This window comes from Ahaetulla prasina, chromosome 5 (assembly GCF_028640845.1).
Source record: "Ahaetulla prasina isolate Xishuangbanna chromosome 5, ASM2864084v1, whole genome shotgun sequence".
NCBI lineage: Eukaryota > Metazoa > Chordata > Lepidosauria > Squamata > Colubridae > Ahaetulla > Ahaetulla prasina.
Genome location: NC_080543.1, coordinates 22,780,506 through 22,852,594, shown reverse-complemented (window position 1 = coordinate 22,852,594; position 72,089 = coordinate 22,780,506). Strand labels below are relative to the sequence as shown.

The 72,089-nt window shown below is 37.5% G+C and overlaps 3 protein-coding genes across 3 annotated transcripts in view; all 3 read left to right on the top strand.

Moving 5' to 3' along the window:
* LOC131199600 (vitelline membrane outer layer protein 1-like) overlaps positions 1–3,342 on the top strand; it is a 3,528-nt gene extending 186 nt beyond the window's left edge. Inside the window, exons 1-3 of the mRNA XM_058185545.1 lie at positions 1–43; positions 295–389; positions 2,407–3,342. The exon at positions 1–43 is cut by the window's left edge and continues 186 nt beyond it. Coding sequence (XP_058041528.1) covers positions 1–43; positions 295–389; positions 2,407–2,698 — 430 coding nt within the window. The 3' untranslated portion in view covers positions 2,699–3,342. The remainder of the gene's footprint in view (positions 44–294; positions 390–2,406) is intronic.
* Positions 3,343–39,667: 36,325 nt separating this feature from the next.
* On the top strand, positions 39,668–44,298 carry LOC131199828 (vitelline membrane outer layer protein 1-like). Its single transcript, XM_058186042.1, has 3 exons — positions 39,668–39,838; positions 40,774–40,868; positions 44,007–44,298. The coding sequence occupies exons 1-3, from the start codon at positions 39,668–39,670 to the stop codon at positions 44,296–44,298; spliced, it is 558 nt and encodes a 185-aa protein (XP_058042025.1).
* Positions 44,299–64,574: 20,276 nt separating this feature from the next.
* Positions 64,575–68,287, top strand: LOC131199404 (vitelline membrane outer layer protein 1-like). The gene is made up of 3 exons (XM_058185154.1): positions 64,575–64,751; positions 65,019–65,113; positions 67,996–68,287. Exons 1-3 carry the CDS (start codon positions 64,575–64,577, stop codon positions 68,285–68,287), a joined length of 564 nt encoding a protein of 187 aa, XP_058041137.1.
* The last annotated feature ends 3,802 nt before the right edge of the window (positions 68,288–72,089 follow it).

Genomic DNA, 72,089 nt, shown 5'->3' with positions numbered 1-72,089 from the left:
TGAGTTTTGCCCTGAAGGCTATGCAAATGGATTCTCCCTGAAGGTAAAAAACTTATAGTTCAGATGCTCTTTTACTTCTTTCTCTTTCCTTGAAATGAACTCTTCAGTTTTTCACTTTGTGTTTCAAGAAAGGCCACGAGATGTGTGTTGATGCTTAACATTTTTTTTGACTCTATAATCGAAGAGAGGCACCGATTGTCCCGTATTGATGAGTAAATTCCAAGAATTGAAGGCTGTAAGACATCAAGGGCGGAGGGGCTGATCGTGAACTTTATCGGAGTCTTGTTTTCTTAGGTAGAAGTACCCCAAGGGAATGGTGACGATACAGCTCTGAATGGAATCCGTTTGTACTGTACCAAAGGCAAAACAATCGAGTCTACAGTTGGGCCGTGAGTCACTGACTTTCTTGTCCTGTTTTATTTTCTTGTCATCAGGAATGGGGCTGGAGATGACGGATCCTTACTTTACCGCTACTGATTTCAGAAGGGGATGCACTGGAATTAGTAAAGCTGACTTTCAGGCACTGTTGTGCAAAGGTCTCTCTGAATTAGCATCTGAGACATGGATCGGGATTTGTTTATTCCTGAGAAATCCCCAAATAGCTACTAATATTTTGTAATCTATCTCCAACGTTTGCTCTTTCCTGACATTCATTCATGCCATTCACCCCTTTATTGACTTTAATCTCCCCCACACTTCTCTCATTATGCAATCCATGGTTCTAGCTGCTATTCTTATAACTCTCTTTGTGGGGAGTCTTAAACTACAGGTGAGATTGCTGTTTATGAAAGTCAGAAGTGTGGTTGCTATTAACGTCCTATACTTGAATTCTTTGGCATAGTTTTTTAAACATCAAATCCCAGTCAGTTCAGTAACATGCTAAAGAGTATTTTTGTTACTGTATTAAAGACTGATGGTAATGTCTATAATTTACAGTACCTTTGATTTATTTATCAGATGATTTAATCAGGTTCGTTGCAAATGAAGGTCTCGGCAATCAAAATGCCTCAAATCAGGATTAGGGCAGCAGTGGGCCTATGAGAGGTTGTCCTAATTTTATTTATTGCAAAATAGTCTCTCCCCAAAGAAAACCATGGGGAAGGGCTGCATGTTCTACAGTTCTACAGAGGAATTATTGAGTCTGGTTCTGCAAGATAGACACAGACTTCAGAAGATAATTAGAACTGCAGAAAAAACAATTACTACCAACCTGCTTTCCATTGAGGACCTGTATACTGCACGAGTCAAAAAGAGGGCTGTGAAAATACATACAGATACCTCACATCCTGGACATAAACTGTTTCAACTCCTACCCTCAAAACGAGCACTACACACCAAAACAACTAGACACAAGGACAGTTTTTTCCCGAAGGCCATCACTCTGCTAAACAAATAATTCCCTCAACACTGTCAAACTATTCACTAAGGCTGCATTACTATTACTATTAGTCTTCTCAGCGTTTCTATCCCTCATCTCCTCCCACTTATGACTGCATCCTTACGATTTATATTGATTGTTTCCTAGTATGATCTGATTGCTTAGTTGTACCCTATGACTATCATTAAGTGTTGTACCTTATGATTCTTGATGAATGTATTTTATTCTCCTTATGTACGCTGAGAGCGTATGCACCAAAGACAAATTCCTTGTGTGCCCAATCACACTTGGCCAATACAAAATTCTATTCTATTCTATTCTATTCTATTCTATTCTATTCTATTCTATTCTATTCTATTCTATTCTATTCTATGGCAGCCAGAGGACGACACTTTATTTTCTTATGGAACTGAGATAGAAGCTCAGACTTCCAGTAAGAAAATAAGGCTCTAAATTTCCACAGGGGCCTCACTATCTGAATAACGACTCACCTCTTCACTAGTAGGTAATAGAAAGAAAATATTTTCTTTTCAGGAGAAATGGTTCTTACAATACTGCAATTTCCGTAATAAGGAGTCTGTGCTCTAATGCAGGGGCCTCCAACCTTGGCAACTTTAAGCCTGGAGGACTTCAACTCCCAGAATTCTGGGAGTTGAAGTCCTCCAGGCTTACAGTTGCCAAGGTTGGAGACCCCTGCTCTAATGGTTTCTGAGTGTGACATGGACTGGGAGTAGTTTTAGAAATATGGTCAAGGGAAGGTTTGGGATTAAAAAAAAATATTCTTTATCTTTTTTCCCCTTGGAGGGAATGGCAGCGGCCACAAGATCCTCTTTCCTTGTTTTTTTCCCCCTACAATAGACCAACGAGTTAGGTTGAAAGTCAATTATAGGCCCAGAGATAATGAATTTTGATACTCAGACATAGAGTTCAACTTGTTCCAAGTCCCAGATTTTAGCCATTATGCTTGAGTCTTGTGGCCTGATGACCAAAGGGATGTGTATCCATCTTTGCCTTTTTTTGTTTGGCAGGTGGGGACACTGGACCACCACCCACTTCTGCCACTCGGGCTACCTGGTTTCCTTTTCTCTGCGAGTGGAACCCCCTCAAGGAGATGGTGACGAAACGGCAGCTAACAACATCCAGTTCACTTGCAGTGATGGTCAAGCCCTGCGAGGCCATGGCCAGGGTTGGGGTTATTTTGGCCCATGGAGCAGTCGCTGCCCCTCGACCGGTATATGTGGGATACGAACAAAGGTGGAGGAAAAACAGGTTAACGGTGATGACACAACACTCAATGATGTGAATTTTTACTGCTGTTAATAGCTGATACATGTTTCATCACCTGGAAATACCTTTCGCTATATATTTCCAACAGTGGTGGGATTTACTACCGGTTCTGTGGTGTGGCTTGGTGGGCATGGCATGGCTTGGGGGTGTGGCTTGGTGGGCATGGCGTGGCTTGGTGGGCGTGGCGGGGAAGGATACTGTAAAATCTCCATTCCCACCCCACTCCAGGGGAAGGTTACTGCAAAATCCCCATTTCCTTCCAATTAGCTGGGATTCAGGAGGCAGAGAATAGATGGGGGCAGGGCCAGTCAGAGATGGTATTTACTGGTTCTCCGAACCTCTCAAAATTTCCGCTACCGGTTCTCCAGAACTGGTCAGAACCTGCTGAATACCACCTCTGATTTTCAAAGACTGCTAATTATAGTCCAATATTAACTCGAGAAGAGAGGATATGTTTGTGTAAAGTGTGATAGTACAAGGTACTATCCCCGCCCCCCTGGCATGTCTTGAAATGGGTTTAGATTGGAAAGAAAAAAATGTGGTGGCAGAAACCTCAAGCATTGCAAAGATTGATGATCTATTATCTATCATTTTGAATGAAGTCACAGAACCAAACTGTAATACTGTATTACTGCTTTCTTGCTTGCAAATAAAATTACGTTGCATCTTCAAAGTCATTTCTTTCTTTCATTGAGCCAGGTTTGGGCCACAATATGTATTTCTTTGAATTTATTTATTCTTGTACTCTGCATTTCACTACAGAGAATACAGAAATATTAAAGAAAATAAACTATAGGTGGGCCAGCACTTGCCAAGAGCCAAAGAAAATTGATCATGTATGTGTTTTTATGAGATGTGGATAATGAGCTACAAAAGTTTTCTTCTTAGACAAAGCCTTAATCACTTATTCAAATTCCTACTTTTCTGTTCTTACATAAAAAGATCTCTCTTCCAATCCCATGCCTTTCATTGGCTCTGAATTTTTATTTATATATTGATTGATTTGATTTGTACATCATTGCAATCTAATCAGGCTCTGGGATGCTTACAAAGAGACACAAACTCAGTTTGTTAACCAGACCAACAATGAAGTAATAAACAATATTCCAATCAAGGAACTACCAATTCAGACAAACAATTAAGCAGTAAACAAAAGCCTGGTCAATAAACTATTAAGAAGAAAACTATACTCCCACCATCAAAGCAGTGTATTTAAATCAAACCCTATTCCCTTCTAGCACAGAAGGTGTCTCTAGTTCAGGGGTCTCCAAGCCTTGGCAACTTTAAGCCTGGAGGACTTCAACTCCCAGAATACCCCAGCCAGTAAAATTCCCCTGGCTGGGGAATTCTGGGAGATGAAGTCCACCAGGCTTAAAGTTGCCAAGGTTGGGGACCCCTGCTCTAGTTGGTAATGAAACATCTGCCATAAATCAACCAAGCAGAATTGCAGCTTTTTACGTCAAACTCAGAGAATTGTTTCCAACAAGAAAAGATGGGTCAGAGCTGTGTCTTCAATAAGGCTCCATCCCATTGTTTTTAGTTAAGATAGGGATGCTTTTGTTAGGGAAGGATCCTTGCTGAGGGTCTTTGCTCTCTTTCTCCGTGTCCATGGGTTTGAAGGCTATACTATATTACCTGTTTTCTCCAACTTCCCTATGGTGTCTGTGTTCAGGTTTGGTATTCCTAGTTTGGTGTTTTCCTAAGGCTGACATTCCACTGTTTCAATTGGAGGAGATTTTTCAAACACCCAACCATACATGCATGACATTTTGTATTAAGTGTAGCTTCTGTATGGTTTTTAACAACAGCCCCACATACAGTGGATTGCAGTGGCCTAAATAATTACAGTATAAGGTTGAGTATTATCAACTTTTTAATTAACCTTTCCAAGCTAACTGTTTTAGATTAGACCCAGAGAATAATTTCTTTACAGTCATGGCTTTCAAAACCATTCCTCTAAGCATGATGAACTATGAATCTAATCTATGATCTCTGAATTGTTTAATAAAGTTTAGATGATATTGTTAAATGTTAATACAGTGAGTATCAACACATCACACTGAAATTATGCTATGAAATAAAGTATTCACACGAGTCCTTAGAAGCAAATTCTTCTACCAACTGGGGGATCAGAACACTGTGATGTTGGAAGAAATGTCCATCTGGGTTCAATTCCAAGTGGGAAGAAAGACACTGGAAACATGGAGACTGCTTGGAAGGATGGTTTAATGGAGCAGAACCATTAAGCACATGGTCCTGGTATAGCTGAACATATGGAGTGGAGAGTGAGATATATTTATACCCACTTTTGGGCCTTGCAAGAAATGTATCCTACTGGTTGTCAGACTCCCATGGGGCTATGCAGTTATAGCTGAGGTTGTCTGTGTCCCAGGTTTGGTTGAATCTTGCTGGGTGATGCAATGAAGGGCAATTTCCTATTGTGGCTGACTGACTTTGCCCTGACCTTGCCCATCATCCTGGAGCTGAGGTCTTTTGTTTTGTAGATAGATTGGCCCAGTCTTTTGTCTAGTAGATAAGCTGGAATCAAAATATCTGCTGGGGGCAGAGAGCTGGGGATGTTTGTTTCCGTTTTCTTTAATTTTTATTCCTCTTTTAGTGGAAATATTCTGCCTTTTTAATATTTCCAAGAATCTTTCATTCTTCTAGGAGAGGGGTGGGTGCTACCTTTCTAGAGTGGGTTTTTAATATTTATTTTAATTTTCTTTTCTGGGCTGTTCCCTAACACTGCAGACAATTTTTTTGGCAGAACTTAAGTAATGTAAACAGCTAGGAAAGTAAAACAGTAGATAAATATTCCTTACCTTAAGTAAAGAGTCTTCCCAAGTATAGGCTGGCTAAATAAAACAGCTTATGTTGGGTCACATCAATCATTGGCTTTCCCCATAAGTAGACAATTTGTTTATCAAAAGATAGTTTATCTTTTATTTCAGTTTTTGAAATTTTTACTGTAAATAGCGATAGGAAGCTAATCAGAATGCCCAATAGTGTAAACATATAATAAACATCTATGTTCAATACAATAAAAAGGAAACAACACATGGTCTTTAACATAATATATCCTGGTTAGTTGCATTCAACAGCTCATTGTGACTTTCCAGGAATTGTTTTTTCCCCAAGAATGAGAATTGTGTATTTAAAATTGATATTGACATACTGACATTGCGACTCAGAGTTATTGAGCATTGGCAGGAACTAATAGGGATATTTAGCCATTTTCTATCTAATCAAAGAAAGTTGTTGATGCACCTGTTGGCTGCACTTCAACAGGTAAAGATTGGCAGTGGTTATGGTGGTAGGTTGTGTGTGTGTAGCTTAATGTACTAGGAAACCCTATGAAACTATTGGGTTATGCTTTGAGAGAAAGGCAGTCAGGCTGATGTGACCAAAATAAATATTTAATTTTAGACTGACCATAATTTTTACTGCAATGCTGCAGTTTTGTCATGAGTTATGATCACATATGATAAATAGAAAATAACAAATGAACTTCAATCATAACTCAATCTTTCCTTACTAAAACAGATACACAGAATAAACGTCAGTGGGCAAAAAAGCAGCGGGATTGGAGCAACTTAATTTGCTGCAGGCTTCCACACTGATTTGTTTGGGGGAAGCTCGTGTGTGTGTAAAATCTATTCAGAATCTATTCTGTCAACCTAGGACCCAGCTGTTTAACAGTTCCTGATGATGTTGTCTGATTACCCAGATATCATAATTTTCAAGGTCAGTTTTCATTTCAGTTTTTCTGTTGAATTTCTACTTACCTCTTTTCTTGCACAAATGTTCTTTCTAAAACTGTTGTAATATACAGTAAGTTTGACATGACATCAAAGGCTTCTGAATACAAAAGAAGTTGTGATGGAGTTTCTTTGTGGAAGATGGCAAGGACCAGACTTTTATTTATTTATTTATTTATTTATTTTATTTATTTTATTTGTCATAACAATATAACAATATATGTATACAAGCGCTGCATAATATATGAACGTATATATGAGGAGATTATATAATATATGAACGTATATATGAGGAGAAACGAGGTACTAAAAACATATATATACATAGGGGAAGAAACAGTAGGACAGGAACGGTAGGCACGTTTGTGCTCTTATGCACGCCCCTTAGAGTCCTCTTAGGAAAGTGGTGAGGTCAACCGTGGACAGTTTTTGAGTAAAGCATTTGGGGTTATGAGAAGAAACCACAGAGTCAGGTAATGCATTCCAAGTATATACAATTCTATTACAGAAATCGTGTTTTCTGCAATCTAAACTGGAGCGGTTGACATTGAGTTTAAATCTGTTGGTAGCTCTTGTGATATTGTTATTGAAACTAAAAAAGTCATTGACAGGAAGGACATTACAACGGATGATTTTATATGCTAAACCCAGATCTTGTCGAAGGCGACGAAGTTCCAAGTTTTCTAGACACAAGATATCAAGTCTGGTGGAATAAGGTATTTTATTAGTATTGGAGGAGTGTTTATGTGTCAGAGTTTGCAGCGATCCAACCAGCACACAAGTAAATCATTTAACAAGATTCATTTCTGCTACATTCAAGAATTGTTCATCTTCTAAACTTAAGATGATGTAGGCCAGTCCCTTATCATGCTGCCTTTGATCTGCAACTGCTAATGGTGCCTTGGGTGGATCAATAACAATATCTCAGAGATCCTTACCCTTCAGGAAGCATTCCCATTTTGCAGCCCAAATAATATAATTCTTCTGTCCCAATCAAGGAAGAGAGCTCTTCTTGAAATCAACAGCCATCCTGCAAGCCTACTCAGCCTCAGTTCTCTTTTATTTATAACACAGGTTGTCCCTCAGCTTGATTACAGTTCAGTCTTACTGTGTGCTTGGTATGCTCTGAGCATATAACCTGTCAGCGTTTGCAGTGATCCAACCAGCGCACAAGTAAATAATTCAGCAGGATTCATTTATAGAAAAAACTTGTTTACATACAATAATATAAAACAGGATGCATGTATACAATACCCATGCAGCTCTTGCAAGGTGGTAGCAAGTACAAGGACAAGAAGCAGAAGCCAGAACCAGAAACCACATAAGCTATGATCCAAGGATAAACTAACTCTCATATATACATCAGTTAAACTAAACCATGCCTATGCTTTAAGCCGTCTCCCGTGGCTCACAACAGATCCTGTTTCTTAGTCACCAAACAGTTCCCATTGGCTGACTTGTTGTTATTGCTATCCCAGCTCATAATTTCTTATACACTGACATTATGACCAAAGTTTGAACCCTAAAATTGACATAAAGTGTATACATTCCAAAAAAATATTGTTTGACACAGAAGCATTTACTTTTTAAAAATTTACTCCAGCAATTATATTTCAGAAAAATGTATTTTACAAAGAAAGCAATTTGTTTGTAAATTTCAAATGTTTAAATAAGCAGTTAGTTACTGAGGTTTTACTGGAAATCTTACAGTACTTGAAAAGTAATAGTCTCAGCTTCCTATAAGTGAAAATTCATTATAGTCATGGATCATCTTTTGAGGAGTAATATTCCACAATAAGTTTTCAGTGTTGTCTTTGGCCATTCCAGCTTGTAATGCAATTGATAAAGTTGAATAACATTTTTGGCAGAAAAATATTTATGATGTAAACTATTTATGTCCAATTATGTTCACTGAGTGTTCTTGGAGCCACACCTTCTTTGGGGGTTGATATGTTAGTGAGGAGTGAATTAAAACTGAGTGTGTTTAACTTGGGTTGCAATTTAGCTTAGCACTAATACCCACATGCTCCCAGGGAGAGTATTTGTCAGATGAGGAGTTCATTATAATGCTCTTGTGCTCTTTGTTCAGGAGCCCAATACTAACATAACATAACCCTCTATAGCAGGATTTGGGTCCATTCAGTCACAGAAAAGTGTGCTGATAGTTCTTATTGACTATTCTTACCACTATGATTGTCAGAGGCTAGCAACGTTGATTGAGTGAAAGCTCAATCCAAGTGCCCCCCAGAATATTCTAAATGAAGTCGAAGCAAATAAACTCTGGATCTAGGAAGTCAAGAATATAAAACAAAAGCAGTAGCTTCTTATGAAACATGATATTAATTTCTGAGATGGTTAGGGAAGGAAAATATCTAACATATTAAAATTGAGGGACATACTTTAAGTAGAGCAGTCATGCTGCTACTTCTTCCTCTTGCTAATTTTTTAAAATCTGGATCATACTTAAATTGCAAAGTAAATGTTGATTTTTAGAATAGAATTTTTTTATTGGCCAAGTGTGATTGGACACACAAGGAATTTGTCTTGGTGCATATGCTCTCAGTGTACTTTTTTAAAAAATCCTTTTTTAAAAAACATTAGACTTTCTACATGATAGATAAATACTAATGTTTTCCTTTCAGTTTACCTGGCTAATACGACCAACCTGAAATTAATATTACCAGTCTCCTGTTTTTCTAATGGTTCCTTCTTACCAAACAATAGCCTCACATTAGTTGTTTTGTACTTCTATGGAACAACATTTACTTTGAAGGACATTTTTACCTCAGAAGCTCAGCAATATTTAATTTGGATGGATGAGTGGATTATTATCTACTGACTTGCTGGATTTCAGTATTTCTGCCAGTGTCTTCATCTTTCTTGATTATATTCATTACATACTTGATTATATACATTTAATCCTTTCTGCATTATACTATGTATGTCTTTCTAATACTTTTGAGTTCTTTTATATGTTCAGCAGATGGGATAAAATGTTTCCTTTATATTACGGTATTTCCAACATTCACTACTATATGATTTGTCCCTCTCAGTTATTTTTATATATCATACGTAACATTTTAGACAAATAATCCTTTACGTTATTGATCTAAATTTTATAAATTTACTTCAGAAGTCTCCTCATGGTTTGTTGTAATTTTTCTTTAATTAGCGTATTTTATGGGCTCGCACAATACATTGAAATAAAGATTGACTGAGTTTTCACAAAATGCTAAGCTACAAAAAGTCTAAGTAAATTTAATACCCAAGTTACAGTAGTGTCCAAATGTACCTGCTAGATCTTCGAGTTTGTCAACTATGTTATGAAAAAAACAGTTGATGAATTTAGGGCAGGTATCTGTCCTAAATGTGCTCAGCAATAAAAATGAATACAGTTTACTGATTTAATATACAGTATTTATATAGCCATGACTTTTTCAACCAATTGTGGGTAGTTTCCAATCAAATACAATAAATCACTTAAACTTTTTTTTTGTTGGGTTGTTATTCTTTGTTACTTCTTTGTTAGGCAATGTAATGCTTTTGCTTTTCTTTGGAGTGCTCATCCACTTTTCAATTTTCTATTACATTCTGCTAAACTGTAAGGTTTTACTCGACTATTGTCTTAGTGTATTATATGAATCCAACAAATTGTGATTTATTTCAAAAACTATAGGCAGAAAAACCTTGACTCCATATATGTATTACTTGTTATGCATTGAATGTATATTTGTTGTTGTTAGTTGTGAAGTTGTATCCAACCCATCGCGACCCCATGGACAACGTTCCTCCAGGCCTTCCTGTCCTCTACCATCCTCTGGAGTCCATTTAAACTCATGCCTACTGCTTCAGTGACTCCATCCAGCCACCTCATTCTCTGTCGTCCCCTTCTTCTTTTGCCCTCAATCTTTCCCAGCATTAGGCTCTTCTCCAGTGAGTCCTTCCTTCTCATTAGGTATTTCAGTTTCATCTTCAGGATCTGGCCTTCTAAAGAGCAGTCAGGGTTGATCTCCTTTAGGATTGACTTGTTTGTTCGCCTTGCTGTCCAAGGGACTCAAGGAGTCTTCTCCAGTGTCGTGTCCCACTCCTCCTCTGACGGCCGGGTCGGGGAAGTCCGTATCAAGCGTGCCTCTGCACCTCTGCCACAGTTCTATCAGAGTCCTCAGGGCAGGCAGGAATCCAAGATGTGACTTCAGCAATCCAGATTAGACTTTGCCTGACTCAGAGAATGCTAGAAAGCAGATCCTTTATATAGGCCATGGGGTGTGGCTCCATGACTCGGCTGTCTTTAGAAGTACATCTGACGGCCGTCGCCAGGGGAGCATTTTATCAGGTTCGCCTGATTAACCAGTTGCGCCCCTTCCTTGACCGGGACTCCTTACGCACGGTCACTCACGCCCTCGTTACCTCTCCCCTGGACTATTGCAATGCTCTCTACATGGGGCTCCCCTTGAAGAGCACCAGGAGGCTCCAGCTAGTCCAGAATGCGGCTGCGCGGGTAATAGAGGGAGCACCACGTTGCTCCCATATAACACCTATCCTGCGTGGCTTGCACTGGCTGCCGGTAGCCTTCCGGGTGCAATTCAAGGTGTTAGTGACCACCTTCAAAGCGCTCCATGGCTTAGGACCGGGGTATCTACGAGACCGCCTTTTGCCACCGATAGCCTCCTAATGACCTGTGCGCTCCCACGGAGTGGGCCTGCTCAGGGTGCCGTCAACCAAACAATGTCAGTTGGTGGCCCCCAGAGGGAGAGCCTTCTCTGTGGCAGCACCGGCTCTTTGGAACGAGTTACCTCCGGGGTTACGCCAACTCCCCGACCTCCGAACCTTCAAGCGGGAATTAAAAACTTTATTATTTAATCGTGCAGGACTAGCCTAAATGTATTTTAAATGTATTTTAATTATAGCTTTTAAATTTTAAAGGGTTTTATGTTGGCTTTGACCGTTTTAGCAATCTGGCCAATTAATATATTTGTTTTAAATGTTTTTTAAATCTGTTATTTATATTATGTGTATTTTTGTATTTTTAATATGGCTGTACACCGCCCTGAGTCCTTCGGGAGAAGGGTGGTATAGAAATTGGATTAATAAATAAATAAATAAATAAATGACTCAGCACTTATCCAGGCCTGCCCCTCCCTTCCTTTTGTGATGTCGCCTCTCCATTCTCCGGAAGCGTGGATCTATCCATTGCATCATTTCGTCTCCAGCTATTGTTAATCCCAGCTCGTGACTGGCTTCAGGCGCACATGCTATCAGAAGGAGGTTTGTTTGTTCGGTTTGTCTGGGCATGATGCCAGGGCTGGGGCTGGAGGCATGCCAGGACATTCTTCTGTACTATCAGCGTCCGGCAGGAGATAAGAGGGGCCCGGCTGCAGCGGGGGGAGCGAGCGAGGCACAACATCCAGCACCAGAGTTCAAAGGTCTCAATTCTTTGGTACTCAGCCTTTCTTATGGTCCAACCTTCACAGCCATACATTGCAACTGGGATTGAATGTATATAGTTATGTTAAACCCTGCTAAAGTGAAACTAACCTTTAGATCAGGGGTCTCCAACCTTGGCAATTTTAAGCCTGGAGGACTTCAACTCTCAGAATTCCCCAACCAGCTTTGCTGCTGGGGAATTCTGGAAGTTGAAGTCCTCCAGGCTTAAAGTTGCCAAGCTTGGAGATTCTTGCTTTAGATGACCCTCACTGTTAGCTCCAACAGTTTTGGAGGGAAATTTTGAACATTCATATTTGGGCCGGTTTTTCAAACATTATGATTGGTTAAGACCCTATGGGCCCAGAGTATAAATTACAGGCATTAGCCTGCTGTACCTCAGTTCCAGTTTTGTGTCAATAAATGCTGTTGTAGCTATGCTGGTCTGGTTCTTGCCTACCGAAGCCCACTATTACTGACCTCTGCTGTCCCTCTAATAGCTAATTCCTTCTCTACTCTTAAGAAAATTCATTAGCATAGTTTTATCATTTGGGAGTTTTAAGACCAAAAACTGTATCGCTAGAAGCTTGTTAGCTTAATCCTGTATGAATTTATATATGTTTAGTATAACATATCCTACATTTGAGCATCTTTCAGAGGAAGCTTATTGATACTTCACATAGAACACATTACATTAATCTAAATATGTATGAACAATTATAATTAGCTATGCGGGCCAAGAGAGGGCACCACAGATCCAACCAAAATTAGGTTATCCTAGTACAATGGAGGTCACTTAGGTCTGTAGTAAGGATGACTGTAGATGCTCCCTCAATAAATTAGTATTGATAGTTTGTACTGAAGGTATCTATCCGGTAGTATTTTAATTAGGGAATATCAGGACCTTTGCTGCATTCTATACTTTTGTTTTGTTGCCTTTATACTAAACTGACTCTAAATTCTTCATTAGATAAATTAAAACCATGTTTTTGTTCTGTTGTAAGACACATTACTAACTAGCATAGATTCTTGGCAATGATAATGAATCTTCATTTAAAGTATTGAAAGCAGCTTCTTTTCCATTTTGGTTTTGAAATTATCAAAATAGTGAGAAAGAGATGAAATTAAACTGGAATCCTCAAATGTCAGAGTTCAACAGGGCAACCCCAAATATGTATAGGTAACTCAGTTCATGGCACATTTGTGCGGCTAATTTCTATTTATTCCAGATTAAGAGAAACAAGGAGGAACCTGGGAATAGACAGAGCAATGGCTCAGCTGTTGTCATTTAAATTTATCAGATTGGAAATCAAGGTATTCCAATGTTGTCATTCCTTTTCCTCTCAGACTGATATATTTGGATTTCGTAATCCAAACTCAAGGCCTGCAAATAGCAAAGGACTGGCCTGTGGTGCCTCTACTAGTGAAAATGGGCTAGTGAAAACACGCCCCCCCCCACCCCCTTGCCCCGTTTCGGCTGATAGAGTGCTCCCTTCTTACAGGTGCTCTCAGATAATCCTCCTTCCATGGCTGTAAAGATATGTGGGGGAGGGGGACCACAGCACCATGAAAATTGTCCAATGGGGAGACATTAATCCTCACCCTTTCATTTGTCTACTTGCAAGTAAAAGGACTCTTTGCAGTCATAAAATTCCAAAAGCCATTTAATGTGCACTAAATATAAACGGTTTACCTATCTATGCAGAGATGATCTTGGAGGAAACATATGATGACTATTATCAAAATGTGAGTCCAGTCCTGGTAAATAAGAAAACATGAGAAAGAAGTTAAAGGCTGCCTTTCTAATAGTTGGTAATCGTTAAAAATTAGCACTTCCTGTAATTTCAGGGGTGGAAATATATAAAACATCTGTGTGTGATCACCTTATGCACAATTTAGTGAGTGAAATTAATAGTCTGGGTTCTCACAATACACCAAACAATAAACATCTAGAATAGACAACACTTTTAAAAAATACCCCTAGGTTCTTTTTCAAAAATAATGGCCTCAATCCTCCTCCTCCTCCTCCTCCTCCTCCTCCTCCTCCTCCTCCTCCTCCTCCTCCTCCTCCTTCTCCTCCAACCTCACCATCATCACCATCATCATCACGTTATAGTTCAGCATCTTTAATAAACATAATTAAAGCAAGCATCAGCTAAGCATTCAGTGGACTAGAGCAAAATGCAAATAAATTTGACCTTATTTTCAGATAGCAACCATGATCATTTTTTTATTTCCTGGCTCCATCCAGTGAAGGATACCGAAGGTGCTCAGGTTTCATGCCTGCCCCTTCTTCTGTCCTGCCTGCAAATAGTTGTTCCATTTAAAGTCTTTCCCATTCTGGCTGTAGGAAAATTAACTGCAGGAAGATGGTAAGTATAGCTGCAGAGAGCAGTCAAAGGAGACCAAGGGTGAATTACATACATCTAACTGTTTGGAAGAGTAGAAAGAATGAGTGGAATATGGATAACTGTTCTTGCTCTAAGTATTAGGGTGAACATAAAAATGAGAGATGCCTTCACATTTCAGAAGGAGGGAGAGACTGAGAAATTAAGGCAAAGCAAAAGCAAAAGCTAAAGAGTCTATATAAAATGTGAAAGAGAAAAGCTACAGAGTATGAAAGGAGAAAAAAACATTAAGGGAGCAAGAGACAACCTTTTGGCACATGGGCCAGTTTAGAATGTTGAAAATATGTGATGGACAAAATTGCAAAGTGGCTGGTTTGGGAATCTCCCCTATGTACAAAGTGAATCCCTATACAACCATGCATCAGAAGGCAAACTGGCCTTCTAGAATTTCTAGGCATTTTCATAGAGCCCAAAAGCTGGAGTTACTCAGGTAAAGGGTCAGGCAAGTTATTAATTTAATTCTACTACTTCCATTCAGGAGATCCTAATGGCTTACCTAATACTCTTTTCCTCATTTTTTTTCAACAGTCTTGGCAAGAATCTTGAGGTGAGAGGGACTAACTGTCTCAAAATCACCCAGTAATTATATATTTACCACTTTTTGATTTTACTTATTGTAGTGTTTATTATTAATGCTACATTTTGTTATATGTTAAAAATTAATATTATATATAAATTCCCTCCATTGATACAAGGACAAAATGTATTTTGTTTTTTTAAAAAAATGATTTTTATTTAACATTTTTCACACTTAAAATCATATTTACACTTTTACAGCTTTCAGTTATCGGAATTTTTGCTTAAATTCATCATATCCTTCGGCTTATTGTATACATATACATTCTTATTTCTTAAGTATTTATCTAATATATACAATACATACATAACTACTACACTCTAAATATATATATTTTCCTTCTTTTATCTTCTCTTAACAATCACTATACATTGATTTTAGACTTCTTTTCCAGCCAGTTATACCACCTATTCCATGTCTCATAATATACAGTTTCCTCTCTGTCCCTTAATTCCATTGTTAATTTGTTCATTTCTAGCACCTTTTTTTATAAACATTGTGTTTGATGGAGTGTGTTGTTGTTTCCAATTTTGGGCAAATGATATTCTGGCTGCTGTAATTATATGTAGCATAAGGTATCGATTTCTTTGCTCATCTTTTCTTTTGTAATACCCAGAAGAAATAACTCTGGTTTCATGTCAGTTTTTAGTTCAATAATTTCCTCCAACCACTTTTTAATTTTTAACCAATAATCTCTGGCTTTGGGACATGTCCACTGCATGTGGTAGTATGTCCCTCATTGATAATTACAATATGGTGGATTTTTTTGGAGACATCTTGGCCAAGCTCGCTGGGGGTAAATGGCATCTATAGAACATTTTGCAAATATTTTCTTTGTATGCGGCCAACATCATTTTATAATTTCCCCCCCATAGTTTTCCCCAATGTTCCAATTATGTTACACCCAAAACTTTTGCCCAAATTATCATTGCTTCTTTCACAGTTTCCTCCTCCATTTTGAATTTGAGGAGGCAGTTATATGTTTTGGTAATCATTTTTTTTCCAGTCCCTGTTAGAATTTTGTCTATTTCTTGTTGCTCGGTTTGAAACCTATGTTGTTCTGAATCTTTTTTATATCTTGTTTGAATCTGTAGATAAGGCCACCAATCTATTTAAATTCCCTGTGATATTAGTTCCCGATTGGATTTAAGTTTCCCTTGCCCATCTAGAAGCTTTTTATAAGTTACTATTCTTTTTAAATCAATTAAATTTAATTAGGTCAATCATTGCTTCCATTGCTGATATCCATCTGGGGATTTTTGTGTAGAAATTTCTTTTAATTTTCATCCAAATCTCTAGTAGGGCATCTCTCACCTGATGTCTCTAGAAATATTTGTGAGCTCTGTTCTTTCCCTCCCAAATGAAGGCATGCCAGCCCCGCTGAAACTTGTGTCCCCCTATCGTTAGTATTCTTCTATTTTTTAAATTTATCCACTCCTTGAGCCATGTTATTGCTGCCGCCTGGTAGTAGGGTTCCCAATCCAGAAGGCTGAAGCCACCTTTAATTCAAGAATATTGTAGGAGTTTTAATTTAATTCTAGTTTTTTTCCCCAGCTAGATAAATTTCAGAGCTATTTTGTTCAATACTTAAAAAAAAAAAATCCCTAGTTTTATGGGCATTGTTTGAAATAAGTATAAAACTTTTGGTAGGATGTTCATTTTTATGGTCACCACAACTACATAATTGTAGCTTCACCCAATTTTCTAAATCTTTTCGAATTTGTTGTAGTAAGTTTAAATATTTATCTTCTTTTATAGAGGAAATTTTCGCTGTTAACCAAATGCCAAGATACTTTACTTTTTTAACTACTTGGATTTCAAATATCCTCTCTAATTTCTTATTTTGGCCTTCTGTGAGATTTTTGGTTATTATCTTCATTTTATTTATATTTATTTTGAAACCTGTGACCATACCAAATTTCTCTATTTCCTGTATCAGTAATTCTCCCATTTTGAGGGGATCCTCTATTATAAAAGCCATATCATCTGCAAATGCCTGTGTTTTTATTTTTATTTTTATTTTTTATTTATTTGTCACAACATCATATAAAAAGGATTATATAGTATATAAACATATATATGAGTAAATATTAGGAGGTATAAGCACCAATATATATATAGGAAGAAGAAAAGAAAAGAAAAAAAACAAAAAACAATAGGACAGGAACGGTAGGCACGTTTGTGCGCTTATGCACGCCCCTTATGGTCCTCTTAGGAATGGGGTGAGGTCAATAGTAGAAAGTTTTTGGTTGAACATTTTAGGATTATGGGAAGAGACCACAGAGTCAGGTAAAGTATTCCAAGCACTGATGATTCTGTTACAGAAGTCATATTTTCTGCAATCTAGATTAAAGCAGTTAACATTAAGTTTAAATCTGTTGGTTGCTCTTGTATTGTTGCAATTAAAGCTGAAGTAGTCTTTAACAGGAAGGACATTACAATAGATGATTCTATGAGTTAAGCTTAGGTCTTGTCGAAGGCGACGGAGTTCCAAGTTTTCTAAGCCTAGGATTTCAAGTCTGGTGGGATAAGGTATTTTGTTGTTTTCAGAGGAGTGGAGAACTCTTCTTGTAAAATATTTCTGGACTCGCTCAATTGTATTGATGTCAGAGATGTGGTGAGGGTTCCAAACGGGCGAGCTGTATTCTAGAATTGGTGTAGCAAATGTTTTATATGCTCTGGTTAGTAGTGTAGTGTTTTTGGAAAAGAAGCTACGCAGGATTAGGTTTACAACTCTTAGAGCCTTTTTTGCTGTGTAGTTACAATGGGTTTTGACACTTAGATCATTTGACATGAAAACTCCAAGGTCTTTAACAGGGTGGGGGTCATCTGTAAGGTAATGTCCTTCTTTTTAAATTTTTTAATCCTTTTATTTCCTGATTATCCCTGACCTGAATTAATGAAACCCCTAGTGAAAGAATAAATAGTAGAGGGATAGTGGGCATCCTTGCCTAACCTCCTTATTTATAGTGACTTTATCTGTTAGATCTCCATTTACCATTATTTTTGCTGTTTGATTTGAATATATTGCCTTGGTCATTCTGATAAATTTTTTCCAAATTTCATAGTGATTAGTTGTGTGATTAAGAACTGCCAATTTAAGTTATCGAAAGCCTTTTGTGCATCCACCAGTACTAATGCTAATTGTTTTTCTGGCTGAGCCTCATAATACTCATTATAATTCTTGTATCGTTTCTTATTTGTTGTTTGGGTAAAAACCCATTTTGGTCTGAATGTATAATATTATTTAATATCTTTTTAAGTCTTTCCGCTATAATCATTGCCAGAATTTTATAGTCAGCATTTAGAAGCGAGATTGGCCTGTAATTTTAGATCATCTGATTGTCCGTATTTTCTTTTGGAATTTGGAATGTTATGTATGCCTCCGTCCATGAAATTGACATTTTAGCTCGCTATAATACATCATTATAAACTTCTAACATAATCTCCTCAAATGGTTCTTGGAATTTTTTATATATTTCCGCAGAGATCCCATCTCGCCCTTATTATTATTATTTTCTTAATTGCCTCCTTCATCTCTATTAAGGTAATTTTATCATTTAGCTATTGCTTCCTCTGATATATTTGGCAGGTTTCTTCCTTGTACGTACTTTATTATATTTTCTTCTGCAATGTTTTCTTGACTATATAACACTAGAAAGTAATTTGGAATAATGTTTTTTATTTCATCAGTCTTATGATGCAAATTCCCTTGTTCAACCTGTAGATGTTGTATCATTTTTTTAGTTTTTTCCTTCTTTCAATTTTTCCTTCTTCAATTTCCTTCTTCAATTTTTCCTTCTTCATCCAGGTTTGTTCGCTGCTTCAAAATAATTTTGTTTTGCCAATTTTACATTCCGTATCATTGCTTCCTGTCATATCAGATTAATTTTATGTTTCATTAAGTCTCTTTCCTCCTTGATTCTATCATTCTGAGGCTCTTTCTGCAGAGCAATTTCCAATTTTTTGAGTTTCTCCAATAGTGACATTTGTTGTTCCCTTTTCTCTTTATTTCTCCTTGCCATGTAAGCTATTGTTATTCCCCTCATATAAGCCTAAGTGGTGTCCCATAAATTCTGTAATGTGGTTTATTTTTTTCTATTCTCCTTAAAGAAATTATTCAATTCCTTTTCTATTGTTTGTAAGTAGAGTTTTTCTTTTACAATTCTTTGGTTTAAAGTCCACCTCCTTCCCCCAGCCCCAACCAGGGGCCTCTGGTGGCTCAGACTGCTAAGACAGTCTGTTATTAACACAGCTGCTTGCAATTACTGCAGGTTCAAGTCCCACCAGGCCCAGGTTGACTCAGCCTTCCATCCTTTATAAGGTAGGTAAAATGAGGACCCAGATTGTTGGGAGCAATAAGTTGACTTTGTATATAATATACAAATGGATGAAGACTATTGCTTAACATAGTGTAAGCCGCCCTGAGTCTTCGGAGAAGGGCGGGATATAAAGGCAAATTAAAAAAACCCAACCTTTTATTATTAAAGGGCTGTGATCAGCCCAGGTATTTGGCAGTATTTCTATGTCTTCTATAATATTAATCAATTCCGGATTCATCCATGCCATATCTATGCATGACCACAAAAAATGAGGATGGGAGAAGAAGGTTTATTGTCTTTTCCCCCTGAGTTAATTGTCTCCACACATCTCTTAGATTTAGTTCTTGCACCATTTCAGAAAACACACTTGGTAATTCTTGTCTTTTCTGTTTATTTTTCTTTGTAGACCTATAATCTTTTTTATTGTCCACCACCACGTTGAAGTCATCTATTATGCAGATATTTTCACAGTCTAATTCAGTTATTTTCTTACATAATTTATTGTAGATTTATTTTGGTTTTGTATTTGGTGCATAGATTGTCACTAAAATAATTTGTTTATAGTTTGTCGTGATTTCCGTTATCAAAATTCTATCTTCTTTATCACTAAATATTTTTCTTGAATTTAACCAGTCTTTTTCATATACTGCGATCACTCTCTTTTTGTTCTGTGCCAGCGCCAGATGTGGTTTCCCTAGTTTGGGGCATTTTAAAAAGTCACTGTGTTTTTCTCTGATATGGACCTCCTGCAGGCAGATGATATCTATATTTTCTCTTTGAAGTCTTGTTAAGGTTTGTTTACGTTTCACCGATGAATTGATACCATGGATGTTTATAGATAGCATCCTTATTTTGTCTTGCATTCTGTTATTTGTATGTAAACTTTGGTCCTTTCCTTGTTCTTGTCTTGGTTTATGCTCTAGTTCTGGCTCCTTCTCTCTCCCCTGTTGTTCTATTTCTCTCTGATCTCCTAAGCCTTGTTCTGTGATTTTTTCCTCTGATCCTCTTGACTTTTGCTTTCTGCTTCCTCCCTGCTATGTTGTTCATCCTCCCCACTTATATAGTGATCCCTCCATTAATACAAGGAGAAATCTCATTTTGACTTGCAAGAAATTATGGAAATTAAGCAAATGGATTCTCAACATACCTTGTTGACTCAGACTAATTTTATAGGAATTAAAGTTTGTGCAAGATTCAGAAAATTATGTATTTGAGTTCATTGCTCACCTCACTCTCTGTTTTTTGCTATAAGCCATAAATACTCTAAGCTGCTGATTGTAGAGGCCAGTTTGGTGTATTGGTTAAGACAGCAGGTTGTCTTAGGTACAAAGCCAACTGGGCCAGTTCCTCTGTCTCAGCTCTAGGCAGAAGGAGGCAGTGACAAACCATTTCTGAAATCTTCCCAAGAAAACTGAAGATCAAATCCAGACAGTTCCCTGGAACTAAGGCTGATACAAAGGTACAAAATAAAAGAATTGGAAAGCATGATTTCATGAGGGTGGTACGTGGATACTTTATCATTGATTTCCAGTTTCTAGGTCATTGCAGTATCTGAAGACTTTTCTGTTTGAAGAAGGAGACAGGTTTCCATGGTTCTCTCTGCCAGCACCACTCTTCTCTTGACTATCTCCTGCTGCCTGTGGAATACCGAATCTCGACACTATTCTTCCGTGCTCAGTGTGCCATATGGGGGTTCCTGGGGCCAAAATAAGTTTTGTGATAAAGGCTATGCTCATGGCTTCTCCCTGAAGGTAAAAAATCCTTTTTCAGATGCTTCTTCACTTCTAAATATTCTCTTGAAATTGATTCTTTAGCTTATTTTTAAGCGTTGATGCTGAATCCTCTTTGATTCTCTAATTAAAGAAAGGCATTCTGTTTTGTGTGGAATATTGTACGGCAGATCTAATCTTGATCCAATGCATTGTCCAATGTTTATGGGTAAATGTTGGCATTTCTGAGAATTGAAAACTGAAGGACTGCAAGGGGAGAAAGGCTGATCTAGAACTTTATCAGGGTCATATTTTCTTAGATGGAAGAAAAACAATTTACAGGTGACGATATAACTTTGAATGGAATCCGCACACACACACCCTGCCCTGTTGCCTCCACTGCTGCTTCTTTTGCTGCTGGCTTTTTGCCATTCTTAAAGTCAATCATGAAGAGCTGGAAGACATTTTCTTAGATCTCTGATGCTCCAACAATGACCTGGGAGGGATCTAAGGAAACGTCTTCCAGCTCTTCATGATAGACTTTAAGAATGGCGAGAAACAGGCAGCAAAAGAAGTGGCAGTAGAGGTGATAGGGCAGGGTGTGTGTATGTATGTGTGTCCCTTCACAAAGACTTGAAGGCAGCTCCTCTGAGGAAAAGAGGAGGCAGTGAAACCCTGGCTGTCTCCGGAAGAGGACCACGGAGGGACGCACACACACACACATACAAGCCCCTGTCGCCTCTGCTGCTGCTTTCGCCATTCTTAAAGTTGATCATGAAGAGCTGGAAGATATTTTCTTAGATCTCTGATGCTCCAACAATGACTTGGGACGGGGATCTAAGAAAACATCTTCCAGCTCTTCACAATCGACTTTAAGAGTGGGGAGAAGCTGCAGTGGAGGCGACAGGGGCCTCTGTGTGTGTGTGTGTGTGTGTGTGTGTGTGGGAGAGAGAGAGAGAGAGAGAGAGAAAGTGAGATATATCCAGCCGCCCTCCCCTAGCATTGCCGCTGTCCCTCTCACCTCCAGCCCAGTGGTTCCTGCCTTCCCGGTGATCCCCGTGGCCAGGCCCGTTTGTCTGCCTTTCTCCCCCCCCCACTGCCTCTTTTTTTTGGCTGCTTACCTTCCACGGTGGATGGTCCAGAGTCAGGAAGGCAAGCTGACCTGAATTTTCAGCGGCCCCCAACCAGCCGCCACTTCTGGAAAGCGGCTGGGCAGGAAGCCTCCGAAAAGGCTTTTTTTGCCAGCTGCTTTCTCTGTAGGCTGCCAAAAAGTACCAGTGGAAAAAGCATCTGCCATTGTCGCCATGTTTTTTGTGCAAGCACATCCCATTGGACTTGCAATGCAATGGGGTGCGCATGCACAAAGAACATGGCGGTGAGGAACATGGCGGCCAGGGAACTGGTTCGGGGGTGTGGCCAGCCAGCCATTACTAGCAGTTCCCTGAATGACAACAGATTTTTACTATTGGTTCTCCCGTACCGGTCCGAACTAGGAGCAACCCACCACTGGTTCAATGCTACCCAATCCTGAAAATGAACGTTGTTGATTTCAGAAGGGGAAGGCACTGAAAGGGTTGTTTAATGGCCTCTCTGAATGAACAGCTGATGCTGAGACTTGGATCAGAGATTTTTGTGTTCCTGAATGGTGCAGTAGTATAGCAAATAGTTTTTGGGTCATTGCAAGTGTATTTCTTTTGCTCCCTTCCGTTGTTCTTCCCTGATATGCATTTATTCCAACAAGACCGTTTGTGGACTTTAGTCACCCGCACACATCTCCCATTGGGCAGTTTATGAATCTTTTTGCCCTTCCTATAACTCTCTTTGTGAGGAGACAGGGACTGCAGTACTGAGCTATGTGTGTAAGAGTTTTTGTGAAGGATGGGAATGTGGTTGTTATTAATGTCATATACTTGAATCCTGGGCATAGCTCTTCAAAATCAAATTCCAGGCTATTCAGTCACGATGCTAGGAAATATTTTTGTTACTGGATTAAAGAATGATGGTAACTGTAATGTTTGCAATACCTTTTACCAGTTTATCTAATTATCTAATTAGGTTCATTGCAAATGAAGGTCTCAGCAATCATAATGCCTCAAATCAGGTTTAGGGCAGCATTGAACATATGAGATGTTTCAAATTTCTTTATTGCAAAATCTTCTCTCCCCAAATGAAACCATGGGGAAGAGCCAACATGACAGCCAGAGGGAGAATTCCATTTTCGTATGGAATGCCATATTTAATATAAAAAGGTAACCCCAGCCTTCCACTAAGAAAATGAGGCACTGGATTTCCACAGGGGATTTTCTAGTTAAACAATGACTCACCACTTCACTAGTGGATAATAAAAAGATGAGGTCTTCTTTTCAGGGGAAATGGTTCTTATAATAATGCAAGACAATTAGTGGAATGAGAAGTCCCTGTTGTAATGGATTCTGAACATGACATGGATTAGGAGAAGTCTTGGGAAAGAGATCAAGGGAAATATTCTTTATCCAATTTTTCCTAGGGGTTTATGCCAGCAGTCACAAGACCCCCTTTTCCAACTTTTTTTTCTACAATAGCTCAAAGAATTAGGTTGACTATCAAATTTTGACCCAGAATTATGTAGTGAGAGCAAAAAGTAGACTTTAACTTGATTCCTAGCCCAAGATTTTAGCCATTGTGCCTGAATCTCTTGGACTGGTGACATGTGTTTAATTTACATACTAAAGTGATGCTTATCCATCTTTCTCTTTTTTTGACAGGTGGGGAACCTGGACCAAAACCCAAGTCTGTGCCACAGGTTACTTGGTTTCTTTTTCTCTGAGAGTGGAACCAAGTCAAGGAGAGCTTGATGATACAGCAGCTAACAACATCCAGTTTACCTGCAGTGATGTTGCTGGCTGATGGGCTTTGGCACGACCTAGGATGAATGGGGTTGATGGAGCCATCACTGCCACTCAGGTGACTTATGTGGGATGAGAAAAAGGGAGGAGGATGCACAGAATGTTGGTGATGACACAGCACTCAATGATATGGATTTTTTCTGCTGTTAATGGTTGATACATGTTTCCTCACCTACAAATACACTTTTGCTATACATTCTCCAAGACTATTAATTATAGTTAAATATTAACTTGACAATAAATAGTTGCTTGTGCATAATGTGTTAGTACAAGGTAACCGTCCCCCCAGATGTTCAAAACAGTCCAGATTGGGAAGGCATAAGGGACGTAGCAGAAACCTCCAGCACTGCAAGTGATTGATTGTCTTCCCTCTCATCATTTTGATCCAAGTCACAGCACCAAAGTACAATAACATTATTACTGCTTGCTTGCGTGCAAATAAAATTATGTTGCATCTTCAAAGCCGTTTCTTCCTTTCAATAAGCTTCTGCAGTTGTGACTGAATGGTGGGCAATGGAAGGATTTATATTCTTTGTAGTCATCTGGTTGTTAGAACTCTGAATGTCCAGCTGCTTTTTGAAAACACCTTTGGGACAGTCATGACTTGGATGACAGAGAGTCTCCATAAACATTTATCTATCCAGCAGTATTTTAGTTGGAGTATCAGGACCTTTGTTGCATTTTGTTCCCTTTATACCAAACTCTCAATTCTTCATTAGATAAATTGAAACCATGTTTTTGTTCTATGATAGGGTACATTTCTAGCTAGAATATATTCTTGAGTGGCAATGATAGTGCAATTGTCCTTCCTGTTAAAGACTACTTCAGCTTTAATTGCAATAATACTAGAGCAACTAATAGATTTAAACTTAATGTCAACCGCTTTAATCTAGATTGCAGAAAATATGACTTCTGTAACAGAATCATCAGTGCTTGGAATACTTTACCTGACTCTGTGGTCTCTTCCCATAATCCTAAAAGTTTTATCCAAAAACTTTCTACTATTGACCTCACCCCATTCCTAAGAGGACCATAAGGGGCGTGCATAAGCGCACAAACGTGCCTACCATTCCTGTCCTATTGTTTTTTTCTTTTCTTCTTCCTATATATATCCTTATACCTCCTTATATTTACTCATATATGTGTTTATATACTATATAATCTTTTGTATGATACCTACATATATTGTTGTGACAAAATAAAATAAATAAAATAAATAAATAAAACTGACTCTTAATTTAAAGCATTGGCAGCATCTTCTATTTTTATTTTTTTTATTTTATTTATTTTGTCACAACATCATACAAAAAGATTATATAGTATATACACATATAAACATATATAGGAAGAAGAAAAGAAAAACAATAGGACAGGAACGGTAGGCACATTTGTGTGCTTATGCACGCCCCTTATGGTCCTCTTAGGAATGGGGTGAGGTCAATAGTAGAAAGTTTTTGGTTAAAGCTTTTAGGATTATGGGAAGAGACCACAGAGTCAGGTAAAGTATTCCAAGCACTGATGATTCTGTTGCAGAAGTCATATTTTCTGCAATCTACAGCGGTTTACATTAAGTTTAAATCTATTGGTTGCCCTTGTATTATTGCAATTAAAGTTGAAGTAGTCTTTGACAGGAAGGACATTACAATAGATGATTCTGTGAGTTAAACTTAGGTCTTGTCGAAGGCGACGGAGTTCCAAGTGTTCTAAGCCTAGGATTTCAAGTCTAGTGGGATAAGGTATTTTGTTGTTTTCAGAGGAATGGAGAACTCTTCTTGTAAAATATTTCTGGACACGTTCAATTGTATTGATGTCAGAGATGTGGTGAGGGTTCCAAACAGGTGAGCTGTATTCTAGAATTGGTCTAGCAAATGTTTTATATGCTCTGGTTAGTAGTGTGGTGTTTTTGGAAAAGAAGCTACGCAAAATTAGGTTTACAACTCTTAAGAGCTTTTTTTGCTATGTAGTTGCAGTGGGCTTTGGCACTTAGATCATTTGACATGAAGACTCCAAGGTCTTTAACGGGATGGGGGTCGTCTGTAAGGTAATGTCCATCTAGTATGTACTTAGTTTTAGGGTTCTTTTTTCCTATATGTAAGACTGAGCATTTGCTGGTTGAAATTTGGAGCTGCCAATTTTTAGACCAAGCAGTTAGATGGTCAAGGTCGTTTTGAATTATAGAAGTGTTATCTGTGGTGTTAAATAGTTTGACATCGTCAGCAAAGAGAACACAATTACTTGAGATATGGTCACAAAGATCATTAATGTATAGAATAAAGAGTGTTGGTCCAAGGACGCTGCCTTGAGGAACGCCACTCTTGACAGGAACAGGATTTGATAAAGCATTGCCAATTTTGACCACTTGTTGTCTGTTAGACAGAAAAGCAGATATCCATTTGTGGAGGGGTCCTGAGATGCCATAGGATGTTAGTTTAAGGAGAAGTTTATCGTGTACTACTGAGTCAAAAGCTTTGCAGAAGTCTATGTAGATTGCATCTATTGATTTGCCTTGATCTAGATTTGAAGTCCATATGTTTTTGCAGTGGAGAAGTTGTAAGTTACATGATAACTGTTTCCTGAAACCAAATTGTTTGTTGGAGAGTAGGTTGTTAGTTTCTAAGTGTGAGGTAATGGATTGGTTGATGATTCTCTTCCATTTTGATTTTAAAATTATCCAGGTAGCGAGAAAGGGATGAAATTAAATTGGCATCCTCAAATGTCAGAGATCAACAGGGCAACTCTAAATGTATATGCAACTCAGTTCATGGCAAATTTATGGGACTAATTTCTAAGAGAAACAAGGAGGAATTTTGGAATAGACAAAGCAATGGCTCAGCAGTTGTCATTTAAATTTATCAGATTGGAAATCAAAGTATTCCAATGTTGTCACTCTTCTTTCTCTCAGATTGATATATTTGGAATCTTTGCAGTCATAATCTTCCTTGTACCTTTTAATGTGCAATAAATATAAAATTTTCTACCTACCTGTGCAGAGATGACCTTGGAGAAAACATTTGAGGACCTTTAACAAAATGTGAGCCCAGTCTGGGTGAATAAGAAAGCATGGGAAAGAAGCCCAGTTCTAATTCTTTTGGTTTAAGGGGGTGGAAAATGCTGTTACCTTATCAAAATTCTGTTACTATAGCCTATATCAATGGAGAATCTGACATAAAGTATCCAGACAGCTGTTTCCTGAAATTGGCAAATAATTGTTTTGATAGCCTTTTTTTGAACATCTTGGCTAAAGTTCAGGTGGATAGGTATTTTCATTCAAGATATGAAAACCAATGGTTGAAGTATAAACCCAAAGATTTTCCCACACATACCTAATTGAGTCATTGAATCCAATGAAAAAATCCAAAGGACAAAACATTTTGATTGGTTTAGAAAATGATCAGAAATATATTTATGTGCGTAGGATGTCAAATGAACATTTTGTTTCCTGATGCCTAAATAGTTCAAGTAGATCCAGTCTGGTCCTACCTCTTCTACCTCCTTAACTGAAACATCCACTTGATTCCTCTTTACCTCGTACAGTGATATTTTGGTCCTCATTGGTAAATTGTTCTGGAAGATACCCTGAATACTAAAGCTGATGAGTAACCAGAAACCCATGTGACTTACCATATGACCAGTGGTGGGATTCAAGTAGTTTAACAACCGGTTCTCTGCCCTAATGATTTCTTCCAACAACCAGTTTGCCAAACTGCTCAGACAGTTAACAACCGGTTCTCCCGAAGTGGTGCGAACTGGCTGAATCCCACCACTGGCTTTATTACCCCCTACTTCTATTGGGAGAAATAGCGAATCACGAGCTAGTCACAATCAGGATGTTGCTGACCAATGGTTTTGGACAGATGGCTATCTAACCTATGTTTTGAAGACCTCCAATGAGAAAGAATTCACCACTTTATAGAATAGAATAGAATTCTTTATTGGCCAGATGTGATTGGACACACAAATAATTTGTCTTTGGTGCATAAGCTCTCAATGTACATAAAAATACGTTCATTAAGAATCATAATATACAACACTTAGTGATAGTCATAGGATACTAAATAAGTAATCAAATCATACTAGGAAACTAAATAAAACAATATAAATTGAAAAGATACAAGCAACAAGGTTATAGTCATAACTAGAAAGAGATAGGTAATTAGAAGGATGAGAAGAAGAATAGTAACACAGTCTTTATGAATCAACCTTTTCCACTGGCTGATAACTCTTTCCATTAGGAAATTTTATTTATTTATTTATTTATTTTTTATTTATTTATTTTGTCACAACAATATATGTGGGAATCATACAAAAGATTATATAGTATATAAACATATATGGGTAAATATAAGGAGGTATAAGCATATATATAGAAAGAAGAAAAGAAAAACAATAGGACAGGAACAGTAGGCACGTTTGTGTGCTTATGCACGCCCCTTATGGTCCTCTTAGGAATGGGGTGAGGTCAATAGTAGAAAGTTTTTGGATAAAGCTTTTAGGATTATGGGAAGAGACCACAGAGTCAGGTAAAGTATTCCAAACACTGATGATTCTGTTACAGAAGTCATATTTTCTGCAATCTAGATTAAAGCGGTTGACATTAAGTTTAAATCTATTAGTTGCTCTAGTATTATTGCAATTAAAGCTGAAGTAGTCTTTAACAGGAAGGACATTACAATAGATGATTCTGTGAGTTAAGCTTAGGTCTTGTCGAAGACGATGGAGTTCCAAGTTTTCTAAGCCTAGGATTTCGAGTCTGGTGGGATAGGGTATTCTATTGTTTTCAGAGGAATTTCTCCTAATTAATGGGAGAACCTTATCTCTTTCTGATACTTTAAATCCAGTGGCTCTGTGCCTGTTCTCCAGGATATCAGAGAACAAATACGGTCTCTCTATATGACAATGTTATAGAATTTGGAATCTTGTTATCATACCTCCTTTCACTCTTCTGTTCTGCAAGCTAAGTGTATGTATTTTCTGTGCCTGTTCAGGAATGACATCTGCATTTGACCATCCCTGATTCCAATAAGGAGTTCCAGCTACTCTTCTCTTCTTACCACCCCACTTATTTGCAAAGGAAGCCATAATATTTTTCTTAAAATCTATCCTCCCTATATAAATTCATTTGGCAGAATATGGCTATAATCCCCCATGGTCAGGTCTTTTGTGCTTGATTGTCACAAATCTTTCTTATTGATTTAACGTTAGGAAATATAGAGGCAAGATTCAGCGTATCTCTTGCTTTCTTCATAATGTTTTTCTTTTTTCTTTTCTTTCTTTCTACTTTTTTTGGCAGATATCTGAAGAACGCTAAGAGGCTCAACCAAAGTTCAAAAAGATCAAAAGCTGCTTATTTATGGGTTGGCATATTCATTTATTTGCTTTCTGCTTTGTTTTATTATGTTGATGAGTACTCCAAGCAGCTAATAAAATTTGAAGTGTGCAATAGAATATGCATTGGTTTTTAAATGTAGTACTAAAATCAATCAACGAGTCCCACAGATCTGTTTAGCTAGACAAATCACCAAAAATGTCCCTTAGAAAGCCAAAAGTCTTAAGATTAACGATGAATTCAGTATTAAGCCTGGAAACTGTGGCCAATCAGTGAATATTTTCTTGCACTAATCTCTACTCTTGTAACCATGTTTTTTATTTTTTTTATTTTTTTTTATTTTGTCACAACAGTATACATAAACATCGACATAAAACAACAACACATCATAAAAGAAAAACATATATATAAGCAAAAGTATGCAACAACTATATTAATTTGATATAATGAAAGGGAACAATAGGACAGGAACGGTAGACACTTTTGTGCTCTTATGCACGCCCCTTATAGTCCTCTTAGGAATGAGGTGAGGTCAATAGTAGACAGTTTTTGGTTGAAGTTTTTGGGATTTTGAGTAGAGACTATAGAGTCAGGTAGTGAGTTCCAAGCATTAACAACTCTGTTACAGAAGTCATATTTTCTGCAATCAAGGTTGAAGCGGTTGACATTAAGTTTGAATCTATTGTTTGCTCTTGTATTATTGCGATTGAAGCTGAAGTAGTCGTTTACAGGAAAGATATTGCAATAGATGATTCTGTGTGTTAAACACAGGTCATGTTGGAGTCAGCGGAGTTCTAAATTTTCTAATCCCAGGATTTCAAGTCTGGTGGTATAAGTTATTTTGTTGTTTTCAAAGGAGCGAAGAACTCTTCTTGTAAAATATTTCTGGACGCATTCGATTGTATTAATGTCAGAGATGTGGTATGGGTTCCAAACAGATGAGCTGTATTCAAGAATAGGTCTGGCAAATGTTTTGTATGCTCTGGTTAGTAGTGTAGAGTTTTTGGAAAAGAAGCAGCGTAAAATTAGGTTTACAACTCTTAGAGCCTTTTTTGCTATGTAGTTGCAGTGGGCTTTGGCACTTAGGTCATTTGATATGAAAACTCCAAGGTCTTTGACAGGGTGGGGGTCATCTGTAAGGTAATGTCCATCAAGCTTATACTTGTTGATAGGATTCTTTTTTCCAATATGTAAGACTGAGCATTTGCTGGTTGAGATTTGGACTTGCCAAGTTTTAGACCAATCGGATACAAAGTCAAGGTCTTTTTGAAGGGTAGAAATATTGTTAGTGGTGTTAAATAGTTTGACATCGTCAGCAAAGAAAACACAATAACTTGAGATAAGGTCACACAGATCATTTATGTATAGTATGAAGAACGTTGGTCCAAGCAACGTTGGCCTGCCTTGGGGAACGACACTTTTGACAGGAACAGGATTTGATAGAGTGTTGCCAATTTTGACCAATTGTTGTCTGTTTGACAGGAAGGCATTTATCCAATTGTGAAGAGGTCCTGAAATGCCATAGGATTTTAGTTATATATTTTAGTTATGTTATAGGATAGTTGCTATAAAGCAACAAATGTAATTTCCTGATACATTTCAATGATAGGTCTCAATATGGTAGAACATATTGACAACTTGGTAGAGCATAAAGGACTACTCGATCAGAGGTGAAATGCTCCTGGTTCGGTTTTTGAGCTTTTTTTGGCTGTGTGAGGTTCCTGCTTGTTGCAGGGGCTATTTTGGGTCAAGTGCAGCTGCTTTTACATTGTGTGTGAGTCAATTGTGTTGTGTTGTGTGTGTGTAAAGTGTGAAAGTTGGTTTTTGGTACCTCTTATTATTTTGTGTACTTTGCTTATTATTTTTATTATTTACTATTATTGGCCACACCCACCTGCTAAAAACAATTGAAAAGCCTTGGACTGGGTCAAGATCAGAAGTCATAATCCTTCTTAATGGTCTCTTGGTCTGGCTACTCCAAGAATATTGCATTTAGTTCTGAGCATTCCATTTTTGGAAGAACAATGATGAACTGAATGTACAGAAGAAAGCAGTTATGATGTTAACGGGAAATAGATATGAGGAATGGTTGGAGTCATTGAGTATGTTTAGTTTACAAAAGAGAAAATTAGGAGACAACATGATAGTTGCCCCTCAAGTATTTGAAGGGCTAAAATGCAGAAAAGGGGGAAGGCTTTTGGGTTTCATTCTACAAGAGGATACAAGAAATAATGAGTTTAAATTATGAAGATTTTCCTAATCGCAAAAGAAACAGGAATGGGCCACTTTGCTTGAGAGATTGTAGACTCTTTCACTGAAGGGATTTAAACAGATATTGAATGGCCAGGGAATTGAATCTCAGTTCTTAGATAGTCATGCTACTCTTGAATAAGGCTTAGATCGCAAGGTCCGTTTGTCAATGCTAGGAGAGAACCAGGGGTGAAATCTAAAAATTTTCCCTACCAGTTCTGTGGGCATGGCTTAATTGGTGGGTGTGGCTTGGTGGTCAGGTGACTGAAGGGGCCTGGTCAATAATAATAAATAATAAAAATAATAAAGTATACAAAACTTGGGGGGCATCGGTCTACCTTCTTTAAAAATAGAGGCCCCGGTCTACCAATTGCCTTTTACTGAGAGGCCCCGGTCTACCAAGTGCCTTTTACTGAGAGGCCCCGGTCTACCTTCATTAAAAATAGAGGCCCCAGTCTACTAGCTGTCCACAGCACTGATCAGCTGTAGTGCAGCCCTTTGAAATGCTGTGGCTGTCATTTAAGGCCGTTTGCAGCTATATCACCACCGAGCGCTTCAGGGACAGAGAAGAGGAACAGCGAGGCGTGGGCAGTGAGGGGGCAGGGATTTTTGCTAACGGGTCTCCAAACTACCTGCCCCCATCGCTACCGGATCGGGTGATCCGGTCCGAACCGGGAGCATTTCACCCCTGGAGAGAACTATCTCTCATGTTATTCCTAAACTATGAAAAAACTCTTCAGCAGTTTCGCTGTTTTCAGGAAAGGTCTGTATTACCATGCAACCCATTCAAGTAGTATAAAGGCTCTCTTAACCAACTTTTAGTTCTTATTATTTGCAGCTCAAGCATCCATAAGGTACACAAGGAAGTTATAAAAAAAAAACAATGCAGGTGCTTTATTCAGTGGTGAAATCCAAATTTTTTTACTACCAGTTCTGTGGGCGTGGCTTGGTGAGCATGGCTTGGTAGGCATGGCAGGGGAAGGATACTGCAAAATCTCCATTCCTTCCCCACTCCTGGGGGAAGGATACTGCAAAATCTCCATTCTTACCCAACTCTGGGGCCAGTTATAGGTGGCATTTGCCAGTTCACCAAACTACTCAAAATTTCCACTACCTATTCTACAGAACCTGCTGGATTTCACCCCGGCTTTATTTGATTTTAAGTTTTACCTCTGGATATTGTCCATTCTGCTGTCTTCTTTGGAAGTTGAACAAACACCATGATGGAGCCTCTGAAGTGTTTGAGTTTTTTTAGTAGATCTTTATTACACCTTTAGTATATTAAATGTAGGCAGATATTTAGATTTTTTGTGTGTGATCTCAGTAGAGGTAATATCAGATCTGGTAATGCCTGTCACTACTAAGGCAATTGATGTCTTTATGATTGGCACAAAGACAAAACATTGATGTAGCAATTGCTTAAATATTTGTTCTGCTATACTGTTGCAGTTGTGAAAAGTGAGGATTCTGATTTGGCTGCTGAGTTAACATGAGGTATATTTACACCCTATATAACACTGTTGTTGCTATTCTTAATTAATTAATTCATGGTTGTTTTACTGTTATATATCATAATTCACATAGGAGCTTCAGAAGAATACCTCACCATGGTAATCCTACACTCTTCATGTAAACACTTGGGTCTCAAGAGTTTCTTCAAGTTTACTTGTCAGCAACAACATTTTAAAATGGGCCTACAAAGCAATGGCCTAATAAAGACAGATCATCTAAATCTTGTTCCATAGTCTTAGAATTTATTTTGAAACCATTTTTGTGATCTGGGATCAACTTTTGGCAATTCTGAAGCTGACCCTCTAAAGTTAGGGGTACCCCTTTACCCCTCAAGTGAATACTTATAAATCTATAGGGCTTAAAGAAATGCACTTATCATGTATAAGCAGAAGTGATATTGCTTTGCAGAAGTATTATGTTGCAAACAGGGGTAAAATGTTCCCAGTTCGGACCGGCTCGGCCGATCCGGTAGCGATGGCAGCTGCTGGTTTGGAGGACCAGTAGCAAAAATCCCTGCCCCCGCCCCCTGCCCCTGCTGAGTCGCACCATCAGCAGAGGTTTTTTTTTTTTACTTTTAAAAGCAGTTTTTCTTCAGCCGAAACATGCCTTTAAAAGTAAAAAAAACCCTCTGATGATCGCGGGGCTGAGCACAGATCATCAAAACCCTTTAAAAGTTTTTTTTAAAAAAAACCCTCTTCAGCCGTAGGGGGAAAAAAAGAAAAAAGAAGAGGTCTTAAAAGCCTCCTCTGGTGATCCCAGAGGAGTTTCCTGATCCTCACAAGCTTTTAAACTCACTTTTTAACAGTCCCCACTTACAAGAGCCCCCACCCATGCCCAGCCAATTCCCCCTCCTCACTTACCTATAATTACTGCTCCTTTCTGGCTGGCAACGGCATGCTTTTCTTCAGCTACTGATTACAGTTTGCTTTGACTTCCTGCTTTGCTGAATGAGGAACTCTGGGAGTTGAAGTCCACAAACTAAGTTACTAAGGTTGGAGACCCCTGATCTAAAAAATTTAATAAAAATAATAAAATAAAATATTTGTGCAGCTTTGTGAGATTTGGTGTGTTTTGTAGTGTTTCACTCTAACTACACAAACACACAAAATCTCACAAAGCTGTATGTAGCATTGTGTGTGTGTGCGTGTGTGTGTATGTGAGTCAGTTGTGTTGTGTATGTGTAAAGTGTGAAAGTGTGAGGTTCCTGCTTGTTGCAGGGGCCATTTTGGGTGAAGTGCAGCTACTTTTACATTATGTGTGAGTCATTTGTGTTGTATTGTGTGTGTGTGTGAAGTGTGAAAGTTGGTTTTTGGTAGCTCTTATAGTTTTGTATACTTTATTTATTATTTTTATTATTTATTGTTATTGGCCACACCCATCCAGTCATCTGACCACCAAGCCACGCCCACCAATTAAGCCATGCCCGCAGAACTGGTAGGGAAAATTTTTAGATTTCACCCCTGGTTGCAAACCTCTGGGAAGTACGGAACACTTTGCAAAATGTTATGCTTACTGACTTATGTACTATCTAATTCCTGTAACATGATTTTGTAAGAAGAGGGTACCGAAAGTAACAGATAGTGTAAGATATCTCCCATATATGGACATATTATAAGATAACCAATTATGTTAACTTCTTTTTTTGTTATGTTTTGCTCTGTAATAACAAGTATAAAAGTAATACCTTGGGCCGAGTCCAGGGTTCAGATTTTTTCCCATGTGAATGGGTCTGAGCCTTTGCACAAATAAATTTCTGTTTTTTCTACCCTTCGTGGTTTTGTCTCCTGAATTGATAATATAATTTTCTGCTACAATTCCAGTTACAACTACTGAAAATCCCTAGTTGTTGCCATTTTGAGGATAAAAACACGTGAAAAGTACAACATAAAGAAAGAAAAAAGAGAAAAGAAAGGAAGAAAATAAGAAAATAAGGAAAACTGGTCACTCCAATATTTTAAAAAACAACCCTGACCAACCCACATAACTGGAGAGATTTCAGAGGAATACTTTTTTAAATTTGGGGGGTAATTTTGAGTATCCACTGTTTAAAAAGTGTTTGATAAAAATTGACATTTGAGTCTGGAGAATAAGGAGAGGATAGCTGAGGAAACATCTAGTGGTGTCCATAGGAGGTTGTGAACTAAGGTTGGTACTCCAATGAATGACTTTTGATCTAAAACAAAGGATGCAGAAAGACAAAGAACCTGAAGAAGATCCAGGAGGATTGGTTTGCACATTAACTACTCCTGTTGATTCAACTAGTTTCCATACAAATAGTAGAAAAAAATATAAAGCTATAGAAGCAGAATGCTTTTTTTTCCTACATCAATCCTTCTCCTACCCATTCCTTGTTAACAAAATAACAGCATATACTCCTGCTCCCACCTACTCACTTGCCATCAAAATGTTTTGGTGATTGTCTACTCTTCTTGATTAATACCATTGCTAGGCTGTTTTCTGCAGAGGTCCATGCAATCCAAACACAATGATTCTTAGAACAAGACATTAGGACATGTTCTCTTCAGGTCATAAGTTACACTGAATATGGCAGATTGACTAAAACTGATTAGAAAAACTTTCCATGGCATTATTATTTCACTATGATATAGTTCATCAATTTGTTCTAACAGTTAATTTTCAGAAACCATTTCAGCAATTAGTTTCAGCAATCAGTTTAAAAAGCATATTTTGAGCAGTTAGCTTCAGCATTTGTTTTAGATCCACCTAAATAATCCATTTCAAAACATAAAGACAGTAAACATAGTTTCAGTAGAATTTCTTCGTTAACTCTTCTGGAGAAAAAGACCCATATAGACATATTGTTATGCAAATTGTTGAACGGAATGGCTACTATATGAGATAAGTATTAAAAAAATTAAATAAAAATGGGTACATTTTTGAAAATGAAGAACTTAATGGGTTAAGAGAGTTTGCAGTTTTGAAAATGTGAAAGTTTTCCAGGGCATTTTATACATTTAAAGAATGTTTTCTAGCAAAAACACATTACTCAATTTAATAAAAAGAATAGATAATAAAATAGAAAAATGTAGGTTAGACAGCATTACTACCACATGGATTCATAACTGGCTGACCAACCGCACTCAACGTGTAGTCCTCAATGGAACTGCATCTACATGGAGGGAAGTATGCAGTGGAGTACCCCAAGGCTCTGTTTTAGGCCCAGTGTTCTTCAACATTTTCATCAATCATTTGGATGAAGAGATAGATGGGGAACTCATCAAATTTGCATATGACACCAAGCTGGCAGGAATAGCCAACACTCCAGAAGATAGGCTTAAGATATAGAAGGATCTTGATTGACTTGAGGATTGGGTGCTATCTATCAAAATGAAATTAAATGATGAAAACAGTAAGCTTCTACATTTAGGCAAAAAAACTCCTCCAAAATGCACAAGTACAGTATATATGGTACCTTTGCTCAATAGTACTAACTGTGAGAGGATTCTTTGAGTCCTAGTAGACAACCATTTATATATCAGCCAACAGTGTGCAGCAGTTGCCAAAAAACCCAACACAGTTCTAGGCTGCATAAACAGAAGGATAGAATCAAGATCACGTGAAGTGTTAATACTATTTTATAATACCTTGGTAGGGCCACACTTGGAATACTGCATCCCATTTTGGTTGCCACGATGTAAAAAAGATGTGGAAACTCTAGAAAGCATGCAGAGAAGAGCAAAAAAGTTGATTAGGGGACTGGAGGCTAAAATATATGAAGAATGGTTGCAGGAGCTAGGTATGTCTAGTTCAATGAAAAGAAGGACTGGGGAGACATGATAGCAGTGTTCCAATATCTCAGGGGCTGCCACAAAGAAGAGGGAGTCAAACTATTCTCTAAAGCACCTGAGGGTAGAACAAGAAGCAATGGGTGGAAACTAATCAAGGAGAGAAGCAACTTAGAACTAAGAAGAAATTTCCTGACAGTTAGAACAATTAATCAGTGGAAGAACTTGCTTCCAGAAGTTGTGAATGCTCCAACACTACAAGTTTTTAAGAAGATGTTGGATAACCATTTGCCTGAAGTGGTGTAGGGTTTCCTGCCTAAGCAGGGGGTTGGATTAGAAGACCTCCAAGGTCCCTTCCAAATCTGTTATTTTATTTTATTCTATTCTAACACCATTGCTAGGCTGTTTTCTGCAGAAGTTGATGCAATTCAACCACAATGATTCTTGGAACAAGACATTAGGACATGTTCTCTTCAGGTCATAAGTTACACTACATATGGCAGATTGACTAAAACTGATTAGAAAAAGTTTCTGTACATTATTATTTCACCGTGATATAGTTCAGCAATTTGTTCTGACAGTTAATTTTCAGAAATCACTTTAGAAATTAGTTTCAGCAATCAGTTTAAAAAGCATATTTTGAGCAGTTTCAGCATTTGTTTTAGATCCATCTAAATAATCAATTTCAAAACTTAAAGACAGTAAATGTAGAGTCAGTAGAATTTCTTGGTTAACATTTCTGGAGAAAAAGACCCAAATAGACATATTGTTATACAAATTGTTGAATGGAATGGTTACGGTGGCAAGACTATGTGAGATCAATATAAACAAATTATTAAATAAAAATGGGTACATTTTTGAAAATTAAGAACTTAATGGGCTAAGAGAGTTTGTAATTTTGAAAATGTGAAAGTTTTCCGGGGCATTTTACACACTTTTAAAAAATGTTTTCTAGCAAAAACACATTCCACACAGTCACAGTTGTTGAGTCTGCTACATCTCTGCAGCTCTTCTTGGAATGACTATGCAATAATGTGATTAGCATGGACACATGGTTAATAATGTTGTCTTCCCTCAAAGCCACATGTACAACATTGTGTGTTTTGCTCAATTTAGTAAAAAGAAAGAAATTGATTCTTTCAAATGGCTGGCGAGCTACATGGCAGTAATCCATAATGTGGTTTGTTTCAGTTAGCGCTATGTAAACTTCTGTTGTGCTGCACAAACTATAGCTTATTGCAGAAGTAAGTAATTCATGTCCCTCTCCCCATCATTCCCAAGTCTCTTCTGACTTAATTATTAAAAATTAGCATCTTCACTTCCTGTCATTTCAAGGGTGGAAATATATAAAATCTCTCTGTGTGATCACATTATGTACAATTTGGTGAGTGAAATTAATAGTCTGAGTTCTCATAATACACCAAACAATAAACATCTAGAATAGACAATACTTTTAAAAAATACCCCTAGGTTCTTTTTCAAAAATAATGGCCTCAATCCTCTTCCTCTTCCTCCTCCTCCCTCAATATGGGGCTTATCAATCCCCTTCCTGATGTTAAGTGTGGCCCATTGCTACTGAAAGGCTTGTTTTTATAGTTTTTATAGTTCAGCATCTTTAATAAACCTAATTAGATTAAGCATCACCTAACAATTCAGTGGACTAAAATAAAATGCAAATAAATTTGACCTTATTTTCAGATAGCAACCATAATCTTTTTTTTTTTTAATTTCCTGGCTCCATCCAGTGAAGGATACCGAAGGTGCTCAGGTTTCATGTCCCTGCCCCTACTTCTGTCCTGCCTACAAACAGTTGTTCCATTTAAGGTCTTTCCCATTCTGGCTGTAGGAAAATTAACTGCAGGAAGACGGTAAGTATAGCTACAGAGAGCAGTCAAAGGAGATCAGGGGAGATTAAGTCAGAATTACATACATCGAGTTTTTTGGAAGAGTAGAAAATACAGGGAGTGTTTTAGTGGAATATGGCTAACTTCTTTCTTGCTCTAAATATTAGTGTGAACGTAAAAGTGAGAGACGCCTTTCGCATTTCAGAAGGAAGGAGAGACTGAGAAATTAAAGCAAAGAAAAAGACAAGGCTAAGGAGTCTATAGAGTGTGAAAGAGAAAAGTAAGAAAGGAGAAAAAACATTAAGGGAGCAAAAGATAATCTTTTGGTGCTTGTGACAATTTCGAATGTTGAAAACATTTAAAGGGCACACTAACAAAGTGGCTGGCTTGGCAATCTCCCCTATGTACAAAGTGATGGCCATGTGGGCAAGACTAATCCCAATACAACCCATGACTCAGAAGGCAAACTGGCCTTCTAGAATTTCTAGGCATTTTCATAGAGCCCCAAAGCAGGATTTACTCAATGAAAGGGGCCGGGAAAATTACTTACTTATTTATTTATTTTTACTCCTTCCATTCAGGGGCTCATTCCTCATTTTTTTCCCAGCTTTCGTTTTTTTCCCTGCTTTCATCTCTCATTCCAAAGTTAGATTCTGTTTGTACGTAAAAGTCAAATATCAAAGTTGTATCGCCTGTCTAATTACACCTTTTTATTACTTTTAAGGAGATAAACAGAAAGGATGGTATGCATTTTGGCTTGCAACAAATTGTACAAATGATGGAAATAATGCAAATTGTTTCTCAGTATCAGCTCAGCAACTCAGACTGAATTTGTAGGAATTACAGTTTTGGCGAGTTTAAGAAAATTATGTATTTGAGTTTATTGTTAACCTCACTTTCTGGTTTCTTGCTATAGCCCAGAAATCCTCTAAGCTGCTAATTGTGGAAGTTTGGTTATGAAAGCAGGCTGGGGACTGACTGGTGCTCTAGTCATGTCTTAGGTATCTCAACTCTAGGCAGAAGGAGGCAGTGACAAACCGTTTGTAAAATCTTACCAGGAAAACTGCAATGATCAAATCCAGGCAGTTCCCTGGAATAAAAGGTGATGGGAAGCCACAAAATGAAAGAACTGAAAAGCATGATTTCATAAGGGTGGTACTGCGGATACTTTATGACTGATTTCTGGTTTCTAGGATGCTACAATTTCTGAAGACTTTTCTGTTTCAAGAAGCAGGATGGTTTCCATGGATCTCTCTGCTGGCACTATTCTTCTCTTGACTATTTCCTGCTGCCTGTGGAATACAGAATCTCGAAAATATTCTTCCGTGCTCAGTGTGCCAAATGGGAGTACCTGGGGTGAATGGGGTCCAATTTCATTTTGCTCTTCTGGCTATGCTAATGCCTTCTCCCTGAAGGTAAAAGTTTACTTTTCTTATGCTCCGTCACTTTTTATTTTTATTTGTTTATTTTGTCACACAGTATATATAAGCATAAGCATGAAATAATTATACAATATATAAGCATATATATAAGTATGTAATAACTATATTAATTGGATATAATGGAGGGAAACAATAGGACAGGAACGGTAGGCACGCTTGTGCTCTTATGCACGCCCCTTACAGACCTCTTAGGAATGGGGTGAGGTCAATAGTAGATAGTTTTTGGTTAAAGCTTTGGGGATTTTGGGAAGAGACCCCAGAGTCAGGTAGTGTATTCCAAGTATTAACAACTCTATTATTGAAGTTATATTTTCTGCAATCAAGATTGGAGCGGTTAACATTAAGTTTAAATCTATTGTGTGCTGGTGTGTTGTTGCAATTGAAGCTGAAGTAGTCTTCGACAGGAAGGACATTGTAATAGATGATTCTATGAGTTAAACTCAGGTCATGTCGAAGGTGGTGGAGTTCTAAATTTTCTAAACCCAGGATTTCAAGTCTGGTGGCATAAGGTATTTTGTTGTATTCAGAGGAGTGGAGAACTCTTCTTGTAAAATATTTCTGCAATCAAGATTGGAGCGATTAACATTAAGCTTAAATCTATTGTGTGTTCGTGTATTGTTGCAATTGAAGCTGAAGTAGTCTTCGACAGGAAGGACATTGTAATAGATGATTCTATGAGTTTAAACTCAGGTCATGTTCTTCAGTTTATCTTTCAAGAAAGGCAATCAAGAAGTAATTGTGTTGATCTATTGAGTTTGGAGTGGAATATTGTGTGGCAGGTCTAATCGTGATCCAATTCATTTTCCAATATTTATGGGTGAATTTTGGCATTTCTGAGAATTGAAATCTGAAGGCCAGCAAGGGGAGAAAGGTTGATCTAGAACTTTATCAAGGTCCTATTTTCTTAGGTGGAAAAAGACGATTGGACTCTTGACGATACAGGTCTGAATGGAATCCGCTTGTACTGTGACGATGGCACAGTAATTGAGTCTAGAGTTGGACCGTGAGTAACTGATTTTCTTATCATATTTCATTTCCTTGTTATGAAAACTGGGAGAGGAGATGACCTCTCTAAATGACCTGCTGATGCTGAGACATGGATGAGAGATTTTTGTATTCCGGAGTTGCGCAGTGGTGTAACTAATAGTTTGTGGGTCATAGTAAGTGTATCTCTTTTGCTCCTTTAAGTTGTTCTTCCCTAGCATGCATTTACTCCAACAAGATCCTTTGTGGACTTTAGTCTCTCACATACTTCTCCCATTGTGCAGTTCATGAATCTCTTTGCCTTCCTTATAACTAGAAGACCTTCAAGGTCCCTTCCAACTCTGATATTCTATATTCAATGTCCAGAGGTAAAATTTAAAATCAAATAAAGCCCCTGCATTGGTTTGCTTTTATATCTTCCTTGTATACCTTATGGATACTTGAGCTGATAAAAGTTGATTAAGAGCCTTTATAGTACTTATAAATGGATTAACTCCCACTGAAAAATCTTTTTTTAAAAAAATAATTTTTATTAAACAGTTTGTCTTTAAAAACAACACAAAAAACTATCACACATGTATAAAAACAAGACATGTCAAGACACAACGTATTAAACATTACATAGCATTAATGGTAATTTTACAGCATTTCGTATCGACTTACGTATTTTGCTTTTGTAGTTCTCTATTCTATCATTTCTATTTACTACTTAATAGTAGGATAATCGCATTACTCCAACACACATATATATAACCAAAGACATATATATATATAACCAAAGACCTATATATACACACACACAAACACACACGCACACACACACATTATAATATTTTTTCTTCTTATCTACACATTTATATTCGTTTATATTCACATCTCTTTATTTAATGTTCAGTTACTTTAATTTAGGTTTCATCAATATTAAGTTAAACATTTCTTGTTCTGATTTCTATTTTCAAGCCAAATATACATTTTATTCCATATTTCATAATATTTCAAATCATCTCTCTCTTTCAACTCCATAGTCATTTTATCCATCTCTGTGCATTCTAGAATTTTCCTAATTACTGTTTTGTCTGAGGGTACATTTTTTTGTTTCCAATTTTTTGCGAATGTGATTCTTGCTGCGGTAAGTATGTGCAATGAAAAATCTTTATGGCATGGAAATATAGGCTTTTCCTGAAAGCAGCAAAGATGCTGAAGAGTCTTTTCATAGCTTAGGAACAACTCGAGAGATAGTTCTCTCCTAGTGTTGACAAATGGACCTTGGGATCTAAGCCTTATTCAAGAATACCATGACTATCTAAAAACTGAGATTCAATTCCCTGGCCATCCAATATCTGTTTCAATCACTGTTTAGAGTGAAAGAGTCTACAATCTCTCAAGCAAAGTGGCCCATTCCTGTTTCTTTTGCGATTAGGAAAATCTTCATAATTTAAACTCATTATTTCTTGTATCCTCTTGTAGAATGAAACCCACAAACCTTCCCCTTTTTCTGCATTTCAGCCCTTCAAATACTTGTGGGCAATTCTCATTTTAATTCAAAATTAGCTAGAGATATTCTTGATACTTTTTGTACTTTTGGGTGGTTTCTTAAGGACACTGGAGATTCTCGGGTGTCTCAGGACATTGTGTGTTCGCCTGGTGACTTTCCATGACTTAAGAAGTTTGTAGGAATGATGGAAACTTCTGCATGTACACACCTTCTAGACTTTCTCCAGATTCCTAGTCAACAGTAACTGTGTATCGTTTGTAATACCTTTTACCTATTTATCAGATTATTTAATTAGGTTCATTGCAAATCAATCGGCAATCAAAGTGCCTCAAATCAGGGCAGGATAGGGGCAGCATTGGACATATGAGATGTTGATTCAACGTTCTTTATTGCACAATCCTCTTTCCCCAAATAGAACATGGGGATGGGCCACATGGCAGCCAGAGGAAGAACTCTGTTTTCCTGTGGAACGCCAGGTGTAAAGTAACAAGGGAAACTGAGATAGAACTCAGACTTCCAATAAGAAAACTTCTAAAAAGAAAACAGTTCTGGGTTGCATAAACAGAGGGATAGAATCAAGATCACGTGAAGTGTTAGTGCCACTTTATAATGCCTTGGTAAGGCCATACTTGGAATACTGCATTCAGTTTTGGTCACCGCGATGTAAAAAAGATGCTGAGACTCTAGAAAGAGTACAGAGAAGAACAACAAAGTTGATTAGGGGACTGGAGGCTAAAACATATGAAGAAGGGTTGCAGGAACTGGGTATGTCTAGTGTAATAAAAAGAAGGACTAGGGGAGACATGATAGCAGTGTTCTAATATTTCAGGGGTTGCCACAAAGAAGAGGGAGTCGGGCTGTTCTCCAAAGCACCTAAGGGTAGAACAAGAAGCAATGGGTGGAAACTGATCAAGGAAAGAAGCAACTTAGAACTAAGGAGAAATTTCCTGACAGTTAGAAAAATTAATAAGTGGAACGAGTTGCCTGCAGAAGTTGTGAATGTTCCAACACTGGAAATTTTTAAGAAAATGTTGAATAACCATCTGTCTAAGATGGTGTAGGGTTTCCTACTCTAAGGTCCCTTCTTACTCTGTATTATTATTATTATTATTATTATTATTATTATTATTATTATTATTATTATTATTATTATTATTATTATTATTATTATTAAAATCAGACACTGAATTTCCACAGGGGACTTGCTAGTTGAATAATGACTCACTTCTTCACTAGTGGGTAATTCATTCATTCAAGGGTAATAGAAGGAAAAGGTCTTTTTTCAGGGGAAATGGTGGTTAGAATACTGTAAGACAATTTTCGGTATGAGAAAGCTCTGCTGTAATGGATTATGAACACGACATGGATTAGGAGAAGTCTTGGGAAAGAGGTCAAGGGAAGAATTCTGTATCCCATTTTTCCTAGCGGTTTATGCCAGATGCCAAAAGTCTCTTTTCCTTCACTTTTTTTTTTTACAATAGACCAAAGAATTATGTTGGCTATCAAATTTTGACCCAGAATTAGGCAATGATAGCAAAAAGTAGACTTTAACTTGGTTCCTAGCCCAAGATTTTAGCTATTGTGCCTGAATCTCTTGGATTGATGACAAGTATTTAATTTAGACACTAAAAGATGCTTATCTATCTTTGTCTTTTTTGGTAGGTGGGGAAAGTGGACCAGAAAACTATTCTGCCAAAAAGGCTACCTGGCTTCTTTTTCTCTGAGAGTGGAACCACGTCAAGGAATTTTTGATGATACAGCAGCTAACAACATCAAGTTCAAATGTAGTGATGGTGTTGGCCGGAGAGGCTTTGGCACTACATTGGGTAAATTTGGCCCATGGAGTGACAGCTGCCCCTCAAATGGTATATGTGGGATGAGAACAAGGATGGAGGATGCACAGGGTGTATCTGATGACACAGCACTCAATGATGTGGTTTTTTACTGTTGTTAATGGTTGATACATACAGTATACATGTATTTATACCTATAATACCTATAAACATACTTTTGCTATGCATTTTCAAAGAGTGTTAATTGTGTTCGTGCATAATGTGGTAATAAATAAATAAATAAATAAATAAATAAATAAATAAATAAATAAATAAATAAATAAATAAATAAATAAATAAATAAATAAATAAATAATGTGGTAGTACAAGGTAACCGTTCCTACAAGTGTTACCTCTTCAAACAGTCCAATTACAGAGGCATAAGGGAGGTAGCTGAAACCTCAAGCACTGCAAGTGACTGACTTTCTTCCCTGTCATCATTTTGATCCAACTCACAGCACCAAACTATAATACCATACCATACTTGCTTGCATGCAAATAAAATTATGTTGCATTTGGTGGCACTATGAATAGAAGTTCTTCTGCATGATTCATTTTCAAGGACTTTGTCAACTTGATGTTCCCAGTTATTTTTGCTGCTGAATATATGTGTCCCAGGATGAAATTGAAAGATCCAATCTGGGTTGATCACTGGGACCAGAGGTTTTTGTCTTCCAGACTTTCAGACTTGTGCTGGAGCCCATCTTCAGCGAACTTCTCTCTAGCAGAGTGTGCACTAGTCTGTGTGTGGTATTTATAGTATCTACTGTAAGTTAGATATTCAGCATTCCAAAATGTCTAAGCGTTTCTGAATCCAGCTGTGTGGAACAGAATCAAATGCTTTCTTACAATCAATCCAGGCCATTATTATTTTATTATTATTTTTTAAATAGGTTTTTTAAATAGTTTATTCTTTAACATCCATAAATGCTTGGGGAACAGCGTATTGTCTGGGTCAATATATTTTAAACACAGTACTACCACTAATATTATTTAGATATACGGTACATAATCATAATCTTTCAACTTCAAGACAAAATGCTTGAGGAAGATCCAAGAGAATAAGTTTGCATATTAATTACTCCAGTCACAAGTACTGAAAATCAGAAGAATTACTGTCTGTCATTTTGAGGACCAAACCTCAGGACAATATAACATAAAGCATTATCATAAAGAAATAAAAAAGATGGAAGAAACTTTTCACTCCCATATTTTTGGAAACAATTTTGACCAATGCACAGCACCTTTTTAATTTGGGGGGGAATTATTGGGTGTGTACTTTTAAAAACATAGTTTGACAAAATTTGACATTTGAGTCTGGAGAACAAGGAGATAAATAATGCAAAGAGGGTGGCTGAGGCCATAGTGAGTTTAGAAACTAAGGTAGGTGTCAGGGTTCCAAGTAACAATCCCAACCAAGCAAGACTCTGAGGCAAGCGATTCCTCAAAGCCAGTGATGGGATTCAAATAATTTAACAACCAGTTCTCTGCCCTAATGACCAGCTGGATAAGTGTGGCTCGGTAGTCATGTGACCATGTGGGTGTGGCCAACTCAACATCACTTACATTGATGGGTGCTTCGCCTTAGCTGTTACAATGTAATAAGGGTTAACCAGAGAGGCAGTTTATGTAAGCAGGGCAATAAAGATTAGGCTAGAAACATCAGAATGTTTCCTTCATGCCTGCCTTACAGGATTAGCCCTGTAAAATGGGAAAAAACAAAATAAGATTTCTTCCAACAACTGGTTCTCCAAACTGCTTAGAAAGTTAACAACCGGTTCTCCCGAATAGGTGAGAACTGGCTGAATCCCACCACTGCTCAAAGCTATACTTTAAGTACTCCAGTGTACTGAAGTTTGTTGAACAGTTAAAGAATGCAGAAAGACAAAGTGCTTGAGGAAGATCCAAGAGGATTGGTTTGCACATTAATGACTCTTGTTTAAGAAATAAAAGCAGACTTTCCTTTGCTTTTTTGCATCATAAAGAAAATACTTTTCAATCCTTCCCCTTCCCATCCCTTGTTAGCAAAATAACACCACACACTCCTGGCCCCACGTACTTCTTCACCCTCTTCACTTGCCATCAAAATGTTTTGGTGATTGTCTACTCTTCATGGCTAATACAATTGCGAGGCTGTTTTTTTGCAGAAGTTGATACAATCCAAACACAATGATTCTTGGAACAAGACATTAGGACATGTTCTCAGGTCATAGGCTACACTAAATATGACTTATCATGATAAAAGTAAGTTTCCATGAGATTATTACTTTCATCATGAGATAGTTAAGCAATTTATACTTACAGTTAATTTTTAGAAATCATTTCAGCAATTAGTTTCAGCAACTTGTTTAAAAAACGTAGTTTGAGCAGTTAGTTTTTAGATCCGCCTAGATAATCCATTTCAAAACTGAAAGACAGTAAATGTAGAGTTAATCGAATTTCTTGGTTAACTCTTCCGGAGGACCTGTATAGACACCATACCTCTAGAGCAAGATTGTCCCCAACAATCTGGGTCCTCATTTTACTGACCTCAGAAGGATGGAAGGCTGCGTCAACTTTGAGCCTGTGAGGATCAAACTCCTGGCACTGAGCTGAATTAGCCGCAATACTATATTCTAACCACTGTGCCATCACGTCTCCTATATAAGAGGAACCACTACTACATGAGATAAGAAGAAAAAAAATATTAAATACATAAACGTGTATTTTTTTTCAAAACTAAGAACTTAATGGGCTTAGTTTTGAAAATGTGCAAGTTTTCCAGGATATTTTACACCATTTTTCTCTTCTTTTCCAGGAAAAACATTCAGTAGTTTACTGAATTTAGTAAAAAGAAAGAAAAGAAAAGGAAAGGAAAGGAAGGAAGGAAGGAAGGAAGGAAGGAAAGAAAGAAAGAAATGGATTTAATGGAAGAGGAAAAATTGGAGCTTTGGTGTTATGTATGTTGACATATATACTGTAAGTTGACAGTAGGAAGATTACTTTATGCACAAAAATGGAAGAATACTTTGATTCCCAAAATGGATAAATGGCTGCAAAAGTTGATGGAGTTAGCAGAGATGGATAAATGGATTGCTTTGATTAAAGAAAAAAACACATGACTTTTGTTTCTACTTGGAAACTGCTTCTGGATTTTGGGCTTGAGTTAGAGAAAAAAAAAGAAATTTGATGTTGGGTTTTACTGATTAGACAGGCTTGCTTCATAGAAATGGCTAGTTTATACTACTATGCAAAAGTAAAAGTTGGGTTTGATCCTATTGTATTATTTTGCTGCCCCAAAGGGAGTCAGAAATCAATGCCTTTCTTTGTGGACCAGAGGAATACTGTCGATATAATTTACTTGCATTTGAGACCATAACCTACAACTGGATAAAGTAGAAAAATGTGGGTTAGACAGCATTACCACCACATGGATTCATAACTGGCTGACCAACCGCACTCAGTGTGCAAGTCCTCAATGGAACTACATCCACATGGAGGGAAGTATGCAGTGGAGTACCCCACAGCTCTGTTTTAGGCCCAGTATTCTTCAACATTTTCATCAATCATTTGGACGAAGAGATAGATGGGGAACTCATCAAATTTGCATATGACACCAAGCTGGCAGGAATAGCCAACACTCCAGAAGATATAGGCTTAAGATATAGAAGGATCTTGATTGACTTGAGGATTGGGTGCTATCTATCAAAATGAAATTAAATGATGAAAAAAGGAAGGTTCTATATTTAGGCAAAAAAACTCCTCCAAAATGCACAAGTACAGTATATATGGTCCCTTGCTCAATAGTAGTAACTGTGAGAGGATTCTTCGAGTCCTAGTAGACAACTATTTATATATCAGCCAACAGTGTGCAGCAGTTGCCAAAGAAGCCAACACAGTTCTAGGCTGCATAAACAGAGGGACAGAATCAAGATCACATGAAATGTTAATACCATTTTAGAATGCCTTGGTAGGGCCACACTTGGAATACTGCATCCTGTTTGGTTGCCACGATGTAAAAAAGATGTTGAGACTCTAGAAAGCATGCAGAGAAGAGCAAAAAAGTTGATTAGGGGACTGGAGGCTAAAACATATGAAGAATGGTTGTAGGAGCTGGGTATGTCTAGTTTAATGAAAAGAAGGACTAGGAGTGACATGATAGCAGTGTTCCGATATCTCAGGGGTTGCCACAAAGAAGAAGGAGTCAAGCTATTCTCCAAAGCATCTGAGGGCAGGACAAGAAGCAATGGGTGGAAACTAATCAAGGAGAGAAGCAACTTAGAACTAAGGAGAAATTTTCTGACAGTTAGAACAATTAATCAGTGGAATAACTTGCTTCCAGAAGTTGTGAATGGTCCAACACTGGAAGTTTTTAAGAAGATGTTGGATGACCATTTGTCTGAAGTGGTGTAGGGTTTCCTGCCTAAGCGGGGGTTGGACTAAAAGACCTCCAAGGTCTCTTCCAACTCTGTTATTTTATTTTATTCTATTCTAATACCATTGCTAGGCTGTTTTCTGCAGAAGTCGATGCAATTCAAACACAATGATTCTTGGAAATCATTTGCTTCATAGAAATGCTTCATAGAAATGGCTAGTTTATACTACTATGCAAAAGTAAAAGTTGAGGTTTGATCCTCTTGTATTATTTTGCTGCCCCAAAGGGAGTCAGAAATCAATGCCTTTTCTTTGTTTTTCCCTCTTTCCCTATACTTTCCCCTTGAATTCTCCTTCTCCTACTTTCCTACTATTTTCTTTTGTATTTTCATATTATAAACTAATAAAAAAAGAGGTTCTTGGAATCATCATGCAATAATGTGATTGGAATGGACACATGATTATTAATTTTTCCTTCCCTCAATAACACACACAGATCACTGTGTATTTTACTGAATTTAGTAAAAGAATAGAAATTATTCTGTCTAGTGACTGGATACATGGAGGCAACCCATAATATGGTTTATTTGAGTTAGTACTATGTGAACTACAGCTGTGTTGTGCAACCTATGGCTTATTGCAGTAATAAGCCACTCGTGCTCCCCCATCATTTGTGACATTCCCAAGTCTCTTCTGACAATAATTGCTAAGAATTAGCAGTTTGATTTCCTGTCATTTCAAGGGTGTAAATATATAAGATCTCTGTGTATGATCACCTTATGCACAATTTAGTGCAGAGGTGTCAAACTCGATTTCATTGAGGACGCATCAGGATTGTGTTTGACCTTAGGGCTGGGGTGGGCGTGGCCAGGGTGGGTGTGGCCTGCTCAACATCAGTCGTCTTGGGGTTCCTGTGGTAGCCCAAGCACTTTGCCAATCAAAATGGGCCTCCGAGCTCCATTTTTGGCTGCGACGGCCTCCTCTGCCAGCAAAAGCAGAACTTGGGAGGACCTACTCACTTTGCATCATCATCACCACCACTTAATATGGGGCTTTCCCCTGCCTTTGCCAGATGTTAAATGTGGTTGACAGCTACTAAAATCCTGGGTATATGTTGTTTGTATAGTTCAGCATCTTTAATAAATGCAATTAATTTAAAGTATAATTAAACCAAGCATCAGTCAAGCATTCAGTGCACTAAAGCAAAATGTAAATAAACTAGATCTTGTTTTTGGTTAGCAACCACAATCATTTTTTTATTTCCTTGCTCCATCCAGTGAAGGCAACCGAAGGTGCTCAGGTTTCAGGAGTACCTTCAGGTTTCTTGTCCTGCCTACATATAGGTCTCCATTTAAATTAAATTCTTTCCCATTCTGGTTGCAGAAAAATTAACTGCAGGGAGACGGTAAGTATAGCTGCACAGAACAGTTAAGTGAGAGATAGTTTTTATTGTCTATTCTTACCACTATGGTTGTCAGAGGCTAGCAACATTGATTGAGTGGCCAGCTCAATCCAAAATATTCTAAATCCAGAATATTCTAAATGAAATCAGGGCAAATAAACTCTGGATCTAGGAAGTCAGGAATATAAAAAAAAAGGAGTAGATTCTTATGAAACATGATATTAATTTCTGAGATGGTTAGGGAAGGAAAATATCTAACGTATTAAAATGGAGGGACATACTTTAAGTAGAGCAGTCACCCTGCTACTTCTTCCTCTTCCTAATTTTTTTTAATCTGGATCATATTTAATTTACAAGGTCAATGCTAATTTTTAGCAATTTTTTAAAAAAAATATTAGATTTTCTACATGATAGATAACTACTAATGTTTTTCTTTCAGTTTACCTGGACGAATAAGACCAACCTGAAATTAATATTACCAGTCTACAACACCTGTTTCTTTAATGGTTCTTTTTTACAAAACAATAGCCTCACATTAGTTGTTTTGTACTTCTATGGAGCAACATTTGCTTTGAAGGACTTTTTTTACCTCAGCAATATTTAATTTGGATGGATGAGTGGATTATTATCTACTAACTTTCTGGATTTCAGTATCTCTGCCAGTGTCTTCAACTTTCTTTCTTGATTATATGCATTGTATACTTGATTATATACATTTAATCCTTTCTGCATTATACTATGTATGTCTTTCTAATACTTTTGAGTTTTTTTATATGTTCAGCAGATGGCATAAAATGTTTCTTTTATATTACGGTATTTCCAACATTTATTACTGTATGATTTGTCCCCCTCAGTTATTTTTAAGAAGTTATATATCATATGTGAGGTGCCGCAGGGGTCGGTTGTCTCGCCGCTCCTGTTCAACATCTATATGAAGCTGCTGGGTGAGATTATCCGTGGTTTTGGGGTGGAATATCATCTGTACGCTGATGACACTAAGCTGTACATTTCCACCCCGAACCACCCCAATGAAGCCGTCGAAGTGATGTCCCGGTTTCTAGAGGCCGTGCGGGTCTGGATGGGGAAGAACAAGCTTCGGCTCAACCCGTCCAAGACAGAGTGGTTGTGGATGCCGGCATCCCGGTACAGCCAGCTTACTCCATCACTGAATGTTGGGGGCGAATCATTGGCCCCCAGGGGGAGGGTTCACAACTTAGGCGTTCTCCTGGATGATCAGCTGTCTTTAGAAGAACATATGACGGCCGTCGCCAGGGGAGCTTTTTATCAGGTGTGCCTGATTCGCCAGTTGCGTCCCTTCCTTGACTGGGATTCCCTACGCACGGTCATTCATGCCCTTGTCACTTCCCGCCTGGACTACTGCAATGCTCTCTACATGGGGCTCCCCTTGAAGAGCACCAGGAGGCTCCAACTGGTCCAGAATGCAGCTGCACGGGTAATAGAAGGGGCACCATGATGCTCCCATATAACACTTCTCCTACGCAGTCTGCATTGGTTGCCGGTGGTCTTCCGGGTGCAATTCAAGGTGTTGGTTATCACTTTTAAAGCGCTCCATGGCACAGGACTGGGTTACTTACAGGACTGCCTACTGCCACCTATAGTCTCCGATCGGCCTGTGCACTCCCATAGGGAGGGCCTCCTCAGGGTGCCGTCAGTCAAACAATGCCTTCTCTGTGGGGGCTCCTGCCCTTTGGAATGAGTTGCCTCCTGGGCTGCATCAACTCCCTGACCTCCGGTCTTTTAAACACGAGCTCAAGACCTTTTTATTTCACCGTGCGGGGCTAGCCTGACGAAATTTTTAAGTGGGGGTTTTATGATGGTTTTATCTTAGTTTTAACTTTATTAGGTCATTTTATAATCAGTTTTTTAACATGTTTTTAATTTTTGTTCATGTTTACGTTGTTTTATTTGGCTGTAAACCGCTCTGAGTCCTTCGAGAGAATGGCGGTATAAAAATTGAATAAATAAATAAATAAATAAATAAATAAATAAATAAATATGTAACATTTTAAACAAATTCTCCTTTACGTTATTGATCTAAATTTTATAAATTTTCTTCAGAGTTCTTCCCATGGTTTGTTGTAATTTTTCTTTAATTGTCTTAGTATATTATATGAATCCAACAAATTGTGGCTTATTTCAAAAACTATAGGCAAGAAAACCTGGACTCTATATATGTATTACTTGTTATGCATTGAATGTATATAGTTGTGTTAAGCCCTGCTAAAGTGAAACTAACCTTTAGATGACCCTCACTTTTATTTCCAATGGTTTTGGAGGGAAACTTTGAACATTCATATTTGGGCCCGTTTTTCAAGCATTATGATTGGTTAAGACCCTGTGGGCCCAGAATATAAATTACAGGCATTAGCCTGCTGTTCCTCAGTTCCAGTTTTGAGTCAATAAATGCTGTTGCAGCTATGCTGGTCTGGTTCTTGCCTACTGAAGCCCACTATTACTGACCTCTGCTGTCCCTCTAATAGCGAATTCCTTCTCTACTCTTAAGAAAATTCATTAGCATAGTTTTATCATTTGGGAGTTTTAAGACCAAAAACTGTATCGCTAGAAGCTTGTTGTATGAATTTATATATGTTTAGTATAACATATATTACATTTGAGCATCTTTCAGAGGAAGCTTATTGATACCTCACATAGAACATTGTGAACATTACAATGATCATTACATTATGATTACATAATTCATTACGTTACATTAATCTAAATATGTATGAACAATTATAATTAGCTATGCTGTCCAAGAGAGGGCACCATAGATCCAACCAAAATTAGGTTATCCTGTTACAATAGAGGTCACTTAGGTCTGTAGTAAGGATGACTGTAGATGCTCCCTCAATAATTTAATCTTGATAGTTTCTACAGAAGGTATCTATCCAGTAGTATTTTAATTAGGGAATATCAGGACCTTTGCTGTATTCTATACTTTTGTTGCCTTTATACCAAACTGGCTCTAAATTCTTCATTAGATAAATTAAAACCATGCTTTTGTTTTGTTGTAAGACACATCATTACTAACTAGCATAGATTCTTGGGTGGCAATGATAGTGTAGCTGAATCTTCATTAAAGCTATTGATAGCAGTTTCTTTTCCATTTTGGTTTTGAAATTATCAAGGTAGTGACAAAGGAATGAAATTAAACTGGCATCCTCAAATATCAGAGTTCAATAGGGCAACCCTAAATGTATAGGCAACTTAGTTCATAGCAAATTTATGGGGCTAATTTCTATTTATTCCAGACTAAGAGAAACAAAGAGGAACCTGGGAATAGACAGAGCAATGGATTAGCTATTGTCATTTAAATTTATCAGATTGGAAATCAAAGTATTCCAATGTTGTCACTCCTTTTCCTCTCAGATTGATATATTTGGATTTCATAATCTGACAAGATAATTAGAACCATCATTTTTGAACTTTTAAAGAGAAGACTCAAGAGAGTGAAGTCTGTTTTTGTACATTACATAGATTTAATTTATTCAGTTTATCCCATTATTTCAGTTCTTTTTCCAAGAGTGATCTGTGAAGCAGTCCACTGTGCTTTAAAAACCATGCTTTAAGACTTAATGGAAATTAACCCAGAATACTCAACTTATTTGACAAACTGTGGTAAATGAAGCCATGGGTAAATACCCTTTGTGAATACTCCCAGTACTGGTCAAAAGTGAGCTTTGTGACTAAAAGGCTGTAGATCTTGTCCTCCCATTAAAATTATCTAATACATTAAATCCCTTCTTACAGGTGTTGTCAAACAATCCCCCTGCCATGGCAGAAAAGATATGTCAGGGGAAAACCACGGTCCCATGGGAATTGTCCAATGGGGAGATATTAATCCTAATCCTTACATCTTTTAATGTGCAATAAATATAAAATGTTCTACCTACCTGTACTGAGATGACCTTGGAGAAAACATCTGAGGACCTTTAACAAAATGTGAGCCCAATCTGAGTGAATAAGAAAGCATGGGAAAGAAGCTAAAGGATGCCCAGTTTTAATTCTTTTGGTTTAAGGGGGTGGAAAATGCTGTTACCTTATCAAAATTCTGTTACTATAGCCTATATCAACGAATAACTTGGGTAGTGCCTGTTTCCTGATCTAGCTTCCCTTGAAAGGCTGACAGCTTCCCAATCAATTTGCAAGGAGAATCTGACATGAAGTATCCAGACAGCTGTTTCCTGAAATTGGCAAATAATTGTTTTGAAAGCCTTTTTCTGAACATCTAGGCTAAAGTTCAGGTGGATTGTTTTTTTTTATTCAAGATATGCAAACCAATGGTTGAAGTATAAACCCAAAGATTTCCCCACGCATACCTAATTTGGCCATTGAATCCAATGGAAAAATCCAAAGGAGAAAATATTTTGATTGGTTTAGAAAATGATCAGAAATATATTTATGTGTGTGGGATGGCAAATGAACATTTTGTTTCCTGATGCCTAAATAGTTAAAGTAGATCCAGTCTGGTCCTACCACTTCTACCTCCTTAACTGAAACATCTACTTGATTCCTCTTTACCTTGTACAGTGATATTTTGGTCCTCATCGGTAAATTGTTCTGGAAGACACACTGAATACTAAAGCCAATGAGTAACCAGAAAGCCATGCGACTTACCATATGTAAGGTCATGCCTCATGACTCACTGTTGGGAGAAACTTCCCCTCGGACTTCGACAACTACCTGACCTTAGGACCTTTCGCCGTGAACTTAAAACTTATTTGGCTGGACTAGCTTGATTTTTATCTTTAAATTTTAAGTGAATTTGATGGGTTTTTAAAGTTTTGTAATTTTATGGGGGAGTGTGTTATTTGAACATTTGGGCAAATTTAATTTAGTTTTTTAAGGGATGTTTTTAACTATTGTGTGTATCTGTATTTTATCTGCCTGTTCACCGCCCTGAGTCCTTCGGGAGAAGGGCGGTATACAAATTAAAATATTCATTCATTCATTCATTCATTCATTCATATTCATTCATTCAAATAGTGAGTCATGAGGCAGCCAATATCAGCAAGTCCTTCCTTAAATTTACATTACATTTTTGTCAAGTTTTAAGTGTCAGTCAGTCAAAATGGCTTTTTCATCTCTTCTAAGTGTTAAATAAATGATAAGATGCTACCAATCCTTGCTGTTGTAAAAGCTGACTCCCATCATTTGACATATTTTAAGATTCTGATTCAATTGTCATAGTCTATTCTTTCTCCTTTCATTTCCATTTAACATTTAACCACTTGCATTTTAATTTTATACAGAAAAGAGCAAGCAGAATGACTGGGGAGTTACAGAAGCTCCCGTACGAGGAAGGGCTAAATCATCTGATGCTTTTTACCTTAAGGCAACAGAGTGGGATCCAAGAACACAAAGGAAAAGTATATAATATCAGTTTTTCTTCCACTTTAACAAGTAATCTATTGAAACTAAATGCAGATTTTTGTTATAAAAACCAATGCATTACATTGTGGCATACAATGCAATTAGATGTGGTTGTGGCTGAACTCATCCATCCCTGACTCCATTATTTCAAACAAAGAGTACCATGTTTTTAGATCAGATCGTGAAACCCGCAGAGGAGGTGGAGTAGCTATCTTTCATAAAAAGTCACTGAATCTAAAAAATGTTCAAGTTGCACATAGACTTGCTATCCCGGAAACTATTGTATGCGACCTGTCTCTTAACACCATACTTCGATTCCTACTGTGCTACAGAGCCCCTGACTATGACATCGCACATGCGAACATGTTAACCTCACTACTAACTTGGGCTACCTCTTGCCCATATCCTCTCATCTTCCTGGGTGACCTCAATATACCTCTTATTAACTGGATAACTAACGAATGTACAACTGAACCCATCCATACTCCCCTATACAACGTGTTACAAATCTAGGTCTTGAACAACTAGTAACTAACAATACAAGACTCAACACTGCCTATACCTCATCTTCTGCAACAATTCAAACTCAATTTATGGACTACAAATAAAAGAACCCTTTTCCAACAGTGACCACAGCATGATAGACTTTTGTCTCAATATACGCCTTTACAAAAATCATCATAATAATAGTATTCCAAACTACAATTTCAAAAAAGCCAACTATGACCTTATAAACACCTACCTCTCATTTCTTGACTGGCAAAATCTATTCTCAATCTGTATCACTGCTGAAGACCACTATAGAGTTTTCCTACTCGAAGTCAATAGAGTCATTAAACTCTACGTACTACAAACCACCACCAAAATCAGGAAAAACAAATTACCCATATCTATAAAAAAGCTTCAATCCAAAAAAAAAAAAAATCCCTTTGGAGAAAAAACAAAAAGGGACATGTAGCTAATTTCAAAAACCGCTACAGAGATATATGCAACCAAATAAAAATTGAATGCACCAATTACCACACCAAGCAAGAAGAAGACCTTCTGCACACTAATTGCAATCGTGCTTTTCATAATTTTGTGAACGACAAATTTAATGACTCGAGTTCCATCCCACCACTAAAAGATTCTAACGGCAAAGAAAATAATGATGAAACAGTTAAAGCAAACCTCTTTAACACAGTCTTCGGCTCAGTCTCTGTTAACAGTAATGGCTCATACCCGACATTCCCCAACCGCACCAACAGCAACCTAACACATATAGATTTCACTGAAGAAAATGTTGAAAAAGCTCTCACAAACTGAAACCATTACTATCTATAGGACTTGATGGACTATGTGCATACTTCTTAAAAAAGCTTTCCTCTAATATAGCTGAACACCTAAGCATAATCTTTGGAAAAGCCTTCACGACCAGTTCCCTTCCCAAACTTTGGTCCCTAGCCACAGTCATCCCTGTCTTCAAAAAAGGAGACCCCATCTTGGTTGAAAATTACAGACCTATCTCTTTATGCTATGTCACCTGTAAAGTTATGGAATCTATCATCAACCAATCCATTACCCTTCACCTAGAAACAAACAATCTACTCTCTAATAAACAATTTGGTTTCAGAAAAAAATTATCATGTAACTTACAACTTCTCCCCTGCAAAAACATATGAACTACAAATCTTGATCAAAGCAAAACAATAGATGCAATTTACATAGACTTCTGTAAAGCTTTTGACTCAGTGGTACATGACAAACTTCTCCTAAAACTAAAATCCTACAGCTTCTCCGGACCCCTTCACAATTGGATAACAGCGTTCCTGTCTAACAGACAACAAGTAGTCAAAATACACAGTGCCATATCAAATCCTGTTCCTGTCAATAGCGGCGTTCCCTAAGGCAGTGTTCTTGGACCAACACTCTTTATATTATACATTATGATCTCTGTGACCATATTAAAAGTAATTGTGTTCTCTTCGCTGACAATGTCAAAATATTTAACACTACCAACAATACAGCTACCCTTCAGAAAGACCTTGACTTTGTGTCAGAATGGTCAAAAACTTGGCAAATCCAAATCTCAACCAGCAAATACTCTGTCTTACACATTGGAAAAAAGAATCTAAACACTAAATACAAACTCGATGGACATTACCTTACAGATGACCCCCACCCTGTTAAAGACCTTGGAGTTTTCATATCCAATGATCTAAGTGCCAAAGCCCACTGCAACTACATCACAAAAAAGGCTTTAAGAGTTGTAAACCTAATCTTATGTAGCTTCTTCTCCAGAAACACTACACTGCTAACCAGAGCTTATAAAACATTTGCTAGACCAATTCTTGAATACAGCTCGCCTGTCTGGAACCCATACCACATTTCAGACATCAATACAATTGAACGGGTCCAGAAATATTTTACAAGAAGAGTTCTCCACTCCTCTGAATACAACAAAATACCTTATGCCACCAGACTTGAAATCTTGAATTTAGAAAACTTAGAACTCCGCCGCCTTCGACAGGACCTGTGTTTAACTCATAGAATCATCTATTGCAATGTCCTTCCTGCTGAAGACTACTTCAGCTTCAATCATAACAATACAAGAGCAAACAATAGATTTAAACTCAATGTTAACCATTTCAATCTTGATTGCAGAAAATATGACTTCTGTAACAGAGTTATTAGTGCTTGGAACACATTACCTGACTCTGTGTTCTCTTCTCAAAATCCCCAAAGCTTTAACCAAAAACTCTCTACTATTGACCTCACCCCATTCCTAAGAGGTCTATAAGGGGCATGCATAAGAGCACAAATGTGCCTACCGTTCCTGTCCTATTGTTTCCTTTCATTATATCCAATTAATATAGTTATCACATACTTATGTTCATATATATGCTTATATATATTATATAGTTACTTTCATACTTATGCTTATATATACTGTTGTGACAAATAAATAAATAAATAAATAAAAAATTCATTTGGCAGAATATGGCTACAATCCCCCATGGTGAGGTCTTTTATGCTAGATTGTCACAAATCTTTCCTATTGATTTAAGGTTAGGAAATATGGAGGAAAGATTCAGCATACCTCTTACTTTCTTCATAGTGTTTTTCTTTTTTCTTTTCTTTCTTTCTTTCTACTTTTTTTGGGCAGATATTTGAAGAACACTAAGAGGCTCAACCAAGGTTCAGAAAGATCAAAAGTTGCTTATTTATGGGTTGGCATATTCATTTATTTGCTTTCTGCCTTGTTTTATTATGTTGGTGAGTACTCCAAGCAGCTAATAAAATTTGAAGTGTGCAATTGGTTTGTAAATGTAGTACTAAAATCAATCAACAGTTAAAAGACTAAGAAATTTTACAATGAGATGCCTGCATTTCATAACTGTGTCCCCAATGCAGGAGATTCTCTCCCCCTATATTGCCAAAAACAGAGGTCCCATAGCTAGACAAATTGCCAAAAATGTCCCTTAGAAAGCCAAAAGTCTTAAGATTAACAATGAACTCGGTATTAAGCCTGGAAACTAAGTGGCCAATCAGTGAATATTTTCTTGCACTAATCTCTACTCTTGAACCAGGTTATAGGAGAGTTGCTGTAAAGCAACAAATGTAATTTCCTGATACATTTCAATGATAGGTCTCAGTATGGTAGAATATATTGACAACTTGGTAGAGCATAAAGGACTACATGATGATAGGGCACCTAAAAATTATAAGTTTTAAAACAATTGAAAAGGTTTGGACTGGGTCAAGATCAGAAGTCATAACCCCTCTTTATGGTCTGTTGGTCTGGCCACTCCAAGAACATTGCATTTAGTTCTGAGCATTCCATTTTTGGAAGAATAATGATGAACTGAATGTACAGAAGAAAACAGTTATGATGTTAACGGGAAATAGATATGAGGAATGGTTGGAGTCATTGAGTATGTTTAGTTTACAAAAGAGAAAATTAGGAGACAACAGGGCTGAAATGCAGAAAAGGGGGAAGGTTTGTGGCTTTCATTCTACAAGAAGATAATCTAAATCTTATTCCATAGTCTTAGAATTTATTTTATAATCATTTTTGTTATCTCGGAGCAACTTGGCAATTCTAGTTATAATTACTGAAAATCCATAGTTGCTGCCATTTTGATGATAAAAACTCATGAAAAGTACAACCTAAAGGAAGAAAAAAGAATAAAGAAAGGAGGAAGATAAAGAAAACTGGTCACTCCAATGTTTTAAAAAACAACCCTGACCAACTCACATAACTGGAGAGATTTTAGGGGAGCACCTTTTTAAATTTGTGGGGAATCTCTTGCCATCAAAATGTTTTGGTGATTGTCTACTCTTCTTGATTAATACTTCTGTAACAAAGTGACAAAATTAGTGGACCAAAGGAATACTGTTGATATAATTTACTTGGATTTCGGTAAGGCATTTGATAAAGGAGACCATAACCTACTACTACATAAAATAGAAAAATATAGGTTAGACAGCATTACCACCAGATGGATTTGTAACTGGCTGACCAATCGCACTTAACATGTAGTCCTCAATGGAACTGCATCTACAGTCCTCAATGGAACTGTATTTACAGCAGAAGTATGCAGTGGAGTACCCCAAGGCTCTGTTGTAGGCGGAGTATTCTTCACTATCTTCATCAATGATTTGAATGAGGGGATAGATAACTTTTGTTTTTCCATATCAATTCTTCTCACCTGCCATCAAAATGTTTTGGTGATTGTCTACTCTTCTTAATTAATACCATTGCTAGGCTGTTTTCTGCAGAGGTCCATGCAATCCAGACACAATGATTCTTGGAACGAGACCTTAGGACATGTTCTCTTCAGGTCATAAATTACACTGAATATGGCAGATTGACTAAAACTGATTAGAAAAAGTTTCCGTGGCATTATTATTTCACTGTGATATAGTTCAGCAATTTGTTCTAACAGTTAATTTTCAGAAACCATTTCAGCAATTAGTTTTAGCAATCAGTTTAAAAAGCATATTTCGAGCAGTTAGCTTCAGCATTTGTTTTAGATCCACCTAAATAATCCATTTCAAAACATAAAGACAGTAAACATAGTTTCAGTAGAATTTCTTCGTTAACTCTTCTGAAGAAAAAGACCCACATAGACATATTGTTATGCAAATTGTTGAACGGAATGGCTACTATATGAGATAAATATTAAAAAAAATATTAAATAAAAATGGGTACATTTTTGAAAATGAAGAACTTAATGGGCTAAGAGAGTTTGCAGTTTTGAAAATGTGAAAGTTTTCCAGGGCATTTTATACATTTAGAGAATGTTTTCTAGCAAAAACACATTCCACATTATACTCAATTTAATAAAAAGAATAGATAATAAAATAGAAAAATGTAGGTTAGACAGCATTACTACTACATGGATTCATAACTGGCTGACCAACCGCACTCAACGTGTAGTCCTCAATGGAACTACATCCACATGAAGGGAAGTATGCAGTGGAGTACCCCAAGGCTCTGTTTTAGGCCCAGTGTTCTTCAACATTTTCATCAACCATTTGGATGATGAGATAGATGGGGAACTCATCAAATTTGCATATGACACCAAGCTGGCAGGAATAGCCAACACTCCAGAAGATAGGCTTAAGATATAGAAGGATCTTGATTGACTTGAGGATTGGGTGCTATCTATCAAAATGAAATTAAATGATGAAAAAAGTAAGGTTCTACATTTAGGCAAAAAAATTCCTCCAAAATGCACAAGTACAGTATATATGGTACCTTGCTCAATAGTAGTAACTGTGAGAGGGTTCTTCGAGTCCTAGTAGACAACCATTTATATATCAGCCAACAGTGTGCAGCAGTTGCCAAAAAACTCAACACAGTTCTAGGCTGCATAAACAGAAGGATAGAATCAAGATCATGTGAAGTGTTAATACTATTTTATAATACCTTGGTAGGGCCACACTTGGAATACTGCATCCCATTTTGGTTGCCACGATGTAAAAAAGATGTGGAAACTCTAGAAAGCATGCAGAGAAGAGCAAAAAAGTTGATTAGGGGACTGGAGGCTAAAACATATGAAGAATGGTTGCAGGAGCTAGGTATGTCTAGTTCAATGAAAAGAAGGACTAGGGGAGACATGATAGCTGTGTTCCAATATTTCAGGGGTTGCCACAAAGAAGAGGGAGCCAAACTATTCTCCAAAGCACCTGAGGGTAGAACAAGAAGCAATGGGTGGAAACTAATCAAGGAGAGAAACAACTTAGAACTGAGAAGAAATTTCCTGACAGTTAGAACAATTAATCAGTGGAAGAACTTGCTTCCAGAAGTTGTGAATGCTCCAACACTAGAAGTTTTTAAGAAGATGTTGGATAACCATCTGTCTGAGATGGTGTAGGGTTTCCTGCCTAAGCAGGGGGTTGGATTAGAAGACCTCCAAGGTCCCTTCCAACTCTGTTATTTTATTTTATTCTATTCTAACACCATTGCTAGGCTGTTTTCTGCAGAAGTCGATGCAATTCAACCACAATGATTCTTGGAACAAGACATTAGGACATGTTCTCTTCAGGTCATAAGTTACACTGAATATGGCAGATTGACTAAAACTGATTAGAAAAACTTTCCATGGCATTATTATTTCACTATGATATAGTTCATCAATTTGTTCTGACAGTTAATTTTCAGAAATCACTTTAGAAATTAGTTTCAGCAATCAGTTTAAAAAGCATATTTTGAGCAGTTTCAGCATTTGTTTTAGATCCATCTAAATAATCAATTTCAAAACTTAAAGACAGTAAATGTAGAGTCAGTAGAACTTCCTGGTTAACATTTCTGGAGTAAAAGACCCACATAGACATATTGTTATGCAAATTGTTGAATGGAATGGTTACGGTGGCAAGACTATGTGAGATCAATATAAACAAATTATTAAATAAAAATGGGTACATTTTTGAAAATTAAGAACTTAATGGGCTAAGAGAGTTTGTAATTTTGAAAATGTGAAAGTTTAAACATTTTAAAAAATGTTTTCTAGCAAAAACACATTCCACACATTCACAGTTGTTGAGTCCGCTGCATCTCTGCAGCTCTTCTTGGAATGACTATGCAATAATGTGATTAGCATGGACACATGGTTAATAATGTTGTCTTCCCTCAATGCCACATGTACAACATTGTGTGTTTTGCTCAATTTAGTAAAAAGAAAGAAATTGATTCTTTCAAATGGCTGGCGAGCTACATGGCAGTAATCCATAATATGGTTTGTTTCAGTTAGCGCTATGTAAACTTCTGTTGTGCTGCACAAACTATAGCTTATTGCAGAAGTAAGTAATTCATGCCCCCTCCCATCATTCCCAAGTCTCTTCTGACAGTAATTATTAAAAATTAGCATCTTGACTTCCTATCATTTCAAGGGTGGAAATATATAAAATCTCATTATGTACTATTTTGTGAGTGAAATTAATAGTCTGAGTTCTAACAATATACCAAACAATAAACATCTACAATAAACAACACTCTAAAAAATATATCTAGATTCTATTTCACAAATAATCGTTTTTCATCCTCATCCTCATCCTTATCACCATCACCATCAGCGTCACCACTATCATGCTCAATATGGGGCTTATCAATCCTCTTCCTGATGTAAAGTGTGGCCCATGGCTACTGAAAAGCTTGTTTTTATAGTTTTTATAGTTCAGCATCTTTAATAAACATAATTAAATTAAGCATCACCTAAGCATTCAGTGGATTAAAATAAAATGCAAATAAATTTGACCTTATTTTCAGACAGCAACCATAATCTTTTTTTTTTTTTTAAATTTCCTGGCTCCATCCAGTGAAGGATACCGAAGGTGCTCAGGTTTCATGTCCCTGCCCCTACTTCTGTCCTGCCTACAAACAGTTCCATTTAAGGCTTTCCCACTCTGGCTGTAGGAAAATTAACTGCAGGAAGACGGTAAGTATAGCTACAGAGAGCAGTCAAAGGAGATCAGGGGAGATTAAGTCAGAATTACATACATCTAGTTGTTTAGAAGAGTAGAAAATACAGGTGGTTTTAGTGGAATATGGCTAACTTGTTCTTGCTCTAAGTACAGAGATCAAAGGAGATCAGGGGAGATTAAGTCAGAATTACATACCTCTAGTTGTTTGGAAGAGTAGAAAATACAGGTAGTGTTTTAGTGGAATATGACTAACTTGTTCTTGCTCTAAGTATTAGTGTGAACATAAAAGTGAGAGACGCCTTTCGCATTTCAGAAGGAAGGAGAGACTGAGAAATTAAAGCAAAGAAAAAGACAAGGCTAAGGAGTCTATAGAGTGTGAAAGAGAAAAGCTACAGAGTAAGAAAGGAGAAAAAACATTAAGGGAGCAAAAGACAATCTTTTGGTGTGACAATTTTGAATGTTGAAAACATTTAATGGGCACACTAGCAAAGTGGCTGGCTTGGCAATCTCCCCTATGTACAAAGTGATGGCCAATACAACCCATGACTCAGAAGGCAAACTGACCTTCTAGAATTTCTAGACATTTTCATAGAGCCCCAAAGCAGGATTTAGTCAATGAAAGGGGCCGGGAAAATTACTTACTTATTTATTTATTTTTACTCCTTCCATTCAGGGGCTCATTCCTCATTTTTTTTCCAGCTTTCATTTTTTTTTTCTGCTTTCATCTCTCATTCCAAAGTTAGATTCTGTTTGTATGTAAAAGGCAAATATCAAAGTTGTACCACCTGTCTAATTACACCTTTTTGTTACTTTAAGGAGATGAACAGAAAGGATGGTACGCATTTTGGCTTGCAACAAATTGTACAAATGATGGAAATAATACAAATTGTGTTTCTGCATAGCTTTCTCAGTATCAGCTCAGCAACTCAGACTGATTTTGTAGGAATTACGATTCTGGCAAGTTTAAGAAAATTATGTATTTGAGTTTATTGTTAACCTCACTTTCTGGTTTCTTACTATAACCCAGAAATCCTCTAAGCTGCTAATTGTGGAGGTTTGGTTATGACAGCAGGCTGGGGACTGACTGGTGCTCTAGTCATGACTTAGGTATCTCAACTCTAGGCAGAAGGAGGCAGCGACAAACCGTTTGTAAAATCTTACCAGGAAAACTGCAATGATCGAATCCAGGCAGTTCCCTGGAATAAAAGGTGATGGGAAGCCACAAAACGAAAGAACTGAAAAGCATGATTTCATAAGGGTGGTACTGCGGATACTTTATGACTGATTTCTGGTTTCTAGGATGCTACAATTTCTGAAGACTTTTCTGTTTCAAGAAGCAGGATGGTTTCCATGGATCTCTCTGCCGGCACTATTCTTCTCTTGACTATTTCCTGCTGCCTGTGGAATACGAATCTAAAACATTCGTCCGTGCTCAGTGTGCCAAATGGGGGTACCTGGGGTGAATGGGGTCCAATTTCGTTTTGCTCTTCTGGCTATGCTAAGGGCTTTGCCCTGAAGGTAAAAGTTTACTTTTCTGATGCTCCTTCACTTATAAATATTCTCTTGAAATTAGTTCTTCAGCTTATCTTTCAAGAAAGGTAATCAAGAAGTAATTGTGTTGGTGTATTAAATTTGGAGTGGAATATTGTGTGGTAGATCTAATCTTGATCCAATTCATTTTCCAATATTTATGGGTAAATCTTGGCATTTCTGAGAATTGAAATCTGAAGGCCAGCAAGGGGAGAAAGGCTGATCTAGAACTTTATCAAGGTCCTATTTTCTTAGGTGGAAAAAGGCGATTTGACTTTTGACCATACAGGTCTGAATGGAATCCGCTTGTACTGTGACGATGACACAGATATTGAGTCTAGAGTTGGACCGTGAGTAACTGATTTTCTTATCATATTTCATTTCCTTGTCATGAAGACTGGGAGAGGAGATGACCTCTAAATGACCTGCTGATGCTGAGACATGGATGAGAGATTTTGTATTCCTGAGTTGTGCAGTGGTGTAACTAATGTGTTCTTCCCTAGCATGCATTTACTCCAACAAAACCCTTTGTGGACTTTAGTCTCCCACATACTTCTCCCATTGTACAGTTCATGAATCTATTTGTCTTCCTTATTACTAGAAGACCTGCAAGGTCCCTTCCAACTCTGATATTCTATATTCAATGTCCAGAGGTAAAATCAAATAAAGCCCCTGCATTGGTTTGCTTTTATATCTTCCTTGTATACCTTATGAGCTGCTTGAGCTGCTAAAAGTTGATTAAGAGCCTTTATACTACTTATAAACAAGTTAACTCCCACTGAAAAATCTTTTTTTAAAAAAATAATTTTTATTAAGCAGTTTGTCTTTAAAAACAACGCAAAAAACTCTCACACATGTATAAAAACAAGACATGTCAAGACAGAACGTATTAAACATTACATAGCATAAATGGTAATTTTACAGCATTTCGTACGACTTATGTTTTTTGCTTTTGTAGTTCTCTATTCTATCATTTCTATTTACTACTCAATAGTAGGATAATCGCATTACTCCAACATATAAGAACATAAGAAGAAAGCCAAAAACTCCAGCCTGAAGATGATGAGTGAGACCTCATTGAAACGTTGCCTAAATACTTTCAACCTTACATGGGAAAAAACCCAAACATACCAAAACCTGCATATATATATATATATCCATAGTCATTTTATTCATCTCTGTGCATTCTAGAATTTTCCTAATTACTGTTTCGTCTGAGGGTACATTTTTTTGTTTCCAATTTTTTGCGAATGTGATTCTTGCTGCGGTAAGTATGTGCAATGAAAAATCTTTATTGCATGGAAATATAGGCCTTTTCTGAAAGCAGCAAAGGTGCTGAAGAGTCTTTTCATAGCTTAGGAACAACTTGAGAGATAGTTCTCTCCTAGCATTGAGAAATGGACCTTGGGATCTAAGCCTTATTCAAGAGCACCATGACTATCTAAAAACTGAGATTCAATTCCCTGGCCATCCAATATCTGTTTAAATCACTGTTTACAGTGAAAGAGTCTACAATCTCTCAAGCAAAGTGGCCCATTCCTGTTTCTTTTGCGATTAGGAAAATCTGCATAATTTAAATTCATTATTTCTTGTATCCTCTTGTAGAAACCTTCCCCTTTTTTGCATTTCAGCCCTTCAAATACTTGTGGGCAATTCTCATTTTAATTCAAAATTAGCTAGAGATATTCTTGATAGTTTTTGTACTTTTGGGTGGTTTCTTAAGGACACTGGAGATTCTCGGGTGTCTCAGGACATTGTGTGTTCGCCTGGTGACTTTCCATGACTTAATAAGTTTGTAGGGATGATGGAAACCTCTGCATGTACACACCTTCTAGGCTTTCTCCAGATTCCTAGTCAACAGTAACTGTGTATCGTTTGTAATACCTTTTACCTATTTATCAGATTATTTGATTGCAAATCAATCGGCAATCAAAGTGCCTCAAATTAGGACAGGATAGGGACAGCATTGGACATATGAGATGTTGATTCAACTTTCTTTATTGCACAATCCTCTTTCCCCAAATAGAACATGGAGAAGGGCCACATGGCAGCTAGAGGAAGAATTCTGTTTTCCTGTGGAACGCCAGGTGTAAAGTAACAAGGGAAACTGAGATAGAACTCAGACTTCCAATAAGAAAATCAGGCACTGAATTTCCACAGGGGACTTGCTAGCTGAATAATGACTCACTTCTTCACTAGTGGGTAATTCATTCATTCAAGGGTAATAGAAGGAAAAGGTTTTCCATTTCAGGGGAAATGGTGGTTAGAATACTGTAAGACAATTTTCGGTATGAGAAAGCTCTGCTGTAATGGATTCTGAACACGACATGGATTAGGAGAAGTCTTGGGAAAGAGGTCAAGGGAAGAATTCTATATCCCATTTTTCCTAGCAGTTTATGCCAGATGCCAAAAGACCAGGGGTGAAATGCTCCCGGTTCGGACGGATCGTGCAATCCAGTAGCGATGGGGGCGGGTAGTAGTAAAAATCCCTGCCCCCCACCACCACTGCCCACGCCTCACTGTTCCTCTTCTCTGTCCCTGAAGCTCTCAGTGGTGATATAGCTGCAAACGGCCTTAAATGACTGCTGCGGTGCTTCAAAGGGCCGCACTAGAGCTGATCAGTGCTGTAGGCAGATAGTAGACCGGTGCCTCTATTTTTAAAGAAGGTAAACCCAGGTGCTCCCCAAAAAAAGGCAATTGGTAGACCGATGCCTCTATTTTTAAAGAAGGTAGACCGGTGCCTCCCCAAAAAAGGCAATTAGAAGACCGGTGCCTCCCCAAAAAAGGCAATTAGAAGACCGGTGCCTCTATTTTTAAAGAAGGTAGACTGGTGTACTCCCAAGTTTTGTATACTTTGTTTATTATTTTTATTATTTATTATTATTGGCCATGCCCATTCAGTCACTTGACCACCAAGCCACGCCCACTGGGTCACCTGACCACCAAGCCATGCCCACCAATTAAGCCATGCCCACAGAACCGGTAGAGAAAATTTTTAGATTTCACCCCTGCAAAAGACACTTTTTCTTCACTTTTTTTTTTAACAATAGCACCAAAGAATTAGGTTGAGTATCAAATTTTGACCCAGAATTAGGCAATGATGGCAAAAAGTAGACTTTAACTTGGTTCCTAGCCCAAGATTTTAGCCATTATGCCTGAATCTCTTGGATTGATGACAAGTATTCAATTTAGACACTAAAAGATGCTTATCTATCTTTGTCTTTTTTGGCAGGTGGGGAAAGTGGACCAGAAAACTATTCTGCGAGAAAGGCTACCTGGCTTCTTTTTCTCTGAGAGTGGAACCACGTCAAGGACTGAATGATGATACAGCAGCTAACAACATCGAGTTCAAATGCAGTGATGGTGCTAACTTGAAAGGCTTGGGCACTGCAAGGGGTGATTTTGGCCCATGGAGTGAGAGCTGCCCCTCAAATGGTATATGTGGGATGAGAACAAGGGTAGAGGATGCACAGGGCATAGCTGATGACACAGCACTCAATGATGTGGTTTTTTACTGTTGTTAATGGTTGATACATATACATGTATTTATATCTTTAACACCTACAAATATACTCTTGTATGCATAGAAGTTCTTCTGCATGATTCATTTTCAAGGACTTTGTCAACTTGATGTTCCCAGTTATTTTTGCTGCCGAATATATGTGTCCCAGGATGAAATTGAAAGATCCAATCTGGGTTGGTCTCTGGGACAGAGGTTTTTGTCTTCCAAACTTTCAGACTTGTGCTGGAGCCCATCTTCAGGGAACTTCTCTCTAGCAGAGTGTGCGCTAGTCTGTGTGTGGTATTTATAGTATCTACTGTAAGTTAGATATTCAGCATTCCAAAATGTCTAAGCGTTTCTGAATCCAGCTGTGTGGAACAGAATCAAATGCTTTCTTACAATCAATCCAGGCCATTATTATTTTATTATGTTTTTTAAATAGGTTTTTTAAATAGTTTATTCTTTAACATCCATAAATGCTTGGGGAACAGCGTATTGTCTGGGTCAATATATTTTAAACACAGTACTACCACTAATATTATTTAGATATACGGTACATAATCATAATCTTTCAACTTCAAGACAAAATGGTTGAGGAAGATCCAAGAGAATAAGTTTGCATATTAATTACTCCAGTCACAAGTACTGAAAATCAGAAGAATTACTGTCTGTCATTTTGAGGACCAAACCTCAGGACAATATAACATAAAGCATTATCATAAAGAAATAAAAAAGATGGAAGAAACTTTTCACTCCCATATTTTTGGAAACAATTTTGACCAATGCACAGCACCTTTTTAATTTGGGGAATTATTGGGTGTACTTTTAAAACATAGTTTGACAAAATTTGACATTTGAGTCTGGAGAACAAGGAGATAAATAATGCAAAGAGGGTGGCTGAGGCCATAGTGAGTTTAGAAACTAAGGTAGGTGTCAGGGTTCCAAGTAACAATCCCAACCAAGCAAGACTCTGAGGCAAGCGATTCCTCAAAGCCAGTGATGGGATTCAAATAATTTAACAACCAGTTCTCTGCCCTAATGACCAGCTGGATAAGTGTGGCTCGGTAGTCATGTGACCATGTGGGTGTGGCCAACTCAACATCACTTACATTGATGGGTGCTTCGCCTTAGCTGTTACAATGTAATAAGGGTTAACCAGAGAGGCAGTTTATGTAAGCAGGGCAATAAAGATTAGGCTAGAAACATCAGAATGTTTCCTTCATGCCTGCCTTACAGGATTAGCCCTGTAAAATGGGAAAAAACAAAATAAGATTTCTTCCAACAACTGGTTCTCCAAACTGCTTAGAAAGTTAACAACCGGTTCTCCCGAATAGGTGAGAACTGGCTGAATCCCACCACTGCTCAAAGCTATACTTTAAGTACTCCAGTGTACTGAAGTTTGTTGAACAGTTAAAGAATGCAGAAAGACAAAGTGCTTGAGGAAGATCCAAGAGGATTGGTTTGCACATTAATGACTCTTGTTTAAGAAATAAAAGCAGACTTTCCTTTGCTTTTTTGTATCATAAAAAAAATACTTTTCAATCCTTCCCCTTCCCATCCCTTGTTAGCAAAATAACACCACACACTCCTGGCCCCACGTACTTCTTCACCCTCTTCACTTGCCATCAAAATTTTTTGGTGATTGTCTACTCTTCATGGCTAATACAATTGCGAGGCTGTTTTTTTTGCAGAAGTTGATACAATCCAAACACAATGATTCTTGGAACAAGACATTAGGACATGTTCTCAGGTCATAGGCTACACTAAATATGACTTATCATGATAAAAGTAAGTTTCCATGAGATTATTACTTTCATCATGAGATAGTTAAGCAATTTATACTTACAGTTAATTTTTAGAAATCATTTCAGCAATTAGTTTCAGCAACTTGTTTAAAAAACGTAGTTTGAGCAGTTAGTTTTTAGATCCGCCTAGATAATCCATTTCAAAACTGAAAGACAGTAAATGTAGAGTTAATCGAATTTCTTGGTTAACTCTTCCGGAGGACCTGTATAGACACCATACCTCTAGAGCAAGATTGTCCCCAACAATCTGGGTCCTCATTTTACTGACCTCAGAAGGATGGAAGGCTGCGTCAACTTTGAGCCTGTGAGGATCAAACTCCTGGCACTGAGCTGAATTAGCCGCAATACTATATTCTAACCACTGTGCCATCACGTCTCCTATATAAGAGGAACCACTACTACATGAGATAAGAAGAAAAAAAATATTAAATACATAAACGTGTATTTTTTTTCAAAACTAAGAACTTAATGGGCTTAGTTTTGAAAATGTGCAAGTTTTCCAGGATATTTTACACCATTTTTCTCTTCTTTTCCAGCAAAAACATTCAGTAGTTTACTGAATTTAATAAAAAGAAAGAAAAGAAAAGGAAAGGAAAGGAAAGGAAAGGAAAGGAAGGAAGGAAGGAAGGAAGGAAGGAAAGAAAGAAAGAAAGAAATGGATTTAATGGAAGAGGAAAAATTGGAGCTTTGGTGTTATGTATGTTGACATATATACTGTAAGTTGACAGTAGGAAGATTACTTTATGCACAAAAATGGAAGGATACTTTGATTCCCAAAATGGATAAATGGCTGCAAAAGTTGATGGAGTTAGCAGAGATGGATAAATGGATTGCTTTGATTAAAGAAAAAAACACATGACTTTTGTTTCTACTTGGAAACTGCTTCTGGACTTTGGGCTTGAGTTAGAGAAAAAAAAAGGAAATTTGATGTTGGGTTTTACTGATTAGACAGGCTTGCTTCATAGAAATGGCTAGTTTATACTACTATGCAAAAGTAAAAGTTGGGTTTGATCCTATTGTATTATTTTGCTGCCCCAAAGGGAGTCAGAAATCAATGCCTTTCTTTGTGGACCAGAGGAATACTGTCGATATAATTTACTTGCATTTGAGACCATAACCTACAACTGGATAAAGTAGAAAAATGTGGGTTAGACAGCATTACCACCACATGGATTCATAACTGGCTGACCAACCGCACTCAGTGTGTAGTCCTCAATGGAACTACATCCACATGGAGGGAAGTATGCAGTGGAGTACCCCACAGCTCTGTTTTAGGCCCAGTATTCTTCAACATTTTCATCAATCATTTGGACGAAGAGATAGATGGGGAACTCATCAAATTTGCATATGACACCAAGCTGGCAGGAATAGCCAACACTCCAGAAGATATAGGCTTAAGATATAGAAGGATCTTGATTGACTTGAGGATTGGGTGCTATCTATCAAAATGAAATTAAATGATGAAAAAAGGAAGGTTCTATATTTAGGCAAAAAAACTCCTCCAAAATGCACAAGTACAGTATATATGGTCCCTTGCTCAATAGTAGTAACTGTGAGAGGATTCTTCGAGTCCTAGTAGACAACTATTTATATATCAGCCAACAGTGTGCAGCAGTTGCCAAAGAAGCCAACACAGTTCTAGGCTGCATAAACAGAGGGACAGAATCAAGATCACATGAAATGTTAATACCATTTTAGAATGCCTTGGTAGGGCCACACTTGGAATACTGCATCCCGTTTTGGTTGCCACGATGTAAAAAAGATGTTGAGACTCTAGAAAGCATGCAGAGAAGAGCAAAAAAGATGATTAGGGGACTGGAGGCTAAAACATATGAAGAATGGTTGTAGGAGCTGGGTATGTCTAGTTTAATGAAAAGAAGGACTAGGAGTGACATGATAGCAGTGTTCCGATATCTCAGGGGTTGCCACAAAGAAGAAGGAGTCAAGCTATTCTCCAAAGCATCTGAAGGCAGGACAAGAAGCAATGGGTGGAAACTAATCAAGGAGAGAAGCAACTTA

Coding starts and splice junctions, on each gene's coding strand:
- LOC131199828 (XM_058186042.1), top strand. CDS start 39,668: ATGGATCTCTCTGCTGGCACTATTCTTCTCTTGACTATTTCCTGCTGC. Junction 39,839..40,773: donor CTAATGCCTTCTCCCTGAAG/GTAAAAGTTTAC, acceptor CTATTTTCTTAG/GTGGAAAAAGACGATTGGAC. Junction 40,869..44,006: donor ATTGAGTCTAGAGTTGGACC/GTGAGTAACTGA, acceptor CTTTTTTGGTAG/GTGGGGAAAGTGGACCAGAA.
- LOC131199404 (XM_058185154.1), top strand. CDS start 64,575: ATGGTTTCCATGGATCTCTCTGCCGGCACTATTCTTCTCTTGACTATT. Junction 64,752..65,018: donor CTAAGGGCTTTGCCCTGAAG/GTAAAAGTTTAC, acceptor CTATTTTCTTAG/GTGGAAAAAGGCGATTTGAC. Junction 65,114..67,995: donor ATTGAGTCTAGAGTTGGACC/GTGAGTAACTGA, acceptor CTTTTTTGGCAG/GTGGGGAAAGTGGACCAGAA.